This window comes from Panicum virgatum, chromosome 6K, assembly GCF_016808335.1.
Source record: "Panicum virgatum strain AP13 chromosome 6K, P.virgatum_v5, whole genome shotgun sequence".
Taxonomy (NCBI): domain Eukaryota; kingdom Viridiplantae; phylum Streptophyta; class Magnoliopsida; order Poales; family Poaceae; genus Panicum; species Panicum virgatum.
Window position 1 is genome coordinate 28,472,602 of NC_053141.1, and position 71,915 is coordinate 28,544,516.

The following is a 71,915-nucleotide window of genomic DNA, read 5'->3' on the forward strand; positions in this document are numbered from 1 at the left end:
CATAGTTGAATTCTCCTGAATGATCTCGTCGTCTAAGTCCGGCGGTGGCAACAGCCGTGAATGCTCCTGCAAGAGAAGAATGATTAGTCAAAGTAACCAAATTCTGGCTGAATGTTTAAGAGTACTGAATTCAGTAACCATGGCAGCTTCAAACATGCAGGCATGGGCCACTCACCCAACTCTGGGAGAAAATGGACATTCACAGCTTCAACTCCAAACATAATAGCATTATTGTACAGCTATACTTAACTGAAACTAAACAACGAACGCAAGATGCAACTGAACCATGTGCATGTGTACACTAAATCACATCTAACTGTCAGAGTGAGGCCAAATCCAAGGCGGCACCTCATGTACCAGGTCGGCTTCACGATTTCTGTGTGAAAGCTTAGCAGGGGACCTCATGCACCAAATCCAAGGCGGCACCTCATGCAGGCGAAGAATGAGCAGGGGATAAGGGGGAACAACGCCTCTGACCTAACCTGACGAAGAACAAGCAGGGGCAGGGCCTCACGGGAAGCAGATGCGCCGCCGGCCGCCGCCCTTTTCACCATCAGCAAAGCAGGGGCACTCTGTGGAGGCGCACCTAGGGCGCAGGGCAGGTGGCGGTGCGGGCGCACGCATCGGCAATCAGCAGGGGCGCTGGGCAGGGCCTACCGCTGGCCGCCGGCGCACATAGCACACACGCAGCCGAGAGGCAGGGGCGGCGCATCCAGTGCACCCGTGAGGCAGGGCCGGCACACCCAGCGCACGCCGTTGGGCAGAGGCAGGGCCGGGCGATGGCCGGCGGCCCACACAGGGTCTGGGTGCAAGGGGCGTGGGAAATTTAAAAATTTACCACCCTTACTAGTGGTCGTCGCCCGGATGCCCTTCTTATTCTGGAGGTAACAGAATTGCCATCGCTACAGTGCCAAATGACACATTTTTGCCAATTTTGCCTTCATGGCACTCCACGTCGACCGTCCAGCGTGGCCTAGGCATGGGAAAAGACCCCGGTGCCCCTGGTCTTCTTTACTCACGCGCGCGGACGGCCCCCGGTTGCCAGCTGTCTCTCCCCAATCCCGCCTCCTTCCAGCTCTCAACTCGTCCCTCCCGGCGCCGGAGACTCCCCCTGTGAGACGACGGTAGCCCCCCCCCACCCCCCACGACGGATCCGTAGCTGCCCCCATGGAACGAAGCAAGGTTAATGAGGCTTTCCCCCTTCCTTTGGTTGAAGCATGGCGATTTGGCAATGTAGGCTAGGGTTCTGTGCAGCATTGTAGGGGATTTCAGCGTTGTTGGCCTGATTTCGTGTGTGTGGTATCCCCAATGAAGGCGGTTGATGTAGAACGCGCTAGATCTGAATGTGTGACCATGGATCCCAACGGTTGCCCACCTTGGTAGGTGTCCTAGCAATTGGTAGTAGAGTAATTGCTACCAATGTTTACTCTAACTCTGCAATGTTTACATTTTTGCCAGAATTGATCCTGGCAATGCGTTTAGACTAGTTCTTAAGGTTAGTAAGTATACCACTGATGTTGAGTACGGTTTGGTAGAGATGGTTGCTCAGGAGCACGAGTTGTGGCTTGATAGCAGCAGTGGGTACAATTTATCACAGTTTTATGATGATGTTGCTACAAAAATCATCTGGGGTCGTGGGCAGACATTGTCCATATGGGTTTTGGACACTGATACTGGGTCTGAATGGAGAATTAGGAGGGATGAGCATTGGCAGCAAATGATGAACGAGAAAAGGGATGAAACGGTGGCACATATTTGTGTGGAGGTTATTAGCAAACAAGGGTATTAGACAAATGTATCTTCGGTGGCAGACAATACAAATAATATCCCTAGGTCTGGTGTCACCAATGTCAATGCTTCTTCTTCTGGGCCAAATGCAGAAGGCATGGGGGATACTTGTACCTCTCCACCACAGCCTGGAGCACAGCCTTTGGAGGAGATAGTTCTAGTAGAGTGGGGTTTGCTAACCATAATAACTGAGATAGAGGATGCTAAGGATGGTGAGCCAAATACAATAGCTGATGAGGAACTAGTGTATGAGGCAATGGGAATAGAAGATGGTACAGAGGAAATCCCAATTCTTGCTATGCCCAGAGACCTTCATGAAGCTATGGAGGAAGCTGCTATTCCAGTGGATGATGGAGATCCAACTGAGACTGTGTATGACTGGGATAGGGACAATCCATATATGTCAGTAGGCACACATTATCCTTGTATGTATGACTTCAGGTTGGCAGTTAGGCACCATGCTATTGTCAATGAGTTTGAGCTGGGAACAGAGAAATCAGACAGGGAGAGGTTCAGGGGATTCTGCAAGTTAGTAGGATGCCCATGGAAAATTAGAGCTAGAACTCAACATGATAAGAGTGTCAGGGTACATTTTTTCACTAACTATTACAGTTTGTGTCATGTTTTGCTGTTTTGTGTACCTTGTGTATAATATCATGAACATGTTTCTAATTGTTGGTTATGTGTACAGATTCAAATCAACACAGGTACCCACAGGTGTGCATCAAGAAGCAGGGTTCTGAGAAAAATGGCTTCTACTACTTGGGTGGCAGAGAGAGCTATACCACTACTGAAGACGAAGCTAGATATGGGTGTTGAGGTGGAGTTGAGGGCACCTAGCAGTGTTGTAGAAATAGGTACAAAGACTGTTGATAACAAAGTTCATTTCACTAGATTCTTTTGTGCTTTCAAGGCTTGCATAGATGGATTCTTATTTGGATGTAGGCCATATATTAGTATTGATTCCACTCATTTGAATGGGGAGTGGAGTGGACAGATGCCTGGTGTTGTGTCAATAGATGGCCACAATTGGATGTTCCCCATAGCTTTTGGTTTGTTTGGATCAGAAACCAAAGAAATCTGGATATGGTTCATGGAACAGTTACCCAAGGTTCAAGGTTGGCTATTTGCACTGATGCATGCAAGGGGCTTGAAGGAGCAGTGAAGAGAGTGTTTCCCTGGGCAGATGATGACGCCCACAGACGCCAATTGGGGTGGCAGGCATTTCATGAACCAAGAATAAATCCGAAAGCGCACGGAATACCGCTATAGCATTTTACCCAGAAGTATAACTGGGTGTCATTTAAATTTCTGTAGGGAAGGCAGTGAATGAAGAGATATAAACTAGTTGATGAACTTTATCTAGATTGGATATTCAGTTGCATAAATAGGGGTAAGATAAATAACATGGTAGGAGGTAATGTGACACACACACAACTACCCTCAGGATAAATACAATAAAAGAAGATGCTATAGGTCGGGAGCAAGGCAGAAGTTAGAGCTCGAGTCAACTGTGCTAGGCTAACTATATCTATGCTATCTTATGGTTAGATTGTTCGAGATTAAACCACGCAACCGGAAGACCGCTATCAAAGTAACGAGAGGAGCCTATACATCCCAGCGGCTTTATGTACCTCCTACCCCCAATCCGAACGTGTAGGATTACTATGGCTTGAACAGGGCTGTCACCACCTGCCGGGTACCTCTACAAACCGTGGGAAAAGTTGACATCCAGCAACACTTAGCTAATCTAGACACCATGTCCACACTAGTAAGCGATACTCTAGTATCTCGCGCGGAGCCCCCACCCTCCGGATGGACAGACATCATACTAGAGTAAACATACGAATATTGGAGCAGTTGATAGAGTTCTAAAGCCAATATGTTAACCATTGCAAGCACAGGGCGATCATGTAATGCAAGTATCGTATGATAATGCAACCAGATCAAGAAGCATATATCCAATAACTCAGAACATACTTCGAGCAGATATAGGTAACCATAGTCTAATTCTATTACAAACGACCAAATATTACAAGAGAGAACTAGAGATGAACCCATACCAAAACTCCCGAGCAACTCCGGCGACTCGATGAGTACTAGACGTCTCCTAAACTCCACTAGACCTATAGACTACACAAGATGAACTTGAGAAGAGAGGTGAGTGTGGTGTGTGTGTGTGTGTGTGCGTGTGTTCTAATCTCCTTGTATTTATAGGAGGGGGCCACAGCCTCTACCTCCTAGAACTGCCATAAGGAGCCAATGGGAGACTGCCACGTCGAAGAGTTGAGGTGGTGGGGCCAACTGGGCCGTCGGCCGACCAGCCGGCCACCTAGTGGCGCCAACCACCCCCAACCTTCCTTTGCTAGGCTTGTCTGGGCATCCTCTTGTCTGAACACTGGGGTAGAGCCTGTCTTGAGTGGCTTTGCTTCGATTCTTAGGCTACACTTGGTCCATTTGAGCCTGAATCGGTGTTCTGATATTTTTTGTGATTTTATGTCGGGCTAAAGTGTGCTTGCAACCTGCATATTAGCTCAAAAACACATATTGTATTTTCTAAAAGGTGAAGTGTGGTTTAGGGACTTATTTGGATAAAGATGCGTGTAAGATATGCAAACTCTCATGATTTTCTGATCAAGTTGATGCCTGGAATTGATCATTAGTGAGCGTCAACAGCAGAGCAGAGAGAGTGCTTTAGGCATCTCATGGACAACATGAAGAAGTACTATAGTGGAGAAGTCTATGGAAAGAACATGTGGACAGCTGCTAGAGCATATTCTCCACATAGGTTCAAGTACTTTTTCGTGTGTGCTGTGATGTTGCTGTCTTCAAGGCCAAAACTGTTATATGGCCCTTACTTGAGGGCGAGGAGGCCATCGCCGGATCTATCCTCCACGTGTGGCTGCCTCCACAGGCCGTCGTCGGGCATGGGCGGCGGCGTCGATGCCGGTTCACATGCGGGCGTCGACGCTAGTGCTGGCGTGAGGAGGCTGGGGACGAGCGGCGACGCGAGCTGCGCGGGAGGCATTGGGGGATCTGAGGGGTGGGGGAGAGAGAGAGAGACACACAGACAGACAGAGAGAGAGAGGCCGTGGACGACCAGCGGCTCCGGCGGTGCGGGAGGACGCCGGCTCATGCGCGGGCGCAGGCGCCAACACCGGTGCCGGCATGAGGAGGCCAGGGACGAGGAGGCCACCGGAGGATCTGAGGGGATGGGAAGGGACGAGAGAGAGAGGGGGGTGTGGACTGTAGCCACGCAGGAGAAAGGAGGCGAGCAGGTGGGGATGTGGGAGAAAGGAGACGGGCAGGCGGGGATGTGGGGGGTGGAGGAGCTAGGGTTTGTGTTGAGCGCGATTTTATATCCATGGAGTCTTGTTAGAGCCATCGTATCGGCGATGAACAGACTGAAATAGTTGGGCCATTTGGACTAAGATGGGCCTTCTTTCATTCCTTCTCCGTTTAACTTTTTTCTTTTTCTTTTTTATTTTATTGCACCATTGTAAAGTAACGTATAAAAATAGTTATTTTATATGTACCCATACATTTTTCATATGTAATAGACTACATATAAGATATCTTGTAAAAGTTTCAAAAATTTTGATCTGGTTTACTATTTCTAGTACTTTAAATGAATATCTATGTGTTTATTGAAAATGATCACAATTTGAATTACATGGGTCTCAAATAGTATTTAAAAACTTCCAAAAATATAATTCAAGGACGTTTGATCCATTATAGCTCATATCCTAAAAATAGATAAAAGGTTCAAATGTTTGCTAGGGATAATTCAAACTTCTACTTGCAAACCGTAATATAAAATAATGATAATAATATCTAAAACTTATCCGAAAATTCTAGAAATCACCATAGAATCTTTTTATGAATGTATAATCCTGAAGTAAAAATTTCATTAGATTTTATGATATTTGAAGTATACATTGTTCATAATGGATATATCTCTCACATAGTTTCTTGTAATTCAAGTCAAAACATTGAGATTTGAATACCTCGTAACATGTTTGAACACGTATGCACCTCAAATTTGGACACTACCTTATGTTGACCATAACATTGAAACATATCAAATTATATTAGCAATTGTTATGCTAAAACATGCTTTTTCAATTCTCTATGTAGTTGGAATAAAACATGTCATACAAAAACAATCAAGATATAGCAATTAACATATAAATAAAAGCCACAAAATAACAAATCCTGATTTTAGAAAAATTCAGAAAAAACATCAAATTTGGAGTTCATACGAGGAAGAAATACCAATTACATAATTTAATTCCGGATCAAAAAGAAAAAGATGAATCACACATCTTTTCTTCATTATAGGGTCACGTCACAAGACTAATATAAAAATACTATTGTCCAACATAATCACAAACATAGGCGCGGCGCATGGGTAGGGCACTCGGGCCTCATCGCCATGCCCCGGGTCCGAATCCCCCATTACTCTCTGCACCTCTTTTTTATCAAAATTATTAAAACATGAGATTCTAGCTATAAATATAGTAATACTAGGCATCACCACAACTGAAGTTGTGGAGCAGTTGGTGGGCGTGAGCTTCTAATCCTGAAGATCAAGGTTCTATGCCCAATATGTGCACGTTACTTTACGTTACTTTTTATTTTTCCAAATTAAAGCACGAATATTAGTATATAAAGAATAATACCAAACATTTTGGCAAATGTAGGTGTAGAACAGTGGTATGGTGCGGCAGCCTGGTCTTTGGTGTTCAAAGGTTCGAATGCTCCATTCCCTCTTCTTTTTCCCCCATTTTTTATCGTTATTTTTTTGGGTGAGCAGCTTTTTGGTTTTCTTATCACCAATTCTGTGGGAGGATTTTTTTTCTTCCAAGTTACATCACATGCAAATGAAGGCAACTTATTTTTTCTTATTTCTTACCTTGCACAACACCCACGTTTTTTAAGAAAATGAAGTAATGAATCTTATTTTCTTTAAAGTAATCCACGTATTTATTTTGTCAAATTTGTGGTTGACAATCCCCCATAAGCGAGCTCCTGGTTGATAATCCCCCCCCCCCCCATAAGCCCATTCGTTGCGGAAGCCCCCCCCCCCCACACACACACACAAACCGGCCTGGTTGCAAATCCCCACCTGCAGCCCACGTGGCCTTGCCACTTCAGCCCAAGCCTGCCAGCGTGGCAAAGTAATGGGCCAGCTCCTCGAGCCCGGCTCACACACAACCTGTTTCATTAAGATGCAACTGCCCATCCGAGCTAGGTGCGAGACGTGAAAGCACTGAGCCGAGAAGCTCGGGAGGACAGAGGCGCATGTCGCCGGTAGCCATCTACTGCACCAATTATAGAAGATCGTGGCTTATTCAATCTTCCATTCTGGTGGGAGAGACAGCCTCTAGATCTCACGACGCATTGTTGCATGGTACGTTCTTTTGTGCGTGTTCTGTAGATTTGCCGATCGATGCAAGGTTTTTGTGGGATGGTTGCATATGAAATCATGGTGGAAAATGGGTTGCACATGTCATGGATGTAATGGCAGGAGCTAGGGTTTAGTAACATATGTTGTTTTTTGGTGTAGATTGACGGTTTTGTTCAATTGACTAGCTGAAGCTATATCTGTGCTTATTCTGCCACAAAGATTTTAGCTTTGACGTTGTATATCTAACTAGGGTGTTTACATATTTGTAGATGGCGAATCAGGATGCCATTTTGCTCAAGGTTTTTAGAGGTGGTGCTTTTAGTGATAGCTCCAAGAAATATGGTAGTAGCACTGATCGAGGTGGAGAGTATAGGAGTATCCCTGACTTTGACAGAGATTATATGAGCTATTTTGAGCTGTGTGATTGTCTAAAGGAATTTGGGTTGAAGGATGGAGACAGTTTATATTACTTGAAGCCGGTTTACTGTCCACCAAATGGTCTTGTGCTTATTTTTTATGACAACCAATGCAATCAGTTATTGGTAGATCATGCAGGACAAAGCTGTTGCAGTTTTTACATTGTCCCTAATCCTAAGAGGTTAGTTATCACTGAACCAGACCCAAGAACTAATCCAACTCAGACAGTTGCAAGATCTTTGGTTGATGTATTCAGACCGGAGGAGGTTGGTGGAAAAGAAAATGATGATGGTATAGGAGAAGTTATGGCACAATTATCTGCAGATGACGATGAGATTGCTGAAGATGAGACATATAGGAATACTGATTTGGATGAAACTAATGATGACTCGTCTGATGTAGAGCTTGTACCAGAACATGAGGTTGAAAACAAGGCTGTAGATGCAGGTGGTTATATGTTTGAAGCTGATGTTGGAGATGATGAATTGTACATTTTGAAGAAGCAACAATGTACTACCCAAAGTACATGAAAAAAGATGGTACAAATCAGGATAAAGGAAAAGGCAAGGTACCCAAAGTACATGAAAAAAGATGGTACAAATCAGGATAAAGGAAAAGGCAAGGTCAGTGGTAAGGCATTAGCAGGGCAAAGAAGGTAGATGCTTCAAGTTCGACAAAGAAAAATTATGAGGAGCCATATATATCTGATGACCCAAATGATGGAAACCGCACTCCAGATGAAGTTGATGATGAGACTCCAAGGTTTGTGCATAGGTCAAGGGGACTTGAGGATAAATGCTTTGATGAGGTTACAATGAGTCACCCAATCATGGAAGAGGGAATGTTGTTTACTGATGTTGGCCAATTTAGAGAGGGAATGAAGAACTTGATAATCAGAGAAGGGAGGAAAGTTCAAAGAAAGAAGAATGACCGAGAAAAGGTGTCTGCAAGTGTTTGGGGACAGGTTGTGAATGGTATATATATGCTAGAGCGATCCCTAGAGAGAAGACATTTAAGTTGAGAAAGTTTATGAATCAACATACATGTGGGAGGTCTCATGATGTACAACAAATTGATGCCAAGTGGATTGCTAAGGAGTATGTTGAAGAGTTTAGGACTGACAGGGATTGGAAAGTGAAAAGTCTTAAGGCATCTGTCCTAAGGGACACAAAAATTGGAATTTCAAAATACAAAGCTTATAGGGCTAAGAGGCAGGCAGTGAAAACGGTTCTCGGAGACCATGTAGAACAGTTCAAGAGAATCCAAGATTATGCGCACACACTGTTACACATTAATCCAAGTAGTATGGTAGTAATTAAGTGTGATGTATCTAAGGATCCAGCAGTGAACCCTATTTTTGAGAGGATGTTCAAATCATTCAAAGCTCAAATTGATGGATTTAAAGCTGGCTGCAGACCTTTTATTGGAGTTGATGGAACTCATGTGAAGCTTCCTAATGGAGCTCAAATCCTTGCAGCAACAGGAAGGTATGCCAATAACATGTATCCAATTGCATTTGCACTAGTCGAATCTGAAAACACACTAGTAGAAATAGTAGCATCCATGATGTTATTCCGCTTGATGTTTTTAACTTCGTCATTGAACAGACAACATCTATGACAAAAAGAGACAGGTTTGTCATAGGTCTTCATCGTCAGCCCTCGGACACTACGCAACCGTGACAAAAGCAAAACACGCGTCACAGAACACATTTGGTTCCGTCATAGTTCATCGGCACAGCCCTCAGCACATGCGGAACTATGACAAAAGTAAAACGCGCATCACAAAAAAATATTTCATATCGTCACAAAAGAAGTTAGCCATCTAGTCCTCTTACCTGCGATCGATGTGATTCGTCATTGAACCAGACCGGCTGCCACGTGTGACGATTCATCATAGAACCAGACTGGGGCGATTCGTCATGGAACGGTAGCTGGTCAACTATATCAACGTGAGTCTGTTGCAAGAGGTTTGACCGGTGTGGGCAGAGCAGGCTGACGTGGGGTAACATGTGCAACTGTAGGCCCTAGTTAACTGGTCCAGTATGTCTAGCTGGCAGCCACGTGTGTTGACTGAAACCATAAGGTCCACGTGTTAGGGTTATGGATCACATATGTCAACGCGGGCTCCACTGGATAGCAGTGAGCCGACGTCCACGTTTACAAGTGCAGGCCAGCAGGCCATCGCCCGTCACCCATGGGCCATGGCTATCATGTTTGGCCTGTCTAGCGTTCATCGTGGCCAGGTGGTGCCCGCAGATATAAGGCCTGGGCCCGTTTCAAAGTTAGGCCCGATATGAAATTGTTGTGGTGCTGGCAGAGAGGTTTGAGTGAGCCACCAAGATCCACTCCATCAGGCCCATGAAAAAGAAAGGCCCAATGTGAAGACCAAACTCGCATTCTATTTGGAATGGCCCCCGACTACTTAAGCATAGGGGACCATCCATTTTCTTTTGTGAGATTGACATGCGCGTCCCATCTGTCAGCGACCGGAAAAGAGGGGTTGGGTCCTTTTCCCGTGCATCTTCCCGCGAAAGCTGTCAGCGGCGCCAGCTAAACTTTGTCTCCCCTGTCTAAAATTGGTGGTCTTTTTTCAAGAAATCCACAACTCTCCCCTCTGCCTGGCCCCTCTCGAGCTAAAGTAATCTGAACGCCTCAACTCCGGCTCGCCTACGTGCACACGGCAAAGCTCCATCCTCGCTGGCCGGCTCTCATGGCGGCGAGGCGATGTCGCCCATCGTCACTGGCGGATCTCCCTACTGAGTTGGCCATTCGGATCGCAGGCCACATTACTGCAACCTCGGTGCGGGCAATGGAGGACCTCCGCTCACTTCGGGTGACCTGCCACTTCATGCACCACGTGTGCAGTGACCTCGAAGTCGGCTGGCTCATCTCCGTCGAAAGGTTTTACAAGCTGTATCGGTACGTCGTCCCCGATGGCTATCTGACCCTCCTTCCTCGCATGGCCCAAGTGGGAAAATTGGAGGCCTGCTTTGTCATTGGGATGATTATCGTCCTCCGTTATCCACTATACTCAAACCCCTGCCAGTCATCGACAAGAATATCGAGCGCGCCGCCTGCGGTGGACACAATGTGGCGGCCTATGTGGCTGCCATCCTCCTGTACATGGCCAATGGTGGCGCCGACGTTGACAATACTGCTAGGCAGTACATGAGACAGGCCGTCGGCGATGAACCGGTGAAGGTGTCGTGGGGTGGTGCCAAAAATGCTGAGCAACCAGGAGTATTACCAGATCCGCGAGACGGTCACTATGCTGAGATTCTGGCTCTGGATGAGGAGAAAGGCGGTGTTACCAATGCGTGCGGATCTAGATCCATGTAACCGCGGTAAGTGTGATTCCATTGTTGTTCTACCATGGCCGCAATTTGGATGCAAAGTGTTTTGCGGCGAGGACTGCTGGATTCGTTCCGAGCTCAAGCTGTTCTTGGACTGCATTTTGTAAATTTGGATTGGGTCGACGATCAATTTTCTTTTGCTTTCGTCTATCCACTGCGCTATAGTATTCCTGAGAACAGCTTAATTTAGACTAAATTAGTAGTAGTGTATCTTTTGCTTTTATGCTGCTTTTGCTTCATGAATTTTAGAGTGAAATAATTATTAGTAGTTAATTAAAGTAGTGTAGATATATATGTTGTACTATTGCTTCTGCTTCATGAATTTTGGGGACATGGCGTCAATGCTGTCGGTGTCCCGAGTTGTTTCCACCCAACAACCACTGAAATATGGGGTGCAGAAACCAGGGGCCACAAACAAAAGACGAGGATGCGACGCGCTGACTAGGCGCCTTCGTCGCGTCCGCTTAGTTCTGTGAAATTGACACGCGGATCCCACCTGTCGGCGACTTGCAAAGAGGGGCCGGTTACTGTATATTTCAATTTTTTGAACGATTATTCTACTCCAAAGGGTAGAACACAGTCGAGAAGAATTGCACTGTGTGACCTTTCCCATACCAACAGTTACTGTTGCTCATGCGGTTGCCATCCCATCGAGACATGGCGCCGCCTGAACCTCCTGGCGTGGCATTCAAGAGCTCCAAATGAGAGTTTCTTCCACGATCTTGATCTGAGAGACTGAGATAGGAGGTGCGGCTGGCCACACCTAAGATTGACATGTGGGTCCCACCTATCGGTGACCGGCGAAGAGGGGCCAGTTAATCCTCCCAACCACATTTGCCGAGACTGTTGGCATCCTCCGAGACGCGGCGCCTACTCGACTTCCCCTCCCCTCTCCTCCCAAAAAAAATCCCCAACTCTCCACCACGACAGGGTGTTAGTTGCAAGAGAGAGCAAGAGTAGTTCAGCCCCCACCAAAATCCACCGCGTCCTCTCCGATCACCGGCTCCGGCTCGCCGACGTCCACGTGGCTGCACACTGCAGCACTTCCTGGCGACACATTCAAGAGCTCCAAATGAGGGTTTTCTGCACTACTCTGGCTCCCCGCCATCCACTCTCCCACCGCAGCTCCATCCACAACTCGTCTCGCGCCGCTTCTGGTTCCGACTCGTCGTCGAGCCGGCAATCACATGGAGGCAAAGCGGTGCCGCCGGTCGTCGCTAGGGGATCTTCCTTTCGATGTGCTCGTTCATATCGCGGGCAACATCATTGCGACCTCATGGTTTCCAATGGAGGACCTCTGCGCACTTTGGGGGACATGCCTCTTCATGCGCCGCATGTGCAGAAACCCCGAAGTCGGCCGGCGCATCAACTTAGGGCGGGTGTCCAGCTCCAATAGGTGGCAGCACACTATTGCATTACAGGCCCTCCTTCATCGCCTGACCAACATTGGCAATCCGCAGGCATGCTTCGTCACTGGGATGCATGTCGTCTTCCCCATGGGAGTTGGTTATCTGTTGAAGTAGAATGTCACCATTAGGTGTTGGTTTCCACATTCCTAGCATCAGCTTTTGCTTGACTAGAAGAACAATGGCAATTTAAAAAAAATAAAGTGTGTTTCCATAGTAAAAGACATTGATTTTATATGCAATTTACAAAAAGAATCAAGTAATTTCGACATTTTACAAGGGAGAAAGGCTAATCCAAATTTCAAATCGGATATAATAAAGAGAAACAATCATGTTCCCAACAAATGGTCGCAGCATTCATAAAGGGATTCCACTAACACCAACGTGTGGGGTCCATTGGTCAGTGCGACACCCGCGCCGCGGTTTCGAATTTTACCGGGTGCCAATTCTGCCGTCGAAGCCGAAAGTAATTGTGCGAAATGTCCCTCCTACCCCTCGGGCAAAAGGCCCACCGGCACCCGCTACCCTATCTCTACACCCCAGCTCCCAATATCCATGGCCCCTTCTCTACCCTCCAGTCCACCTCTCGCCTTTCCTATCTGCCCCTCATCTCCACCAAAGGCCACCGACCCAAAGCTGGCACCTCGTCGACGACGCTGAGCGCATCAAAGGTGCTTCCCCTTCGACGACGATCGTCACACCGGATCTGCTACAACGTCGACGACAGGCGGCGCACCAGATCTGCTACCCCTTCAACAAATCCCATCCCACCGGATCTGCTACAATGTCGATGACAGCCCGCTCTCCGGATCTGTCACCCCTTCGACGAATCTTGTCGCACCGGCTCTGCTACAACATCGACGATGGCAGGCTCACTTGATCTGCTACCCCTTTGAAGAATCCCGTAGCACTAGATCTGCTACACTCTCGTCGGCCAGTATCTCCTCACCGGATCTGATACAAGTATGAATAATGAATGATATTGACATTAGTTGGTTCTTATCAGCTAATATGTTTGCAATGCTTATTAGAAGATGCACTATTTCTGTTTCGATTTTATTGAATGCTTGTGAATTCTCCATTTTTTAAGTGTATAGATTCATAGTAAGGTCCGTGGAAGGAGGACAAGAGGTGCTGCCATGGCGCCAGGAGTTAGGCAATCGAAGAGGATGAGGTCAATCATTCATGCAGCTTCAACATGGGTACTGCGGTCATCATCAGCACGTCAACACCCTTTGCCTGAACAGTTTTCACCCAGTGCAAAAAATAGTAGTGGAGGTGAAAATGTTGTGCAGGAAGAATTGGCAACAGTTGTGGACAACACCAGCTGTCATGAGAACTTGAACAATCCAGATGGTGCTAATGGCGTCAGCGAAACAGAGACCGGACGGAATACCGACTCTAGGCAGACTGGTTCCCGCTATAAAGGTTGGTTGTTGTGTTTAACTCAAGTGTTTTAGCTGTTGATTTTTAATTTGATGAATAATGGGAATTTGAATGAAATCACGGCAGTACCTCCGCAAAAAGGTGGCTGGAGGAAGGCAACTAGGAGAGTTTTGCTTGACAAGATGACCAAAGCTATGGGGAGAAGGATGCCCATCTCTATTGCTGAGGGGAACCTAAGGCCGCATGAACTGATGCAAGCTACCAAGTTTGCATCAGAGGCTGGTGTTATCGTTAGGTCTCAAGTTCCTACCTTGACCCATTGGAATCAATATATGGAATAGACTGAGCATTTTGATGGCTTCATGGGAAGGCTATCTGTGAGTGCCTACATACTACTTCTTTTACATTCAACTCTTTTTCCTATGGTAGTTGTGCAACTCGGATTTTATTTCTGGTCACCAGGGGAGGTTAGCAATGGACACAAATGACGAGGCAATGGCAGATGTTTGTGCTAGCGTATTCAAGTCAGCCATACGGCAAAACCGGTATAGGTTGAAGCAAGATTACTTTGTTGGCATCCCTGCTAATAAGATCCTTGCAACCTCTCCTCTCCCCACCATGAATGATAGACAGTGGTGTCAACTTGTTCACATGTGATCATCTCCAGAGAACAAGGTATTTTCTCTTAGTGTGCTTTCAAATATGTACTTATGATGTATACCAACACTTGCATCTCTTGCAGGGAGTTTCAGACCAGAACAAGCAAAACCGTGCTAGAGTCAAGTGGCTTGCAGCAACATGATCTTGCTGCTACGTTGCTCAGTTTCATTCATATGTAAGTGTCAACACTCTTGTGATGTAATCTCTCCACTCTTCTACTTCCTTAAATGAGTACACACATGCACCTCAGATGTCTCTTGAAACAAGTCTCATTATTAGCTATTCCTGGTTTTGCTGTTTGTCTGACCACCATTTTGGTGCATCCATCAGAACAAGAAAAAGGAGAACTCTATAAATGCCACTGAATTCAATGAGGAGGAACCCAGGAACAAGTTGGTGAAGCTGACGAAGAAATCAATGCCGTGGAAGCCTTCAAGGTCTGCTATACCAGCCACAAGAAGGGTATGAGCGACGCGGCTAGGGAAGCAGTTGTAAGTCCCAGCACATGCTTATTTTCTCTTCCAGGATTTATCTAACTTGATTGACGTTTGTACATGTAATTTCTGTTTGTTGCCATGCTCAACTAGTCAGTACGAGCAAGTCTTACATGATTCTTAAACTGTTCATCAATTCTTTTGTACTTTGTCCAACACTCTCTTTATATGCTGCATCGTAATCGTATATTTTACACTCTCTTTACATTACCACTATATACTAGTAGTTATCCAATATACTTTTCTTATGAGTCCCTTAAATAGTTCATTTTTTCATTTTGTAGTTGTCAATGGAAACTATGCGGGCACAAGTTGTTGCTGATAGGCAGGCACCATTGCCAAGTGCTGAGGTTGTTTCTAAGGTCTTGTCGCAGAACAGCTCCAACAACACATTCTTGAAAAATGTTGGTCTATCCACTCCTTCCTCGAAGTCTTCTCAAGCTCGTGAAGCGGCGCTACGTCGAGAACTTAATGCTCAAAAATAGAGTTCAGCTGTTCTCCATGATCACCTGGAAGAACTAAAGAAGAAGACAGCAGCAGCAGAGGAAGTGTTGGAAAGAACTGCGAGCCTATTTGATGAGCTCCAGAAGTAAGAACAGGAGAGCCATCTCATGCTTTAGAAATTCGAGCACGTCATCACCTCTGGTATAGCTTGTCAGCCCTGATTCTGTGTGTCTTGATTTGATGAGTTTATTTGGTTGTGTCAAGCTGATTTGGCTACCTCTAGCTCATTTGGTTGTGTCATGAACTTATTTGGTTGTAACTTTATTGATTGTGGTTTGCTTTCTCAGAATAATAATGCTAATTTCTTGGAATAATAATGCCAGTTCATTGGTTCTGTGATGAAATGGATCTGTATGAACGTCAACATGTAATGGTTTCGGACACGTGGCGGTCCGAAACGGGCATTCTTGAGAACGAGAAGCGGATGCGTGGTCCAATAAGAAACTGACACGTGGTCCAATAGGGAACGGACACGTATAAACCAGACACGACACGTAGAGAGGACACATGGTCCAATAGGAATATGGCTTCTGTTGGAACCTCGAGGTGACACGAGGCCGAACAGAAATTTGCCACGTCGACGCCACGTGTTCCTACCAGAAAGGCGCATGTGGCAGAATGAAAAAATGACACATTGACAAATAGGAAGACAACACGTGGCACAATAACAAAGCGGCACGTGGAAGCATACGAAGACACCGCGCGTCCAAACTCGGTGCCGACACGTGTCACAACTAGATGGCGACACGTGGAAAAGTACAGAAGCGGCACGTGTCACAGCCAGGCGGCGACACGTGGAGAAACTCAGTAGGGACACGTGGACATGTGTGATGATGCCACATGTCAGAACGGGGTGGCGACACGTGGTTGCACTGTTTAGTACCACGTGGGCAAATAACCAGAGGACACGTGTCACAAATCTAGAGGGGAAAGGTGGCCGAACCCTCAAGTGAAAAGTGGACAAACAGGAAAGCGACACGTGGCCGAATCAGGAGGCTCCTGACAGGTGGACACGTGTCGTTCTGCTAGCCCGCCTCGTGTCTATTCGTTGATGAAACTGGCTGCCGGCATGGCACCTAACGGCGCTGACGGCGTTGGCGGCGTTGACGGGGACACGTGGATCCGGACGTCCGTTGACGTTCTTGCGGTGCGTCGCCAAAGTAAAAATGGTACACCAAAAAAACCAGTTTCGTGACGTTTTTTGCATTCCGTCATTGTGGAACAAACTTGACGCGGCTTTTACGACGTACCAAATTTCGTGATTAATTCGTCACCAAACTTTCTTTATGACGGATTTTGGCCCTATAGTGACGAATATCGTTTGTCACCGATGCACCATTTTCCACTAGTGACAATAATTCCTGGGAATGGTTTCTTAACTGCTTGAGGGATTGCATTGGAGATGGTGATCAGCATGGAGGTTGGGTCTTCATGAGTGATAGGCAAAAGGTAGACATTGCCTTCTTTCATCTGGCATTTATATATAGTTCATGAATAATATGACCCTTTTTCCTTACAATGTTGTTCTATGATTAATGTAGGGAATCTTAAATGTTGTACCCAATGTATTTCTACTATGTAAAAAATGACCTATAGTGACATGCACAAAGGTGACATGTTATTGTTGTACGTCACCTTTGTTATCTGGGTGACGCGCAAAGATGATGCACGTCACTTTTTACCTCTTGGTGGCCTCTCTAAAATGTTGCCGGTCACCTTTTTTATGACATAGGTGACATGCAACATCAGAGCACGTCACATTTGTTATAGGTGACAGGCCACATCTATGGCTCGTCACCTATAAGTTTGATGTAGGTGACGGGCAACATTAAAGCACGTCACCTATAAGGTTAGTATAGGTGACGGACTTTGATAAGTAAAAGGTGACAGGCAACATCAAAGCACGTTGTGATCACATAGGAGACGTGCAACATCAAGGCGCGTCACCTCTGTGATTTTTATTAATATTTGAACATGCGATTTTTAAAAAATTCAAATTGTCTCAAATCAAAAATTGGTCTATACAAAAGTTGTAGGCCTCGACGAAATCTACAACTTTGTAGTTCAAAATTTTTTTCAATTGAGGTTGTTTTGGCACCCAAATATATGGTTTAAATTTTGAATTTCAAATTTTTAAATTTTTTAAATGACCTCAGATGTAAAAAAAAAGTATATATAAAAGTTGTAGCTCGCCACCAGATCTACAACTTTGTAGTTGAAAAGTTTTTTATTTGAGATCTTTACAGCTATGAAATAGGTTATATAAGACATTAGAAAGTGATGATAAAAGAAAAATATCTCATTATTAGTCACATGTGATGGTGTAGCCCAGTAGTAGGGGAGGGTATGCACGAGGCTGAGGTTGTGGGTTCGAATCCTAGTAACGCCGGAAAAAATCGCACGCGCGCATATTCGCGCAAAAAATCGCGCGAGCGCGGTGGGAAAAAGAAAATATTTTTTTTATTTTTATTCACGCTACAAATATTTATTTTAGCACACAAAAAAATGATGCCCGTCACCTATATGTGGACATAGGTGACGGACTAAGAATACCATAGGTGACGGCTCATACTGATGCCCGTCACCTTTTACATACATAGGAGGCCGTCACATTTTTGTTCTAATCAGTGACGATGTACAGGTGACGGGCGCGATGCCCGTCACCTTAGGGAGATGACGCCCGTCACTATAGGCCTCTTCTTACATAGTGTTCCTAGAGCTGAGCACAGGTTCTGTCTAAGACATTTGCATGCCAATTTTGTTTCTGCTGGGCATGGGGGGATGAGCTCAAAAGCTGATGGAGAAAGCATCTTACGCTTATAGACAATATGACTTTGATGTGGCTATGGAGAAAATCAAGACTAAGGATTTTGAGGCATGGACTTGGCTTAAGCAAATACCACCCGAACATTGGTGTAGGCACAAATTCAGTTCAAGAGCCAAAACTGATTTGGTAGTGAACAACATTAGTGAAACTTACAACACATCTATACTTGAAGCTAGAGATGAACCTGCCATTACAATGCTAGAACATATGAGATCTAAGATCATGGAGGGCTATGCAACTAAAGAGGAAGGTGCTCAGAGGGATAAATGGCAAATTGCTCCAAATTATCAAAAGAGGTTGGAGTTTGAGAAACACCTTGCAAGCTTTTGTAGACCAATTTGTGCTGGTAGAGGCATATGGCAGGTTTCAATGGCTGAATTCACCTTCATTGTCGATTTGAATAAGAGGACATGTGGCTGCAGGAAGTGGGATGTAACTGGTATACCTTGCTGTCATGCTGTGTCAGCCATACAAGCATTTAACCATAGGCCTGAAGAATATGTGGATCATCTATTCAAAAAAGAGGCATACTTGCTAGCATATGCATGACAAATCATGCCTGTCCCAGATAAGACACAGTGGCTGCGGACAACATTCCCAGATGTTGATCCATCTAGATTTACTGTACAGCCTGGGAGACCTAAGAAAAAGAGAAGAAAGGCTCCTGGTGAACGACATGTGCCATCAAGATCTTCAAAGAGAGTAGCAATTAGGTGCAGTCGTTGCAAAGGTTTCGGCCACAATGTTTCCAGGTGCAAAATGAGAAAGAGTGTAGAAAACAGGGTTAGTTCCTATACTAGTGTGTCTACTACAAATCTACAATGTTGTATGATTAAAGGTCACACTTGTACTTTTGCTGGGGGGGGACCAAGACAAAAGGTTCACAAGATGAGAGGGGAAGGAAGCCTAAGGATGATGCAACTTCTAGCTCACAGCAACAGTCTCAGCATAATACTCTGATCACTACACCAAAGAAGCAGAGAAGGAAGACAAGAAATGATGCTACCTCCACCTCACAGCAACAGCGACAAATGATGTCCAATTCTCAGCATGAGGTTCCATTCTGTACACAGCCACCCACTGATCCTATATCGATGAACAATTGGTATGGAATTGGTATGTTCCACCAAGTTGATGGAGGCCCAACAATTGACCGGATCACAGCTTCAAGGGAAAGATTGTTTAATAAGAAGAAAAAGTAGTCATGTGAACAAGTTAGGGCTCATTTCTTGTAATATATCATCAGTTGCAATACATCTCTAGAAAAAGCAAAGTTGTTGACAACATTAAATTTTGGCTGCAACAAGCAAGCTGTCATTAGTGGTATTTTTTTTATCATCTCACCATGAAAAATGCTCATTTCTGAACATGAATGAAATAACTACTGAACCACAATTTGGTGTTGAGCAAACTGTCATTAATTTGGAGTTGAGTACAGATCAAACATGCATAATAGATATCACATTGTTTATCGAATGCATTAAATCTCCGGAACCAAATAAACACCTACACCTACATAGCCTGCATGTCTGCAGTTGCGTAGTCTTGAGACTGGCCATTCCTCCTGCTAGGCTTTAGCTCTTCGGTTGCCTTCAGCAGCTACTCGTGAGGTTGGCTTGCTTTCAATCGACCGCTCAGACCTCTTCTACAGTTGTAACAATGTTGCTAAAAAAATGGACGCCTCAGGCCATGCCCGAAAATAAGCAGTAATCATTCTTTGTGACATATGTCTTCATTAAGCCTGCAGCAAAAAAAAAAGTAACGGTGTTAGACAGTTATGTACATTTAAATTTGATGCAGGTTACACTAGAGGGAACTTTTCACTACTAGTAATTACAGTTTAATATATATACTCCAATTATGTGAATATATGAGGGTATTCCACATAAGAGATTTATTGGTTATTGGTCATAGACTCATAGGACCAACAGGAGTCCAATTCGAAAATCAAATCCTTTGTCCTGTACGTAGGTATGTCACACATTCACAGATGCCACTATGCAAGAGTAATAATAGGCCTGACAATTCATGGCCGTAGGCACTAGTTCATCATGTTGGATATGTGCGAGAGCAGCATTGCATCAAAAATTGAGGCACCAAATCATTTGGCAACCCAGTAGCATTCATATTTCAATGGCATAAAAATCTAGCAAATTTCTGAACCCTAATCCCCAATTCTCAAAGGAAATCCCCAAGTCAAATATCTAAACACCAAGAGTCCAAGATTGAGGGCGCACCTGATTCGAGCAGAACTTTTTTGCCTGCGGGAGATGGTCTCGCATGGCCGTCTCGTCGCTGCTCACCGCCCGGCGGCCTCGCACCGTCGCGCAGTTCGCCGCCTCGCATCATCGTGCCTATTGCCGCCTAGCTTCTTCGTACTAATCGGCTGCCGGGTCGCGTCGCGTGTTTGACTTGGGCTCGAGCCGGGCTCAAGGAGCTGGCCCATTACTTTGCCACGCTGGCAGCCATGGGCTGGAGTGGCAAGGCCACGTGGGCTGCAGGGGGGATTTGCAACTAGGCCCGGTTGGGGGTGGGCTTATGAAAGAATGGGCTTAGCGGATGACCCTAGCAGACCTGTCACCCACTATAAATATTATGTTATTGGACCTAAACTGGTCCATAGTCAAATTTATTTTGTTTCGGAATAATTTTTTTATTATTTTAGCAATACAAAAAAATTGTTTGGGAATAAAAAAAAATTTGTTCCGGAACAAAGTAGTTATTGGGCCTTGTGATTTGATTGCCAATAGCCCGAGCCACTCCTAACATTTGTCGGGATTATCAACCAGGAGGTCGCGTATGTGGGGCTTATTTTTTCTCACTAACACCAATGTTTTTTCTAAAATGGGCAGGAGCACGTGTGCGCGACAAGGTCCAGCGGCTCGGCTCGGCCCAACATTCGGCGGGCACGGCGTGCAGCGCTGCGGAAGCAGCCCAGCTCCAGCAGCTGGTGGGCCCGTGCATGCACAGGCGCAGGTCCTACCGGCTATCAGGTCTGTAATCTATCACTTTTGTGCTACAGTTACGCTGTGTTTGGTTGCTCGTAAAAAAATTTGCGCAAAAACTTTTCGCCCTTTTTTACCACTAATTAGAGGTATTAAATAAAGGCTGTATTTAGTTCCCCCAACTCCCCCAAACTTTTCAAACTTTCCGTCACATCGAAATCAAATCACATCGAAACATTAAATATAGCAAATGACCCATGCATGAAGTACTAAATGTAGGTAAATAAAAAAATTAATTGCATAATTTTGATGTACGTTGCGAGACGAATCTTTTGAGTCTAGTTAGTCTATGGTACGACAATATTTATCACATACAAACGAAAAGTGTTACAGTGCTTTTCGCAAACACTTTTCGCATACTTTTTGCAACTAAACACAGCCAAAGTCTAATTACAAAACTACCTCCACAACTATGATACTATAGCAGTTGATGTAGCTAATGAAATCTTTGACTGTACGATTAGAGAATAATTAAAGTAAGGTTACTGTAGCTTTACTATTGCAAATTATGGATTAATTAGGCTCATTAGATTCAGCTTGCAAAGTTGCATCTATCTGTGAAAATGTTTCGCAAATAAATTTCGTTTAGTACTCCATGCATGCATTCGTTTTTTTTTTTTGAAAACTTTTTTAGAGGTGAAAACTATTGGATCAATTGTTTCAATCTTTGTTTCCATTTAGTTTTATAAATTGGGGGATTGCCTATTCGATCACCCTACTCTAGTGTGACATCAAGTCCCTCTACTTATTATTTATTAAGAATATGTGCAATTACACATTATATCTGGAAACCATATGAAAATATTCAAATGTTAACAGTAACATATTTTTCTTTATCACCATTGTGGTTTGAGCATGATATCAAATCCATGACGATATCTATTTTCATTCTCTGACGTTTTCAGCGCTTTCACTCTCTTAGCGCAGGTCGCGGGTTCGATTCTCAAGCGCGCAACCAAGTCGCAATTTTTTGATTAAAGAGTTCTTTTTGTGCAAGTGGGCCCTACTCGATAGTCCACGTGGTTCGCTGACTAGGCTGCCAGGTAAGAATCAAATAAGAGAAAAAAAATTTGAATAAAAATGATGAATGTCAAAACATATAGTTAAAATAACTACGACATGATGAAAATTTCTATGACATTAATGTTAAAATATTATATTTTGTGGGCTCAATTATGATGAATTCAATAAAATGTCACTAAGTTTTGGGCCTAGGGCCCATACCTTCAAATTTATGACAAAAATCTAAAAATTATCATGGATTATGTGCAATTGTGATGTTTTTTTTAAATATCATAAAATTTTCATCATAGATCACCATATTTCTTGTAGTGGTACGCCACCGGAGGGATTCGAACCCACAACATCTCCCGCATGTGTAACCTTCTCTACCACTGCACCACACACTCACTTGGGTTTATACTCCATTTTTTTCCACACGTTATACTAAACCGAGTGTAAACTGCTTGTTTGAGGCACTAAATGAATTTAAATTAAAAAGTTGTCAACTACAAAATTTCATAACTTTTCGAGATCCACAACTTTCATTTTGATAGTTTTTCCATCCAAGATCATTTACAAAATTTGATTTTCACTTAAGCTTGGCAATTTGCCATGTGCCTTGATTTGACACACGGCAAAGCTTTTTTTTATTTTTGTTGTTTCCTTCTTCTTTTTTGTTCTTCTAAATTGATTATGATGCACTTTAAATATAGTTTGTGAAATTCACTCAACTATATGTATTTAATTTTTGTACGCAATTATAGATCAAATTCAATTTATATGAATTCTATAATTGCAATTGATACATTAAAATTATCAAATGGTTCCAGAAAATTATCAAAGTTTTACACGAAATAATTTATATTGTCTATTGGCTATAGAAAATTCTTTGAAGTCAAAATCAAATTTGATCGTAACTTTCACTCCAAGCCTAACTGCATCCTTCTCAACTCTCTGATTCTTTCTCGCAGATGTTTCCATTTGTAAGCATCATACGTGACAAAATTACGAAACCCACTCAAGTTTTTACCACAGCCTCCACATATGATATCATGAGATATTGACAAATCTCATAATTTTCAAACTTTAATTGCTTTTTTTAAAATTTTAAAATCATTCGAACACACGTTCATGGTCGTATTTCCTGGTCAAGATGTTCGATTTTTTTATTTGATAGGTAAGGCCTCAAACTATATTAAATAACATAAATATCATTTTCCACTCATTTTATTCCATTATTTGGATCACTTGCTGTTTAAATTTGACTTGATTAAAAAAATTGCTTGAAATGCAATTAACTATTTAAATATAATAAATAAATAAATAATATACCAAATTTAACATGGAGTACTACATGTTGTATGTTGTATATGAAGAATAGAAAAAGTTTCAAGGTGAGAAGACAAAACAAATTTATTACTTCGTTGTGTGCCAAAATAAAATAAATGGCAGAGTCATGCTTTGTCCTGTGTCACGAAAAAGCACACAATAAAGTATTTCTTTGTCGTGTGCTAAAAAAACACATTGCAAAATATCCATTTGCCGTGTGTTATATCTTTGCCGTGCGTGCACATGGTAAAGAGGTTCTTTGCCGTGTGCCCGATAGAAAACACACGGCAAACCACCGGGCACACGGCAAATAGCCGGATTCCGATAGTGTTATAGACCTGGAGCCTTTTTGCTGCATTGCCGTCCATGTTCAGAGAGGGAGACGTAGGCCAAAATGCTTCATCAATATTGCAAAGCTGGAAATAATCCAAACACTTCGACTTCTAAATACGTGGGTTAGAACCACCAAAAGTGGGACAAGACATCTTTGCAACAACACTGTGATGACCTCCAATACCATCTGAATGTCGATGTGGGGCACGACCTGAAGGTCGAGCATGGAAAGGGATACCTGAGGTCGGCTAACGAGGTGACAGTGTTGATAGTCGCGTGAACCATGACTCAGAATGGGACTTGGCGGCTCCTCTTCCGGAGGCAAATGTTCCCGCTCCAGAGTAATTCGCGCCACGGCCTGACCTGTAATCTCAATCTGCTTAGCCAGCAACTGCTGATCCTTCATGATCTACTCCATCACCTTGTTGCCCAAGTTCATCTGCACCTCCAAACGGTCTTGATTGACGCCGAACGACTCCACTCGTGAGAAGAACAAATCGAAATTCTCGTTCACCTGATCCTGGCACTAATCCTCACGCCGGAAGTGGTTGTCCATCTTGGACAGGAGAACTGGGTCTGCACGAAAGGCTTAGGGGGCGCCGTGAGAACTGGGTCTGCACGAAAGGCTTAGGGGGCGCCGTGGCAACTGCACCTCAAACAAGGAGACACTGCTCGATCTGATGTAGCCTCACACAGAAAGGCCCAAGCAGTGTCGATCCAAGCCGAAGGAATACATCAATCGCACGCACAACCCACGAACAACAGTGAATTGTTTGCCGCTGCGCCCTTGATGCAGAACCGACCAAATTGCATTCCTGAGCTATACCCTAAGTGGCGCGACAGAAGTATTTGGACGGCATCACCGTCAACTGGAATTCGGCGGCGGGGCGTGGACGCCGAAACCGAAAGGGGATCTCGGCGGAATAGGATGGAGATGGGACCGTGGTGGAAACGAATCAGCAGCATGCCGAGAAGGCCAAATCTGATACCACTTCTCACGCCCCATGGCCATCGGTGGCTTGCCGGCGACGTGAGATTCGCACAAGAGGAGGTTCGACGGCGGGAGGACTATGCGGAGAACCCTGGCCTCGATAGAAGTCTATTGCATTATGAAAATTGTTCACGTCTTCCCTTACAACTCATGGGGTTATACTACATCCCCAGACAGTCTCTGATGACCACACAGTCCCACACACATGACACCCTTTTCTCTAGGACTTACGCCTTCGATGATGCCGCCTGTGATCTTGGTTGACCCACGGTTATAACAGGGTTGGAGAGCTGCAACACTGGCTTGATCGAGCTCAGGGAAAGCTTGGGGTTGGAGAGCTGCAATGCTGGCTTGAGCTCTGGGAGGAGTGCACCAGCTCGAGGTCAGGGAGGAGCATAGATCGCCGGCGCCGAGGTTGGAGAGGAGCAGCGCCGGTCCAAGGTCAGGGAGGAGGATGTGGTAGCGGCGGGACAGATCCATCCAGTACCGAGGTCGGAGAAGGCGGATCCAGCGTGGATCCGGCTGGCAAGCATGGCGCCAGTGCGGAGGCGACACCTAGGGTTAGGGTCGGGAGGAGCTCGAGAGGCGGAGGCAGAGGAGCTCGAGGGAAGCGGGGTGGGGCGGCACGGCGGGGGTGGAGGCGGCTGCTAGGTTGTACGTGTTATAAGTGTGTGGGTGTGTACGTGTGCATTGTGGTTAAGTGTGGGGGGGATGACTGCTGTCGCCCAGTGCTGCGATCTGGGTTCCTTCCATTCATTTCCCAAACATGTTTTACTAAATTTTTTCAAATGTAATTTGAAAATATCTTGCCAAATTACTCAGCAATATTGGAAACAAATATCTTGCCAAATCACCCAGCATGGCAACCCGGATACTCCGGGTATAAGTCCGGATACTTTGGACATATGTTCGGACATCCGATCGACAACCTAGATATTCTGGGTTTATGTTCGGATACTCCGAACATATGTTGGGACATCTGATCGACAACTCGGATACTCCGGGTATATGTCCGGATACTCCAGATATACTATAGTTGCAAAAAATATTAAAATTATCAAATAGATTAAAAAATAACCAAAATTATAATGAAACAATCCATCGTGTCTATTGGCTATACAAAAAGTTTTGAACTGAAACCCAATTCGATTGTTACTGTGACTCAAAATCTCAAGGAATCCTTCTTTAGCTCTATGGAACTTCTTGGGAGATGCTCGTTTCGCAAGCAATGCATTGACAACTTTTGCGAAACCATCTGAATTTTTTTATCACCGACTCCACTTATGATATCATGATATCATGACAAATCTCATGAATTTCAGACTTCTTTTGTATTTTTATACAATTTAAAACCTATTCGACCACACCTTCGTGGTCATGTTTCGTGAACAAGGTTTTCAAATTTTCCTTTGAATTCTTCCACAATGCCTCCAAGTGGAATCAATAACATGTATATGATTTTTCCATTAATTATACTATATTATTCGAATCACTTGCAGTTCAAAATTGAATTATCCTCAAAATATCCATTAAATGAAATAATTTAATTAAATATAGTAAAATTAACGTGAAATGTACCAATTTGAATATGTAGTACTTTGTATAGTATAAGAATAGAGTCAAAAGTTTTGAGGGCAGAAAAGGAAGATTTTTTAATTTACCGAGCGCATCTAAAGATACTTGATAAATGCCCCTATTTGCGAGTGCCACAGTGATGACACTCGGAAATGCCAGTTATTTGCCGAGTGCTACTGACGTGCACTCGGCAAACACTACCGGCCGACACGGCGCGGCAGTGACATATGCCGTGCACATGCTCCTCTTCGCCGAGTGGTACTTATTGGGCACTCGGCAAAAAGCGTTGTTTTGCCGAGTGCACACTCGGCAAAGGATTGGTTTGCTGAGTGTTGTATTTCCGCCGAGTGCTTTCTGCAGGGCACTCGGTAAAGGGCATGTTTGCCAAGTGCATGACATTTCGCACTCGGCAAACTATCTTGCACTCGGCATATAGGCCGTTTCCGGAAGTGGTCGACACACTGTTTTATGCACAGTTACATCTTTGAATTAAAGATCAGCGATCCCAAACCAGAACGGATGAAGAAGGAGGTTGTCAGAGCGCCGCGCTGGATCCAGCCCCCTCTTGGGGCTCATGAAAGTCAATGTGGATGCTGCGATCTCCATGCACTTAAATTTTGCTGCTGTCGCTGATGTTGCCTGCGATCGGACGGGTGTCTTTTTGGGTGCTTCTGCGATGACCCAGCGCATCACAGAATTGGAGACAATGGAGGTCAATGCTTGTAGGAAATGTCTGGCTTTGGCATCGGACCTCCTGCTTGGCAGCATCAGACTGGCGAGCGACTGCGCCAACACAGTCAAGAGTATTACAGAGGCATGGTGATGGGCTCAAACCACTACGGGAACCCCACGTTTGTCGAGTGCCCACGGGTATGTTGAGTGCATTTCATCGAGCACTCGGTAAATAATATATTTGCCGAGTATAAAATATAATACGCTTGGCAAAATAAAAACACTCGGCAAAGTTCATGATTTGTCGAGTGTTTTTTTTACACTCAGCAAAGTTTACGGTTTGCCGAGTGTATTCTTTTACACTCAGCAAACCACTAACTTTGCCGAGTGTGTTGAGGTGGCACTCGGCAAACCAAAAAGAAAATGGTCTCTTCTATCCTTCAAACTTTTTTTTCTTTCTACCTTAAGTGGAACTCTATGTTAAAATTTGGTATCTTCTCCGTCTTATTTGCTACATTTAGTTAATTTATTTTATTAAAAGAAATTTCTAGCTATAAGTCAAATTTTTTTCTACAAGTGATTCGAATAGTGGAATAAAATGAATGGAGAAATTATATTCATATTATGGACTCCAATGTTAGGTCATATTCGCCAAATGAAAGGAAATTTCAAACATCTTGTTCACGAATCATGACCACGAACATGTGGCGGAATTGTTTTAAAATTCTATAAAAAGCAAACGAACTCTGAAAAATTATGAGATTTGTCAAGATATCATGATATCATATCTGAAGGTTCTGATAAAAAATTGAGAAGGTATAGCATAATTTGTCACATATGTTTCTTACAATCTGTAGCATCTCTGAAGAAGAATCATTCGGTTGAGAAGGATTATGTAAGATTTTGAGTCAAAATGACAGTTTGAATTGGGTTTTGACTTCAAATTTTTTGTATAGCCAATAGACGAAATAGATTGTTTCATGTGAAATTTTGATAATTTTTACTTTTTAACGGCAATTATAGAAGTTTAATTCATATAAATTGAATTTGAGATATAACTGTATAAAATAATAGAGTAATATTCGTACAATCATCAAATATGCATTGTTGAGTAAATTTAACCAAATATCTCAATATGCATTCAAACAAATATGGCAAAAGAAATTATGAAAAGGTAAGATAGAGTGAAAAATTAAAAAAAATCCATTTTTTGCCGAGTGCCTCTCATCTGGCACTCGGCAAACAGTAGCTTTGCTGAGTACCAGATCACAACACTCGGGGCAAAGAAGGTCCTTCTCACACTTTTGTTTGGTCGGAGGCCTGAGCCAGACAGCTTCTCTCAGGCAGCAATCTATGCTAATGAAATCAACGGCCTGGAGGTGCTGCCTGGCACAGGCAGCAAATGACAGGCTCAAACCAAACAGCCCCTTAGAGCAACTCAGTAGGACTGCTAAATTTGGGTGAGCAAATATCTATTTAAAAGTCAACTTCTAAATTTTACTCACTCAAATATGAATCTTCACTCCAGCATGCTGAGTAAATTGGACTTTCATTTTTTTCAATTGACAACTGGACCCCACGTGTCATTCTTCACTCCTAGTCACACTCGCCATTGGTTTGTTCCTCTTCCTCCAAGCCGGCTCTCTACATCTGAGATAGACTGATCGCGCCTAGCTGCTAGCAAAATACGATGGAACAGATCAGTAATGGGGACAGCGGATCGAGGAGAGGGATCCAGACCTGGGGCCTGGGGGCGCTCGAGGAGGATCTCCTCGGTGGAGACCATGGTGAGCCTGGAGCCTGCGTCCTCCTTGACGGCGTCGCCAAACTTGGGCCACTGGCGGCGCTCGATGGCGCTGCGGGAGAGTCGGGCCTTGGCAAGCTTGCGGACGCGGGTGGTGGTGGTGACCTTGACCTTGTTGCCGTCGTCGTCGAAGCGGTACTCGATGACCCTCTTGAGGCCGTTCTCGTCGGGCCCCACGACGACGCGCGGCGGGAGGAGGAAGTCGAGGTCGCCGCCGTCGTGGGCGAGCGCGGTGAGAAGCGCGTCGAGGTGGGCGAGGCCCGTGGCGGGGGCGGGGGCGGGGGCCGAAGGGGATCGCCGGATCGGGACGAAGCAAATGAAAAAAAAAATTCAGTGGAGTACAGTTGGCAGCCCAAATAAAAAGCTATCAAATTGGAGGTGGGAGAAGAAATTTGAAAAGCCTCAAATGATAGTCTATTTAAAAGATCGGTTGGAGATCAATTTTTTCACCTACTACTTAAACTAGTAAGGTGCCCGCGCTAACGCCACGGGTTAATTTCAGACGACCAAACAACGCATGATTCATAGTTCAAATAACACAAACTATATAATTTGAGTGATATCGAAGGATCAAGTAGGGTATATTTAAGATCCATTAAGAAAAGGACACATATATTGATGGTTGTTAAATCAAATAAGAAAAAAGCTATATAATTTGATTGATATTGAAGCATCAAATATATTGATGGCATAGCCATGCTAATGGTTTTAAAATGCTGTCAGTGATATCTAATTTACTTCTCCAACACAAATTGTAATCAAGAACAAAGAAACAACTTGTAGTTATTGCCAGCCTTGACAAGGAAAGAAAAATTTCAATATGAGATTGCTCAGTCTGCAGTCACACCAAACCATAGCTACTAACTAAATTCTTTCAGACTTGTCATAGGAACATCTTTCACACAAGCTATTCCTGTGTGTTCTTTGAACAACAGATCACAACCCTACAGGCCTATGCAATACATGTGATTGCCCACCAAAATTAAACCTAGGAGCCATGGTATTAGTGGATAATTTGTGATTTTACCTGATTACAGAAGTCACCATGGACGAAGCGGCTCCTATGTTGCAGCACGGCGGCCGGCTCGATGATGCAGCAGCAGTACACGACATGACCTAGCAGCAGTTTTGAACACAAATTAAAATAGATCACGTATGTCTGAAATAGATCATCAGATGATCAGTATACAAAATAAAAATAGAACACACGATATGAACCATTATTTTTCTAAATAAAAATGTCAAACATATATATGCGGTCAATTACCTGCGAACTTAAATTGCATAATTAGTAACATGTCCTGTTGGATGCCTTTGCTTGGGTACAAGAAATCCAACTCTACAACCTAACAGTTCCAGTAAGAAAATACTTCGTAAATATTCACAAAGCAATTAATGGAAAGCTCAGAGGAATATAAATAGGCAAGCATATGGAACAAAAAATCCATATGGCCAAGCAATCGATATAACCTGATTAGAATATCGTGAGTTCCTTGACATGACCACGCCCCAGCGATATCCAGCGGTGGCCATAGATGTTACATGAAAACCTTCTTTCCACTTTTTATTGATCCACTTGTAAGGGAATGATTCACTAACCTTGCATGATTGCTGACTGTAAGGAGTTTCTGCAATAGTGAGAATATATCACCCAAAACTATATAATAGTTGGCCCTGATGATTTATAAGCAATGCCACGGCGATAAAAATGGAAGTTAACAGGCAGAGTCCAAGAGAAATATTAAGATATTTTTTTACAGTTAATGGGAAAATGGTCAGAAAATGGAGGTTCAAGCCACAAGCATGAATAGTTGAGAATATAACCAACCTAAAGACATGAGGCTTTGATCATAATCAACATGATTCCCATTTGCCTCCCTCCACTTTGATGCTGTACAGTTTGGGTATCATATATCAGCAAAACCAAAGGACATAATCCAGCCAAGTGGGAACAATAAGCTCGCCTAGACTAAAAAAAGGTATTTGTAATCAATACGCAGCAACGAATCGACGTAGTTCCATAGAAATAGAAAGCTTACCTATCCTGCTGTTGAACCTCTTGCAAAAACACTGACTTCATAGCTGATGTTGCAGAAGCAACCTAGCTCCTAGCTGGTAAGAAAATGGGCAAAATGACCAATCCGGTTCTCTGGAATCCAACGCAACCAGTCTTAAACTCTGAAAACCGCCAATATAAATTTGATCATAATTGAAAATAGTACTGCAGATGTTCTTCATTTCAATCTGCAGTCTGAACCTACTGGTACAGATACACAAAAATCAAAATCGACAAATAGTAAATTAAGCTACTTATTCCTGCAATTTGACAACATCTTATTTAGTGAACAAATCAAGGATTCATGAACTGACCTGCATGGCTGCTCCAAATGGTACAACCTCATTAGTGTTGACAGAAAGATTTTTCCTTCTATCACCTGAAGAGTAATGTCTAGCAAGCATTGCAGCATGCTTGTAATTTCAGAACAACTAATATGCCATGGAAGGAAGAGAGGCGAGGGAAGGGGGTTGGTCCGCCGTACCTGTACTTGTGCATGCCCTGGTGCGTCTGGAGCTTGGTCCTGCACGTGTCGAGCGGGTAGAGCACGATTGTGCTGACGAGCGCGCCGATTGCCCCCGATGTGGCCTCCGTGAGGCTCTCCCTGTCCACGGGGAAGAACATGAGAGCTAGCAAAGCTTGGAATCAAAATTACTTTCCCAAATCACAACGAATCGAAGCAAAACTTGAGCCATAGATTCACTGCCCCAAGGACAAACGGATCCATGAAGAATCTCACGAAAACCTCAAACATCCATCACGAATTTTGGAGTCAACCGAAACCCTACGAAGAACTCGGTTTTGGGGAAAACTCCAAATCCAAGCCGAATCCGTTAGACATTTGAGAGAGGATCAAGCCAAAGTTGCTCACAAATGTCCTAGCAACAATTTCCTAAAACAAATCTCGCGGGATTTGGCCTCCAACGTGAAGAACGAAAAATCCCCAAAAATACTTCCGAAAATCCCGAAAAGATGGCGGCGGAGGCCGAGCCCGCAGCCGGCGCATGTCCCGGCGGCGGTGGCCGGCGTCCGCACCCCCCTGCGCGGGTCCCGGCGGCGGCGGTCGGAGCCCGCAGGGTGGGGCTGCAGCGCAGGGCGCGTTCGCGGGAGGCGAGGCGCGCGCGGACCCCGCGTCCCGGCGGAGGCAGCCGGAGCCCGCAAGACGGGGCGGCGGTGCAGGGCGGGTTCAGCCGGCGGGCGGCGAGCGCAGCCCTGGGGGCGGCGGCGCAGGGCGGGTTCGGCCGGCGGGTGGCGAGCGCAACCCTGGGGGCGGCGGCGCGGGGCGGGTTCGGTCGGCGGGACGCGAGCGCAGCCCGAGTTCGCGGAAGGCGCGCGGGAGGGAAAGAGGCAGCGCTTGATTTTTGGAGCCGCTGGGTTTCGAACCCTGCCCGCGAGAGGGCTGCGTGCGCGGGGTGGAGGTGGGATGGCGGAGGCCGCGTTGAAGCCGCGGATCCATATAACATGGGCCGTGGGATCGCGTTGAAGCTCGATAGGAGTTGTGCACAGCCATTGATTTTCATGTAGAGGGATTTCTGGGTACATTTTTTATGGTACATGATGTTCCAGCCATCTCTATTGGGGGCAAAAATTTGGGTGGACACAGCAAAGTTTATTCCGTGCCTTATAGGATGGATATGGATATAGAGATGGCAAGCCATTTAGCAGCTTCAGTGGAGTTGCTCTTAAGCACACGCATACATCCACACCCTCACAACACGCACAGGCTATAGCCGCCAGCCTGCCGTGCGCCGCCTCCACGCCGCCGCCGACCAGCCACTGCCGCGCCGCCACAACCCGTCTCCGTGCCGCCTCCAGGCCGCCGCCGCGCCGGCCCATGGCTGCCGTCCAGCAGCATCTGAGGGGCCGCAGGGCTGCGGCGGCGGAGCAGGCGCAGCGGCCAAGGTAGCAGCATCTCAACTGTGGTCCGGTGAGGAGCTTGTGGACCATGGCGGCGGCGGCTCGGCAGCGGATCGAGGTGGCACTCCTGCTGTCCTTCAGATCTGCCTGGACATCGTGAGGCGGCGGTGACAATTTCTTAGCTCGGCTCCTCCCTCATCGGTCAAGCATTCCACCCCCCCCCCCCCCCCCCCTCTCTCCCCCCTTATCTATGTTAATCAATTTCCCTCTCAGATCTGCTCTCTTCTCTCCCAGCAGACGGCTTCATGTAGGAACAAGCGCCACAACCATTGCAGCGATGCTCCGCCATGAACATGACCACTCCAATTCAAGACCGTGCAGGTTTGTCTGATTCACACACACACACCACCTGTTTGTGCAAATGTTCTTGTGCAAAAATGGATATGACTAATATTTCAAAAAAAAAGGATATGACTAGCAGCAGAAGCACATTTTTCTTCAATTAATTAGGATTTAGGACCGCTAAATCACTATATTACGTGTGTGTCAATCTATAATTCATGAAAATTAAAACACTTCTCACCAAAGTGAGCACCTATACTTACCTCACAAATCTTACTTTTGGGCCCCTGAAAGCACCAAATGTTTGACAGGAGGATGGCACTCTGATTTTCGTCGCCGCCGCCCGTTCAATGAGGCGCTGTGCTCCCGATGGCCAAATTTTTTTTTCACCGCGCCGTTGTTTACCCTCCCTCCATACCCGCCTGCCCATTGGTCCTTCAGCGTGATTTCCAGCCATCACGCGGCACCTGCCCTTCCCGTCAATCACGCCGCCTCCCCCTGACCCCCTCGCGACGCGCCTCCCCCCGACGCCGCCTCCTACCTCGCCCACGCTCGCCTCGCGCCCTCCCCTCCGTCCCCACGCCGCGGCCGCCGCTCTGTCCCCGGCCGCCTCTCCATCACGGGCCGCCAATCCTTGCCGTCCTGGCCGATCTGCGCCGTCCCCGGCCGCCTCTCCGTCACGGGCCGCCACTCCTCGCCGTCCTGGCCGATCTGCGCCGTCCCCGGCCGCCGACCGCGCCGCCCCCGGCCGTCATCACCGTCGCCAGTGCGCCGCCCCCAGCTTCGCCATCCGCGATGTCAGCGCCGCCGCTCCGCCCCCGGCGTCGCCATCCACGTCCAGCACCTGATCCACCTTCTGTCCGCACCCTCGCCATGATTTGAATGGCTGGATATTTCGATTTGGTTTTCTTGTTGATGATTGTGGAGCGGAAATTTGCTGGTGACCTGGCCATTGGTTCGTGCTCTAGATCTGAGTAGTTGATGTCATCACCCATCGTCCAATGGCAGGAATTTTATTTGCATTGTGCCAGCCCTGACCATTCTGCGCTTGCTGTTTGCTTTTGCTCTACATCTCCAGGGGCATCTTCATCACGAGGAGTCGAGGAGCAGCCTCATTGGGGCCGCCATCAAGGCGCCCAATATCACATCTAAGAAGCTCATCAGCCATCAGGTGCCGAATCTTGATGCTTGAATTCATACTACTAATGCAGTATTTCTCGAGCTGTCGTTGGCCTGTTGCTAGAAAGAACTTACCATTGAACTCACTCACTGCATGAGAACTTACCATTGAACTCACTGCATTTAGATTTATTTGGTGAATGTGATGGGATTTTGCAGAGTTGTGCTCAGACTGATGGATTATTACCTGATATTACACAAAAAGTGTATGATAAGCCACCGTATGCATTGGGTCCTATGTTTGAATATGTGTATACCATAGGTAGTTATGGGCTACCTTTTTTCTTTCTTTCTTTCTTTTTCTCAGATTGAACGCTCAATTAGGTATTTTACTCTTTGATGGACATGACTTATAAAGCCCTAAGAATAGAAAAGTTCTGGTTCTGGATAGATATGAGCAAGCTTTCTTTAATTAAGATGTAGCCAATTTTACATGGTGATCAGATGTTTTCTTCTTATGGTAAATGACTGGCTTCAGATTGTTTGTTTCTTATGCAATAGCTGGCCCCTTCTCTTTTGAATACTAGGTGTTTGTGTTTTGTGTCAAAATCAGCATCCATTGCAATCTCTTTAGAAGGACCAAGTTATTCAATATATGTTTATCATTATGATCTAGGGTATACTAGATTCAAGAATTCACTACAACTGAAGTACTGTTCCATTTGGAAAAAGGCTGCACAACGGCAGATGTAAGTTCTGTTCGTATTGAGACTTAATTTTATTTTGTCATATGACCAGGCTAAAAAAGAAGATGGTGGATAAGGTTTGTGATAAGCGTCAAGATTCAAGAAGCAGCTTACATTTGCTGATGCTACTGCAGTTTGCGGCTCCTCCATGTTCCTAGATCTTGGCATGAACTAAATATTAACATGGGCTCTGTGACCTGGTGGGATGTGCAACTGAAAGTAAGTGTCTTCCTTTTCGAAACGGTCATTGGCAAAAAAACAAAGGCGATGCTAGGGAGAGAATGTGTGGGACCACCTGCAGATGTGTGCCTAGATAGCAGTTTTTTTTAAGTTCATGCTGTTGGTTTAACTCATCTAGGTCCAGAACAAAGGCCAGCAAGGAAATAGCAAAGAGGCTTTCACTATTTCTAATGCATTGCACAGCCAATAGGATTTGATAATTGTTGATTTCACTGCCTTCCAGCCATAAGATTTGACATGAAGCATCACATACTTTCATGTTTTATCTTGAACACCACCCAAAGCTTATGAATCAAACATCTCTTTTCTCATAGTTTTCAGGGACAAAAGGGTGAGAACACAAGAAGTAGGAAGGGTACTGCAGAGATTTTTAGGGAAAAAAACTGTCAATTCAGGAATTAAGAAGGGAAAATCATTATAGTCAGGTACAGCCATGCTGCTCATTAGAATTTCAATTGTATAGGGTTTATATGTACGTTTTCTTCTTATCTCCTCATGTGGCTCGTGCTTTAGGCACTTGACTCCATTTTCCTATTAAACAGGCTGCAAAGTACATCGAGCACGATAGCTCCTTCAGCGAGGAGAAACAATCTAAAGCACTGAAGATCAGTTGCAAGCTCAACTGCGTGGCGTGCAAGCTGAAGCTAAAAGAATAAAGAGAAGCAGAGAAACTCTGCACAAAGGTATTGCATACAAAAGTTTATGGTTTGTCCCTTGCAATGTTCTCTTGATTTGTAAGCACTGGAACTGACCATGAGCTCTGGCATCCAAGTTCTGGAACTTTGGAGCACGGGTATTAAGGCCCTGTAAAGAAGGGCGCAAGCCTACAGTGAACTTGTCGACCTGGATCTGACAGAGCTGGATATCAAGAAAGCCCTCAAAATTGATCGTGATAATAGGTAAAGTATTCTGTGCCAACTGAAATTTCGCCAAGTCCTGTGAATTAATCAAGTCTTGCAAAGCTCATCGCCGATAGAAACATCGTGCAAGTAACTCTTGTCCATGTTTTGTGCTCATCTTAGATGTCAAGCTTGTGTACAAGACACTGAAGGAGAAGATGAGAGAGTGCAACATAAGGGATGCCAAATTCTACGACAACATGTTTGCGAAATGGAGGAAGCTGCAAGGTGAGCTCCCTGTTCCTCTCTCGATGCTAGCTTCTTGCCATCTCTCCTTCTTCAACAGCCGTTGATCCTTACAATTGGTTAAGAGTTAAGATAATTGTCTTATGAATTCTTTAATATCTACTAAAATAATATCAAATGGTTTATTGCCTTTGGTGAATGGTGACTAATGTATGATGCGTGCCTCTGATGATGACTGCTCAAAACAATGCAGAGTATTTGGAGCGGCATGATCGGGGGGGCAAACTGACGCAGACCTTGATCCTGGTGTGGGTGACATTCAGGACCAACAGGGAGAAAGAGTTATGTTGATTTATTACCTAAAAAGAGGTATGCTTGCATCACAAACTCTGGGGTCTCATTTTGCTTTTATTACTGTAGGTCCTAAAAGCCACAGCCCAACATTGTTTTAGATTCTATTGATTTTGCCAAAGGGGACGTCGATGTCCAGATTACCAAATTCACAAGCCTTGTGCCATTCAACTTTTAGTTTGGAGCCTCACTAATAATACAAAATGTTTGTGCCTATATATGTTGATATAGATTGTGGAGAGGCATGCTAGGAAGTAAGCAAATATTATTTTTCTACCTTTTCTTTTGTTCTGCACATGTTCTTGTTCATCAGTCAGAGATTTTGAAATCTGTAATGTCTGCATGTTTCTTCAGAATTGTGTTTTTTTAGGATAATAATGATTTGGAGGGCTCTGGTCAAAGCAAACAGATCCAGAGACAAACTCCATTCCTGAAAGGTATTTGAATGTATATCTACTTGCTTCCATATCACTTCTATCAGTTTCTAACAATAGTTTCCATTATTTAAGCAGAAAATCTAATTGTACTCCCATGGGTATGTATCACTAGAAAAGAATTGGATTAAATGCAAAATGCTCTACATCTTCATGAACCTTCTGTAGTTTTAGCATTACCATACAGCTGGAGTAGCTCTACCTAGAGTTGGAATATGTGCACAATGCCCGTATGCCACGATCCATAAACTACAACTATTAGAAGAACGCTTATTTCACTATATTTGTGAGTAGATGAATGGCTTATTTCATTATATCTGTGAGCAGATGAATGGCTTATTTCACTATATCTGTGAGTAGATGAATGGAACTCTATGAATCATAATAGTTTGTTGAATACACTATACTTGAACAGGGTACATGAATTTCACTGCTCATTGAGGTGGATGTGTCAGGCAACAGTATAAGCGCTCTCACAGAAAGGCTGTTATGGTTGTTGTCTGAGGCTGGAGGATGGATCTGTTATAATAAACCACGCCATGGTGTGTGCCTGGCGTGCATCGTTGCGCGAGAGTGCGTGTGTTCATTATTGATTATTTAGGTTGCGCGGGATGTCCACTGACGCACGAAGTTCGTGCTTGTGTTCACGTCCAGTGTCGAGTAGGATGGTGCATGCGTGTGCATCTGTGAAAATTATCTCATAAAAGATGTACCATAAAATGCTGCACTTAATAAATGAATATCAATTAAAGTATTCGTATTCAATAATATTTTTATTTTTGAAGGTAGTTGAGTCTTGAGTTTACAGAAATTCAACATCAATAATATGTATGCTTAACTTGTTTTTGTTATTGAATAATTTTTATGCGTGTGATACTAATTGTAGTTGCTTATTTGATTTTCGAAAATACATGTCCTTCTCATGCATACATATTATTGAATAATTTTATTTTACTTGGTTTTTGAAAAACACGTGCGTGCGCACGTGCGCCCTACTAGTACATATAAATGATGTTTGCAATACTTAATAGCTATCCCGTATGCCTTGGATTTGAACCTTGCTCCTGCTGAATAAATCCTCACACACTGAACTCATGTTAGGCATCTTATTTGCTTCAACTCCTAGTGCATGTTTAGCTCTGGAGTTAAACAAATAGTTCTGTGCACAGCTCTAGAGTTAATTCTTGTTGGGTGTTCAGCGGTGGGAAAAAGAACTAGTTTTCAGATAGTTAGGAGTTTTCCTATATAGAAAAGAAGGTGCAATTTGAGCTTGTCATAATGTGTTGGATTTGCAGCGCTGCAGCAGATGTGTAGGAGCACGTGCTAAATAGCCTAAACTAATTGGCAAACTGTAATGGCAAACTGAAGCTATAGGTTGTTATTCATATTGGAGTGGACATTTTTCTTTCTTTTGACCATGGTATAGAATCAGTAGTGCAGCAATCTAATTGATGAATGTAATGTGGATAAAATTGATAGATAACCTGAATTAGCTTCAACCAAGAAGTGTGAATATGTGCTTATTTTCGGCAAAAGGCTAAAGTTTTCGTTGTTCTAATACCTTTCTCGATGAAGTGCTAAATGCGGATGTGGATAAAATTCATGTTATTCTTGTGCTCCCTCTGGCCATCCATACAAGCAAATTAGTTCATTTTTGAACTGAATGGCTTGTCCTAAACGTCATATATTTATGGACGGAGGTAGTATATCAGTTAGGGAAATTCTCTCATACCATTCCATTGGACCACCTAAGCTCTAATTGTGTCACTTAACCCTCAAATTATTACTACTGTTTGTGTGCATTTCTACTTAGTAATAACCTGACATTCTTGCACTTGTTTTTGTACCCATCCAGGTATTCGATGAGTACATGAACTTGGTCCTTGATTATGCTGAGAAAATCAATGTTAAGAAGAACACTAGGAAATCATTGGGTTAGTAAATTTTTGAATTGAAAAGCATTTCTTTTCTGTCACGAATGCATGCCATTACTTCATTGTTATGCTCCAATATGTTTGGCTAGAGAAGAATGACTACTTAGTCTGTTCTTTTTAACATGAAGCCTATATCACCAATAACTGTGATGGTTATCTTTCCCTTGTGTAGAGTGGAGACTTTTATATGCTGCAAATTTATTTGCATAATCTAATATAGTCGTGAATGGTCTGTGTGTGATAAATCTAATGGTTTATTTTTGAGCTGACTGATAAATCTGATGGTTTATATATTCTTGAACTGACTGAAATAAATGATCAGATTTTTTTGCTTTAGTTGCTGTTTTAACTTCACCTTATACAAGGAATTGTGATGCAGGTTATAGAAAAGAGCTGAGAAAGGATGGAATAGTTTGCATAAGCAAGCCTGCAAACCTGTATTCTCATTTGCTTACTGACAGTAGTTTACTGGATTGAATCATTGACAATGCATGAATACTTATTTGTTCATTTTATTGCAATAGCTCAAAGGTGGTAACAGAAACATAGAAGTCTGTATATTACTTTCTTATCTCTTTTGGCTGTTTCAAAAATTGTAATCATGGATGCAGATCCGTGTCTGTAAATATATTTTTTTAGCTCTTTTAGCTGTTTGCCGAGTGCCATAGCCTGGGCACTCGGCAAAGCCTTAGGTCTTTGCCGAGTGTCTTTCATTTTACACTCGGCAAACCCTGGTCTTTGCTGAGTGTCTTTTTGTTAGCACTCGGCAAAGTATCTGTTACCAGCATCTTTGCTGGCCTCGTTACTTTATTTTGCCAAGTGCGATTTGGCACACGGCAAAGCTTTGCCGAGTGCCCAAGAAAAGGCACTCGGCAAACCGTTTGCCGAGTGTATTAGGTGCTTTGCCGAGTGCTTCGTGGCCACATCATCTGAGAGATCAAGGAGGACACAGGGTCTTCCTTCCAGGTGTTAGATTTGTCCATGAGAAGAGAATCAAATGTTGATGCACACAACGTGGCTAAGGGAGCATCGTATAAGCCCCTGGCAGGGGCGGGCCTGCTATTGATTCATGGATATTTTGTTTAATACCTAATTTTTTTAGCCAAAAATATATATACATAGTATACAACATGTATATGTATCAACAAATAGAAAACAAGAGCATCTCTAAAAGAATTCTTAAATTGTAGTCTCTACCTCTCTGTATTCTCACATAAATGGTCATCATAAATATTACTTCTCTATAACCTTGACATATTAGGGAACGTGATCCAGTTTTAAAATGGCAAGTATTTGAGGTAGGGTAGCCTTTAGGGTGTATCTTGGAGATGATATAACATCACAAAACAAACAATCTTTTTAATCTTATATTGTCTCTTGGGCTCAAATGGCCTAGTTCCCCTCCTCTAGGCCTAGTCGTGGCAGCCCAGCCATGACTCCCAACGGCACAGACCCCAGGTCCGAAATCCTATCCATTCCAGTTCCACTTTTTCCTCCCCACGTGGACGTATCCTTTCCGTTTTTGGCTGGCGACAACGAACTCTAGCGACACGGTGGGCGACGACTACTTGCGATAAGATGCGAGCGGCCTGTGGCTTTAGGAATCACACAGCATGCGAGCGGCCTGTGGCTCTAGGAATCACGCAGCGCACAACGGTGGCTAAATTTTTTTCTTACTATGAAAATGTTGAATACCCAAATCCCAAATCTAAGCCTGCACCTAGCCCCTGGGCTGGCATGTGTGGCTGATTGATCCACCATTCGGTTTTTTTAATAATTCGCTTTCAATTGATATAGAGCAGAGCTGGAGGCTATAGTTTTCTCAAAATAAGGAGGAGCACGCTGATTGACAAGTACAATTTTTTTTCACTATTTCAAATATCTTCATTTTTTCATCTTTTGCAATAGTTTACACTCTCTTTTCAATCATCTATAGGGCGATGACCTAATATTTCAGGTATCTCATACCATACTGTATTATTGTTCCAATGTACATACATTGGTTTCCTCAAACGAAAAGTTTTACTCCATTTTTGTTCTGGTGCCATCAACGGACAGATTGAGACACTCGTGTTGTTGTTTATGTTTGGCTAAGCACAAAAACGCATTTCACAAGTACCACATATCTAGTGCAAACCACAACTTCGTGAAAACCCGTGCAAAATATGGCAAAAAAGTCGTCTAAATTCACCAAAAAAATCACACATGTAGATGATATGATGATACACAGTCTTGTCCAAACTTAACTTCGTTTGTGAGATATAAAAATAACAAATTTCTAACAAATCATCTGGACAACTTCCTGGCCTGAAATTTGTTCTTTTTATATCTCACAGACGAAGTTGAGTTTTGATAAGATATTTTACAAGGTTATGTATCATTATATCATCTAGATGTGTGATTTTTTGGTGAATTTAGATGACTTTTTTGCCATAGTTTGCACGGGTTTTCACAAAGTTCTGGTTTGCACTAGATATGTTTCCCTGTTTCAATTCTATTATTACACATTATTGATGGTGTTTTACTAGCTGGTGACATACGTGGACTTAGCGTTTTTTTGTATGGTATTTGTGTCTATAACCGTTTGTTATTGACTCGATTCAAATAACGATCTCGTCATCATCTAGAGGCGATATTGTCGATCATTGCTGGTAGATCAAAGAAAACGTCATCTGAGCTTTTTTAACAGCTTGTATTATTGACCATTTCTGGTCTAGTGAGTAGTATATATGTTAGAGCCTAGAATCACGAAGATTATAGTAAGAGGAGGCATGTCTGTCTTATTATTATATATACTCCCTTCGTTCCATATTATAATTCATTTGGCTTTTTGACACAAAGTTTGACCACTCGTATTATTCAAAAAAATTTAAAAAATATTGCTTCTTTTACTGTGACTTGCTTTGCTAAAAAAGTTCTTCGATAATAACTTCAATTTGACTATGATTGCACAATTTTTTTTTGAATAAGATGAGTGGTCAAATTTGGGTTGAAAAGTCAAACGAACTATAATTTGAAATGGAGGGAGTATCTCTCTACCCTCTTACTCCTAGAAAATCTCTCTCTAGTCTCTACCCAAGTAGTTAGAAAAAAGAACTAAATAGGACCCTCTTTTAATAACTTAAATGGTTATGCTCCCAATTAGCCGCATCTCTATTTATTTTAGAGTGTACTGAACTGATGGTGGGATGCTTTTGTTCATAAAAGATTCTACAACTTTTATCACATCTCATGAGAATTAATGTGTTGCCTCCAATTAGTAATGTTAAAGATGACCAAACAATGAAAATAAAAAAAACAAACATGAAGGAATACTCTCTCTCTCTCTCCCTCTCTCTCTCTCTCTCGTTTACATTGACTAGTACTCTTCCGGTACCGGTACCTAGAATACTCCAAATTCTAAAAGGTCTACTGAATATACCTACTGTCTCATAGAATCATGCATTACGGTTAAGGATCACGATGTCTTTGTATCTGCGCCATGAAGAAATTGTGCTAACTGTGACCACTGCTGAGAGAAGGCCAAATGCTACAACGATCGTTACCTTCTGGTAGTAATGGTCAGCTACTTCGAAGAAGAGCCCAAACATCACGACCAGAAGCATAATGACGCCCAGGTAAATGCAAGCGAATGTCTGAAAAAGAAAATTTTCACAGGAGATGAGGTCAGCGCACCACGTCGTCGAAATGTACCGACCATGTCGTCAACAACTAGCTAAAATCAGATTACTCACCAGTCGTAGGCATCCTTCCGCTGGAGGTGCGCGGGGCGGCGCGTCGGGGCTTGCGTCCGCACCAGCTGCAGGTTGAGAGGAGGGCGCGCCGTGACTCACGGCGACAGCACCTTGGCTCGCCGGGCGTGGCGGCGGCGGATGCTTCACGCACAGCTTGACCGCCGCCCTGTACGGGCGCCGGTCGTCGAAGTAGGCCCCCGTGGCACCATGGTACCAGTAGGAGCCCGCCGTGCTACCCTTGCGACCGGGCGCGGCGGTCGACGGCAACCTACTACTAGGGAGGACGAAACCCTGTTGCCTGCTACCACTAGCTCTGCCGTCGGCCCTGGTGACGAGGACGGTGGGGCAGTCCGTGCGGCAGATGCAGCACCGCCGGTCGTGCCGAAAGAAGCGGATCCTGGTGGCGCAGCCAGCGCAGACGTCGCGGTGGCCGCACCGGCCGACGGCCACCCACTCGAGGGGCTCCGTGCACACGCAGCAGCACCGGGGCTCGGCGTCGTCGGCGACGTCGATCACGACGACGGCGTGGCTTTCCTGGGCGCTGTCGGGTTGAGCCATGATCAGATTAGCATGCGATCGCGCGACGACGTCGCTATTATACGTGTACCGACCGACCGAGCATGACTCCGATTTGCTTGCCGCCCGTGTCGGAGACGGACTCGATTGGCCGCGGCTCGAAGAGCACACGTACTGCACCGTACCCCTTCCGTGTAGGCACGTTCTGATCGGCACCGCGCCCTCCGCGGCGAGCCAGCGAGGCAAAGCGCTCCGGATCTGGAGGTGTGGAGGGCGCTCGCCAGCTTTGGTGCGCCGAGCAGGAACGCAGCAAGCACCGCCAGGCAGGGTTTACGTTATCACTGATACATGGTTTATCAGTGCCCTCCGGTATCGATAATTGATTGAAAATCGGTGAAATATCGCTAAAATCGACTGATAAGGAAGGTCAAATTCAAATATCGATAATCAATGATTTATCATTGATAATCGATGCAAATCGGTCGATTTATCGAAAATTCGGCTGAGAAATGTATTTAGCAGATGGAAAATAGAAATTTTTATAGTATTTTTATTTGGTTTGTTAAGTATGGTATTTTATAAGGTAAATTATACATACATACGTAGCTTACGATAGAATTGCATTAGAAATAAACATGTACATATATTTTGGACATAAATTGAATAAACTATAGATACATATTACATATATCCATGTTATGTATAATTATGCAAACCACACAAATAGGCATACACCAAATGAAATTGCATATAAATACAAAAAAATACATAGTCCATACAAACCACATTGTCCATATTAGCATAAATTGACACAAGTTTTATGCAAATTGGTAACAGACTCATATGACCACATCCATAATTCATACAGAAAGGCACTTAAAACATCCATTTTTCATAAATGACACTTTTTTATAATAATTATGTAAACCAGTTAGACATAGTTTTTTTAGTATAAGCATATATATTATAGTCAACATTGAAGCCTATTGTATCCTAACTGATTTAACAACAAGTCAACATTGAAGTCTTTCTTCCCACCACTAATATTTAACACTAATCTACATTGCAAATTATCAGTATAACCATCCATTTGTAGCATAATATACAACAATATAGTAAATACCCCATGCATATTTGGTCAAGTTGGTGAAAGGAAATAGAAAATCAACCAAAATTGTTGAATATCAACTGATTTGCATTGATTATCGATGGATTTGCATCAATTATCAGGCTTTAGTATTGGAAACATTTTTTTGTCTAAGCAAACGGTGGTTGTTTTTAATATGTGACATCATTCTAGACTATAGAGAGGCTCTAGTTTTTTTATAGATTTTTTTCCACACTAGTTATAAATTTCTTTGAATTTTTGAAATTTGGATCGAAATCCATCGAAAAATCAATTGAAAACTGATATCAGTCAACATCGGTAACGGTAAATTTCACCGATAATCGCGATTATCGAGCGGTTTTGTATTCCATGCCGCCAGGTAGACAAGCCGGCGGCGCCGCCGCCGTGGAAATGCTGTTGACGAGCTTCGGCGCGGGGGAGCAGAGGAGTTTCAGAGCTAGTCGAGGAGCGCGAGCGTGGCTGCGTGCGACCTCAGGTTGCAAACATCCTGGGAGCAAAGCAAGCAACCATCCGGGCAACAGACGCAGTATGCACCAAATCTCACATCCAACATTTCAGATTTTCAGGGTAACTCGAATCGGCATGCATACAGATTCCAACAAGGGCATGATATAACTGAGCAACAAGCATATAAACGAGAGTGAACAGAATCTCAAGGGAGCAGCTATATGTGTCTTCATTCCTGATCAGCTGGAATGCATGCAGCTCATAACAGTTCAAGTCTCATTCGGCCAGTAGAGTGCTGGTGACGGCAAAGTGATAAGCTAACACGGGGGTTTTCCCCATCTCGGTCTCAAAACTGAAGTTCCTGAGTATTTCTATGCGTGTAACGTGCACGAAAGAGAGAGATTTCGTAGCAGAGTATGTCACAATGGTCTCAGGGGAAGAATTAACAAAAAAAAAGTAGCGTGCCGTAGCACCGAGCCTTGTTACTGCAACCACTGCAAATCACCAGGTAACTTGCAGAGGAGGTAAACCGAAGATTTTCTACCCCAAACAGAAACGTCAAGGAAGAGTGTTCCAGAACTGAAATTGCAACAATGAACGATGTCAGATCAGATGTATACACAATTAGCTGTCAAAAATTAGTAGACCATAAGAATAGAAACACATTCAATTATACCAGTATCTCACATTCTCGGGCTAAATCAAATATCACAATTTTCTTATGCAGTCCTTTGGTTGAAAGAAATTGAAAACTATATTGTGACAACACTCTGAGAAGCTAACCGAAATTGAAGTTGGTGCAACAAATATCATTGCAACACATATAGTGATCATGGTACAACGGTCTATTCTAGGGAAGTTAGGGATAGCACTCGCCTTTTAGGCGCCCATAACCTATGTGGAAAAGATATATACTATTATCAATAACTCATCACTACTGCATTTTTACTCCATGGCCCAAGATGGACGCTCAATAACTTGGACTTAGGGAAGAATAATGCATACTACTACGTATATGATGGTCCATCTTGTCATAGAACTAGTAGATCAAGGTGCCCAATAAGTAAATTTGGAGGACAGCTAATGTTTGATATTGAGAACTCAGTATTTGACAAATAATACTAATGGCACAATAACTTTCCCTAATCTGGAAGAATAATTAATAGGGTAATTGGTCTGTGGGACATCCTCAAATGATGATTTTGTGCCACGCACACTCCATTCTTCGAATTTGTGCACAACACACTGTGATTCTATATTTTTGTCTCCAACACACCGCAGCACATAAAAAGACTTCTTTGCCCTTGAAAAACCGGGCCCGTCAACTCTCCCCGGCTCGCCCCGATGCCACGCGCTCCGCCGCACCACCGCCGCCCAGCCCTGCTCACCGCGACGCCGCGCCCGCGCCGGCCTTGCTCCCCACGCGCCGCGGCCCGGTGAGGTGAGGAGAGGCAGAGGGCGGGCGAGCCGCCGCCGGGAGGGAGGCCGCGGAGCTGCTCCGCTGCCGCGCCGGCTCGATCCGCCGGCGGGCAGCTCCGCGCTGCTCCTCCGCAGACGCGCCGGATCGATTAGCCGGCGGGCACAGAGCTCCCTAGCGCGAGCTCGAAGCGCCACGGTGGGCCGGATCCGGCCGCCGCCGCCGGAGTCCGCGCGCTCAGGTCCAATCCATAGCGGAAAGGGGGGGCCGAGCGCCGTCGTTCGCGCTAGGGAGCTCTGTGCGCCCCGCTCGGGCCGGAGCTCGACCTCGCCGCCGGGGCCGCCGAGCTCGACCTCGCCGCCGGTGGGGGTCGCTTCCTCCCACGCACTGCCGGGCCGGAGGGACCTCCGCCCCTCGACGGCCTCGAGCTCGGCTCGCTCGCCCACGCAGGCTCGCCGCACCCGCCGCGCCTGTCGTGCTCCGCCCTCCGCCGCGCGCTCGCCGCCGCCGGAGCTCGGGGTTGGGACACCGCCGGAGCTCGGGGTCGAGGAGGCCGCCGCGCTCTCGCCGCAGCTGCAGGGAATGGAGGAGGGGGCTCGCTCCGCCGCGCCGTCGTGGACGCCGCGAGGAGGGGGCGGAGGCGGGGAGGAAGACCGCGAGGAGGAGCACCAGAGGCGGCCCTCGCCCGCACGCGTGGGGCGGCGCTTGCCCGCCCGCGCGGGGAAGACGAGGGAGCGCGGCCGTCGGGGAAGACGAGGGGGAGAGATGGAGGAGGGGCGCGCGCGCCGGCCGGCTCGGCTCGTCCCGCGGCCCCCGCTTGCGGCGGCGCAGCTCGCCGGCGGGGGAGGGAGGCGCCACTGCTGCCCAAGGGCGCAACGCCGGAGGCCGCCTGCCGCGCCACGACGGAGGGATGGCGCCCCTGCTCCTCTTCCCCCCTCCCGCACATGCGCCGCCGCTGTTCCGGCCCGCAAGGACGAGGAAGGCCGGCACGGGGAGGGCTGCCGGTGCGTGCGCGGCGGAGGCAGGCAAAGGGAGGACAGGGAGAGAGGCACGGGGAGGGAAAGGAGGAAGGAGAGGGAGAGAGCTGACGGGTGGGCCCGGTTTTTCAAGGGCAAAGAAGTCTTTTTATGTGCTGCGGTGTGTTGGAGACAAAAATATAGAATCACAGTGTGCTGTGCACAAATTCGAAGTATGGAGTGTGCGCGGCACAAAATCACCATTTGAGTATGTCCCACGGACCAATTACCCTAATTAATATCAAAGTTGCAATAGTTTCAACAACAAAAGAACACAAACTTTTAAGGGAACTACACTATGTTAACCACTAGCTCGTGGCATTGCATACATGCAAACTGACAGTGGCGGACCCAGAACTTTTCTAGAGCCTGGGCCAAACATAGCTAATAATAAGTTGATGTGGTGCTGTTCTTTGCTACCTTAGGTCGTTCTGGTGATATAGCTTTATGTTACACACATGGTCATATACTGAACATAAAGCTTAGAGGCAAACAACAGTAGAATTATCATGTATGGACTTTTCCATGTTGACTGGCCATGCAATTTGTGCTGCGCATATAAGCACCACTCAGCAGGGAGCCCGGGCACGTGCCCAGGGTGGCCGGGCCCTGGGACCGCCCCTGCAAACTGATAAGGTCTATTACCTATAAAAACAGAGAACCCAAACTACCTGATGCCATTGAACTATCATGTATAGAAACAAAGGTTATAAAAAAGAGAAGCTCAAATGTATTCACAAAATCAACAGAAACGAAATAACAAGAAATCCAACCCACATTGGTGCTATGGTTAGTCAAGCTGAGGATCTAATTTAAACTTTTGAAGCAAGGAATCTATGGATTACATGGCAACTAAGCAGCATATTCATGCAGCAATCGACCGTGACTGGAAAATTGGTCCTGCAGCAGAGTACTAAAGATTATTTCACTAGGCACACTAATTCAAACCAAACACACTAGAGAGAATACTAGGTAGCGACTGTTGGAACTTTTCTTTGATGACAGGAACCTAAATTTAGGTTAGGCATACGCAGAACATTAAGAACGAACAGATCACATACAAAGATCTTATATACCTTATCAAATGCTATGCAGGCAAAGCATCCCCTTTTAAATTCATTGCTTAGACAATAAAGACGACAGCTAAAGCAAAATGATTTCCAGTTTGGCTAAGGTAACCCATTAATAGCAAATGTTTACTGAAACAGCCAATAACTTTTGAGTGTTGTCAAGACTAAAAGCAGAGCAAAAGATACAAATGAGAGTAAATTAAGACTTATGGAACAAAATAAGAACATATGTGGACACGGAAAAGATGTCATGACTCATGACATAAAAACTATAACACTGATTGAAATATTACTTTACGTGCCAAAGCAAACCTTGATTATTTCTCAAGTAAACATCAAAATGCACTGTTGATATGACTTAAACAAAAATCGAAAACTTGTCACCCTGTGACATAAACAGAGAAGCCCAAACAAAATGATTTGCTATTAAGGAGATGAAACCTACAAAGTTCAACCAGCATTTCATTTATGAAGGTTCCATTTCGGGCGAAATTCGTGGGGCAATCAAAGCAGCGCCATCTGACAGAACTAAAATAGCGTCCAGACATCGAACTAACAAGCAAATTGGTACGCAACGCATCAGAAATGAGCCCTACAGAGTATCCCCCCACACATGAACTCACAATTGGAAATCTGCCTCAATTCGGACACATCGAACAGAAACTCAAATCAACCTTCAACGATCAGCTCAGAATGGACGAAGACACATCCAGACATCGCACAGGCTGGTACGGTACGCCGGAAGAGCAGAGAGGTTGTACCTTGGAAGACCGCACACTAATTCCTCCGCGCATGGCGTCCCCTACTCCCAGGCTGACGCTCCGGCGCCGGTGGTGGCACCGGTTGCCCGACCATCTTCCTCCTCCTCCTCCTCATGCACAGCACCCAAGCGTTGATAGCGAGGCTGGTGCGGATGCCGAGGGCGGCGTTCCGCCAGTAGTACGCTCGTACGCCCAGTCGACGCTCCGGCCCTACCACGGGAGGGGGTGGGACCGTCAGCGCGCCGCTGCCGAAAACCCCACAAACAAATCTGACGTCGGCGCTGTAGTAGGCCACTAGCGTGGCGCCGGCGTACCAGAGGGCGCCCTCGTAGTTGGAAAGATCCATGGGAGGGAGCGCGCTTGGGGGTCCTAGGCTTCTGGAGGCTTCTCCGCGGCGGCGGGGTGACCGTGTGGGAGTAGTTGGTTGGTTGCTTCTCGCGGCGGAGGGCGTCTGGGCGTGGGGGTGGCGGTGCTCTTGCGGAAAGTGGAAGGAGGCGAGGCGAGCGGGGGGGGGGGGGGGGGGGGGGGGGGGGGACCCACCAGTGGGACTAGACGGAGCCTTTATCGGGTGCGAGGAAATCGGTCGCGTGTCCACCCAGCTCCAGCTCTGGAGTGGGGGATTCCGTCAGGTGCACCCGGTCGATGTACACGGCTTTCATCCTGGCATGTGGTTTACCGTTTACTAGTGCGGTTGGGATGCATCCAGCATTTGGAAGTTCAGAAATGTAACTTATCATGTGTAGATTTTTTTTACCAAACCATGTAGATTAATTCATCTAGAATTTTTGACGCGAGGAAATTCATCTAGAATTTTTGTATGGCCGGATGTTAAAGGGACACGAGGTTCATCGTGTCGTGTCAAAGCCACGGTACATCAAGAAGGACACGAGCGAGCGATGCGGGGAGCTTTTGGCGGCAAACGTAGGCAAATGGATGTTACATGGCAGGGTGGGTGCGTTACGTTTTGTGGTGGAACCGTGGAAGTGACGAGGGATCGGAAGGAACATGCATGTGGCAATAACTAACTTGTCAAGATGAGAATGTGCCGGGTCGATCCATTGGGTCGCTGGCCCGACCCATAATAGCAAGGTCAATGGGCCACCGGGTCGGCCTCAAATGAGAAATAGCCCATTTAGAGCTGAAACCTGTTGACCCGATGGGTGGATAGAGTCGACTCGGCATGACTCTTCCCCCACGCGACTCGCAACCCTTGCGCCGCCAGGCTCCTCCGCTTCGGCACGGAGGCGAGCAAGCAGGCGGTGGCGGGCGCGCCGTTCTCCTCCCAGCTGCGCCGACTCGGCAGCTCGCCCTCCCCTCCGGCGGATCTCCCCTCCGGTAAGCTTGTCGTCTCTCCTTTCTTTCCCCTCTCCCGTGTAGCCATCTCCTAGTGGCTTCTTCCTCGCGAAGCATTCCTTTTTGCTCGCTTGTTTGTTCTTCACCGAAAGGGAATAAGAGTATCTCCAAGAGTTTCTCCAAATCACATTAGCCAGATTCTATTTTAGCTAACCATTTAGCTAATATCCCATCTCTATAGTGTGGTTCTCTCCAACAGACTAGGTAAATTCCTCTCTTCGTATCCAACTCCCCTCTCTCTCATCTCTCCAACTCTGTAGGTGGTGCCGGACCAAGGTCACGCTGCCGCCCGTCGCTGTCGAGGCGAGCCGCTGCCGCCACCAGTCGGCCTCCCGCCGTCCGCTGCGCCTGGCCTCCCGTCGCCCGTCGGAGTCCGCCAGGGGTCGTCGAGCCTTGCTCGCCGTGGATCGACTGGAAGGAGGCAACGACGGGTGGCCCTGGACAACGACGGCGACAAACACATTCTCCTACCCAGCGCGTTTCCCATGAAGAACAGACACACGATGACCATCTCAGGAACCAACTAGGGGCCTCAACGATGACCGGTGCTACTAGAAAATCACTAGAGATGATGTCTCAACGCGAAGCTCCTCACCGGCAGCAATGAAGACAGCGACGCTGCATAGCACTGCCTCTCCGAAGGAGGAAAGGTCCCCGCCGAGGAGGAAATCGGTCTAGGGGATAGAGGAGCTGCTCGCAATGGAAGGAATTGAACCGAGATGCACTGGAGCTAGCGAATTTCGGTGAGCGGCAGCGACTGCCGAAAAACAGAGAGGTGGAGGAAAAGTGACCCCGCCGCGGCCAACCAGCGCAACGCTCGGCGTGCGCGTTGGACAGCAGCAAGGAGGCGCTCGGCGGAGGCGGTGCGGCGGCGACGGTGTTCGGCGGCGAGGCGGCGGGAGGAGAAGCACGCGCCAGAGGCCGCAGGCCGTGGGACTAGGCACGGGAGACCGTGGATGGCGAACTAATCCGCCCGGCAAGAATGGCGCACGGGAGGCCGAGGATAGCGAATGGGATAGATTAGCGAGGCTGATGGAGAGAGTGTTGGATGCCGTTTTCTGCTGTTTTTTTTTTCTTTTTTACCTATCTAGATAGATTTAGAGAAGCTTTTGGAGTTGCTCTAATGGCGAGAGATGGGAGCCTGCAAGTGGCGACCGCCCGTCGTCCATGGATCTATGGAATTCGTTTTATGGTGCTTGTATGGAGAATCTCCTTTTCCATGTCCTACCTGGAGAAGCCAGTTACTAGCAGCCTCCACGAGTTCTCACTTTAGATCTCACGGTAGTTTTAATTGTAGGATATGCTAAACAATCTTCATGCTTGGTTTCCACCGCAGCAGCTCGCGTGCACGCCTGCTGCTGCCTTGTTGGCATAATTTAGTTCTTGAGTTTCAAATCTGTTAGCTGCTGGCCACGAGATGTATTTTTCAGACACAAAAGGCACCTATGCCATTTCTCTTTGATTGAGGTTTCAAATAGTAGCTGTGGTCTCCCTTCAATATCATGTACTGCTGCTTTGTGGTAGTGTCATTTTTCAGAGTTATAGTTCCATGAATAATACCATTCAGTTCAAATGTTTGATAACATTCAGTTCAACAATATTAGGAATGTTGCTCTGCTATCACTAGCAAAAGATATAAATACTCTTTTGGGCACAATGCAAGCAAACTTGAATACGGTTGCAGGGTAGCACAGATTAAAAATGCAACAATAATAACAACACCTATCAATTTTGTATTCAGCAGCTGTTTATAAATGCATTACAGTATGATGAGCTCTCTGAAAAGGGAGCGTATCCCATGGAAACCAGGCACCCTATGCAAACTTTGGAAACTCAAATCAAGACCACATAATGACCATCCAATGGCCGGAGACAGAGGTGGGTTGTTTTTGTACTTCAATCCCCCACTCATCCCATCCTAATTTCTAATTTTGTAAATAACCCCTGCCCCCAAATCAATCGCGGTGCTGACGATGACGGGTGGCGTCTTCTTCGGCTGCGCTGGGACGACGGCTGGAGCTTCCATGTTCGCTGATGGCTTGGCTTTGCTGGCGCTTACGATCGGGGCCCTCTTCTTGGACGCCGCCGTGCTAGGATGGCTGCTGGTGATGGCGGCGGGTATCTTCCTTGCACGAGGCTGCTCCTCCGGCAGCTTCCCTTCCTTCTTCGTCTTCGTGTCGGAGTTGACCGGCGGCGGCGCACTAGATGAGAGGCCGTCCAACATGTCCATGGTGGCCCTGGCCCTGGCGAGTTCGGCCTTGACGCCCGCCCTCCACCCGCGCACGACGTCGCGCGCGAGCCCGCGGACCCGCTCCGACGGGTGGTCCTTCATAAGCTCGCCGACGGCGCCGACCAGATCGCCGGACGCCAGCTCGATCTTCTCGGCGGGCACGGCCCCGCAGCGTGGCGAGCAACCCCGCCAGGGCCTCGTCCAGCAGCTCGCAGAAGCCCTCCACCTTGCCATCGTCGTCCGCGGCGTCGCAGAGCAGCTCGACGATCCGGGCCCTGGCGCTCCGGAACTTGTCGCGGGAGATGCCACCGGCGCCCTCGACGGCGGCGTCGATGAGCGGGAACGCCGCCTGGAAGGGCTTGGAGCGGCGGAGCGCCATGCCGCCGGCTAACGCGAGATCGATCGAGTTGGTGTCTGGATGGATCTGATGGAAGGGAGCGAGATGGCGAGAGTTGCATTTATGATGGCCGGCAGCAGCTGTCGGACTCGGAGCGCCGAGACCGAGACGCGGTCGAGGCGCGTAATCTTGACGCGCGCGCCAGATTTTTCTCCCGGCAAAAAGCACTTATGCGCATCCTTAGGCTTTGTTTAATTCCTTCGTGTAAAGTTTTTGAAACAAAATTTTTTATATTTAAAATATTAAATATAAACTAATCATTAATTACAGAACTCATCTTTAAACTATGAGACAAATTTATTAAGACTAATTGATCTATCATCAGCATATGTTTACTGTAGCATTACTGTAGTAATTTATTGTCTAGATCATGACCAAATTAAATTCATTAGATTCATCTTGTAATTTAAAAAAATTATACAATTAGTTTTTTATTTCATCTAGATTTAATACTTCATGCATGTACCGCACACACATTTGATAGAATAGTTTTGAAATTTTGAATTTTACATCTAAATCAGACCTTAGCCAGCTAAAATGTTTTAGCAATCATATCTAAAGCAAAACTATACTATTAAACTTGGGAACGTATCATGTGCAAACCAACTTTTTCGTGCAAACTATAGAACTTCAATCTGGGTCATCGGATAAACATCTAAGGGGCATGAGAGATTGGGCAATGTTACAATCTGGACCCGTCCTTAGATTTAGATTGGGTAATCACACTTTTGCAAATCCCCTCCCACCCTCTTGCGCTCCTCCCCTTGGATGTTGATCTGATGGTCCAGATTGAATTTTTTATAGTTTGCACAGAGAAATTGGTTTGCACCTGATAAGTTCCCATTAAACTTTCACATCAGAAGTCTAGACTAAAATCAAAATAAAAAGGTTTGTCGAGTTTATTTTTCATTTTTTTTATCTTTCCTATTAATTCTAATTCTAGTGCACTCCCTTGCACTGGAAGGTGGCCACGTCACCCCAAATCACCTCGGCCGTCCGATTTGACGGCCACGAATTGTCGAGATGTAAATTTTGCAAACCCCTCCCCCTCAAACTTTGGTAAAATCAACCCACAGTTCATGAACGACAATTTTGCAAAAGAGCTCCGAACTTTGTGAATGTCAATTTTACAAAAGATTCCCTAAACTTTGACAAAATCGACACGCACTCTATTGACGACAATTTTATGAAAAATCTCTGGATTTGCGTAAAGTCAACCGGCACTATGCCTTCGTCGCTTTCACATAAAACCTCCTGAACTTTGGTGAAATCAATCTGCACTCCACCAACATCAATTTCACATAAAACCTCCAAGACTTTTGCGAAACCAACCCCCTTAATGAGTATCGGTGACGGGTTAAATTGCTTTTCACACTACATATACCTCAACATCAACATCTATGATGATCACCACATATATGCTTTCTCGCTACGGGTGCATGGATGATCCATAGACATGTTTTAACGCTCTATACCTCATACACATACATTTAACAACCCAAATCAAATTTGACCGAGCCCGCAACAAAACTTTATAAGCACCGATATATATGTCTGTGACGGGCCTCTCGGGGGCGCCAACGTCGCGGCATTTTTCTAGTGTTAGTCTATTGGACAACTAGTGGTAGCGACTACGGGACACATGCGGTTTGCCGAGTGTCAAGAACACTTGGCAAAGGTCCTTATACACTCGGCGAAGGTTATGCCGAGTGTAACACTCAGCAAAAGACACTCGACAAACAAACTGAGTGTCCACATGTCCATGTATGTCACGGGAAAAAAAAACATTTGCCGAGTGCCCCACTTTAACACTCGGCAAAACCAAACGAAAAAAACCTTTTTGCCGAGTGCTCCACCCTTAACACTCGGCAAAACCAAACGGCCCGGGCGGCTATTAACCGTTACGGATTGTTTACCGAGTGCCACATGCTCGACACTCGGCATATTCTGGGTTTGCCGAGTGTCTTGAATATGGCACTCGGCATATTCTGGGTTTGCCGAGTGTCTATATTTTGCCGAGTGTTTAATTATTTACACTCGGTAAATGGTGTTGTTGCCGAGTGCGCGATAGTTGGCACTCTTCAAATCATGAAGCACTCAGCAATGATTGGTTTTCCGGTGTGAGCTATAGGTTCAGCCATTTCCAGAATCTCTGTTATTTGAAGGTAGTGAGAATCTTAGATAGCAACAGAGGGCTTGTACTGCTGGTCTGTAGACTGTTTTGCAAGTAAACTCTTTTAAACACAAACATCTATCAGTATCTTGGGTCTTACGTTAATTATGTCATCCCTGCAGGCCTTTGTACCGCCCTGTCTTGGTTTTTCTTTACTGTTTGCATCTCTCTTCATGATTTTTCCCTAATTATTGTTGGTCAAAGCTAAAAATGTTTGACTTTGAAAAAAATCCTAACGTAACTATATTCTAGGATTGAGGAGTACAAATTACACTGTCGACTAGATCATATAGCATTATTCGTCACCTCCATTGACTCCATTTTCGAGTATACAATATAAAATCAAGAGGTGTTTGGATTCGAGTGCTAATGTGCAAAAAAAACTTTAGCACTAGCTCATCCAAATTGAAGTGCTAATGAGGTGTGCTAAACTTTAGCCAAGACTTAAAAACTCTAACTTAAGCTTTGAGTGCTTATAGATTCTAAAGTTTAGCAATCAACTTTAGGTCATCCAAATAGACCCTTATTCATCATGCTACACAATGTGACATACTCCATAATTAGTAGTGTGGTCTAATACATGCACAATTCGTGATTAGCATTGATACCGGGTGCCTAGATGGGTGTATATGCCCAAATTCAAATATACTTTCCATGAATAGAACTATTATTCGGTGATATAAATTGACACATGAAAAAAATAGGTGATATAAATTGACACATGAAAAAAGTACCCTAGACAAATGTTTTAGTGGGAAAGCTAAGATTACTATGGAACTGTTGTAAGTTGTAACTGAACATGGGAAGAGAAGTCTTTTAATCAGGTAGGCAGTGAAAATTTCCTGCAAATTCCGGCAAGAAACATATCATCCCAAGTAAAACCCTGTGTACATCTAGTGGGTGGAAGCGGTAGATTTTATTCCCCATCCGGAGCAGGTGCACGCCACCGTTTCCATCCGGTAACCGGCTTTCAGCTTATCACCCGCCACCCGGTCACCCCGCTCGCCTTCCCGTCCCTTCCCGGTCACCCACCACCCACGCTCTCTGCCGCCACCACACCACCCCGCCGCCCCGCACCGCACCCCGCCGCCCCGGCGTAGAAGCTTCTGGATCCTAGGGTTTCCGCTCCCATGGCGCCTTCCGACTACGCCGCGTTCCTCGCTTGGGCGGCCGCCGCGCTGGTGGTCTACGCTGGCGCTGACGTCGCGAACCGTAGGGGCTGGGTCCGCGTCGACTACCGGCCCAAGGCACGATGCTCCTCACCGGTCTCGCCATCCAGAGAGCCGCCGGCCCCGAGGTATTCTCGCCGGCGTGCGGCCGGACCTGCCCCCCTTCCTTCCTCTACTTCCTCCGCTTCGAGCTCCCTGGCTAATGCGCTTGATTTGTGGGTTTTGCTTGTGCGGCGGCGGGGTTTCCCGTGGCAGCCCGGCCAGAGCAGAGTGCGCCAAGCCGTCGTCGCGGAGTCCGCTGCGGGGCGTGCTCCGATGGATGAAGCGTCATCGTCCGTCTCGCTGCTCGTCATCACCGTCTGCATCACCTGCCTCGTCCTCACTGCTTGCGTGGCCGTGGAGGCCGCGAGGAGGGGGGGGGGGGGGGGGGGATGCCTCCGCCGTCGCAGACTGTGCCTGAAAGGAGGTACGCTGATCGGAGGAGGGCATAGCGTGTTAGCGTCCAGGTATAAGGTCTTCTCTGCATGTCTTCATGTTTTCTAATGATGAATTGTTTTGTTGCATATGGCAAGCCTATTTCTATTTATTTTGCCCAGTCCAAATCCAAGAGAAGTTAAAAATTTTGGTGCCCAATGCTTCATTTGTCTTTGGATTGCAAATTCGCAATGCTTGTCATCTATAGGGACATCGGTATCTAAGATTGGACCATTTTTCGTGTCAATTGATATCAGGGAAGTGTTTAAGTAGCTGCTTGATGGCACTGAAATGTGACGCAATATTTTCAGTTTTACACCAGATGGAATCTCACAAGTGAAACTGGGTAGAAATAGAACCTAGTGTGCTCCTGTTTCTTTGGAAGCCAGGCTTGCTGTTCGGGATTCTCTGTTTGTGTTGCAAGAGAGGTCACAGTCTCACAGATCCTTGCACCTTATAAATTTGCATAGCCACAAAATAGAGTTAACATGATGTAATTGCACGTCTTTAATTAAAACTTCGTAGTCATCAATTGTTGAGTCACATAGCATGCGGTGATGACAGCCACACAGCATTTTGGTCCAAGGCTTGAAGTTCCATGTTCTATCTTCTGTCTAGTCAAGGTGACATGTTAGCATGTCAAATGAATTTCAGTATATAACCATACTAATTTATACTTGCAGAAAGTGCTATTTCTACATCAATTTGTCTGAAGTGGTCTGCATGTATGTTGATAGATGTTGTCAAGTATTTAACAATTAATGTTAGTTAAGATAGCATGAGAGCTGTTTTTCCCGTTGCTCCTCTTTCCCCTTGCACCATTTCATGTGTATCCTGAAAAGTATTTAAAACACAAGATGCTCTTAGTGTTTCGTGCATTATCTGACTTTATCTGTTGGTATGAAATCATTAAAAAGTTGCCCTACTACTGCTTCCAATGTAACAATCATCTATTTCAGCATCAGGTAGATTTTTTAAGACCTTGCCACTCACAACCTTAAGTGAAATCTGAGCTAAGATTTCTTTTCAACTTTTTAGCCAAATAGCAATTCGACATGCCTTGATAGTCTAGGAAGCAAGATTTATGATACTCAACTACTTGTTTTCTGTTAAAATTGATATCTTGCTGATAATTGACTAGCAACTCCTATCTGTAATACAGACATTCTTTTTAATTTCAGGTTGCGGCTTGTGAAATGTGTGACTTACTCTAAGCTGATCAAATGGGGTTGGTGCAAGAGGATCGGGAGAAGCAAGATTGTAAAAGCCAAGATAAATAAAGGGACTTCTGTTGATGACAAGCCCAACAAGAAAGCAAAGAAATAGTGTAGCTTATGATGAACCAATAGTCTATGTTTCCTTACAGTGTTTTTATTTCACAATATGAACCTCTGTCAATATCTTGGATCTTAGGTTATAGCGCCTGACAGGCCTTCAGTACTCTGTCATAGTCGTTTCTTAATATTTGTTTCTCTCTTCATGTTGATGCATTGCAAAACCTGCCAGTTCCTTAATATCTTGGATCTAATTGTGACGTCGTCTGCCTTCAGGAAACCAGAGAAGAAGCCTTTTGACATGAGTTGATTCACTTGCTTGAGGAAGTTCTTGTTGCTTCAGTTTGATTCTATTTAGTATACCATTCTAAATGAAGTTTCTGGTGGCAACATAACATCTTGGAAAAGCTCATGCCTTGCAGGGCAGCTAGTCTTTGAGAACGTGTATGGACAATGCCACAATCCATGGAATTTGATTAGTGTAGTGATTTCGGGGGATCAATGGGAGACGTCAGGATTCAGAACGTTACATGCAGCACAACCCATAAAACTAAACCCTGCAAAGTGAGGAAGACCGAAGCCAATGTGAAGCGCCTCTCAAATGCAGCTTCTGGACAAGGGTTGAATGACTTGGCTTTTGCACCGAATGATAAGTATTCCGAGTATATCCCAAAGGTGTTGTAGCATAGCGATCACTTTCGGCCATTTACTCTGAACTTTTGATGCTCCCTCTTAATGAAATACGCGCTCAGGCACGGTCGCGAAAAAAAAACTTTTGATGGTGCAACATTGTGTGACAGATAATACCCTTTGACAAGCGTAAGAAAATGACTTACTTGGTAGATTATTCTTTCCTGCCTAAATGGCTTAATCCTGAGTGGCAAGACATGTTTGCTGCAGAAAGCCAGAAACGTTTGGTTCAAGATCATGAGTGCATTTTCTGATCATGACTGTATCTGCTGTTTTGGGTCCTGAACCTGAACCTGAAGCGAGAGCTTGAACTGGCTGATAGCCTGACGTATGGTGAAAGTTCAATGCCATGCAAGTCCAGCTAGCATGGCTAATCAACGTTCCGAATGTCTAAAGCTCACAAAAAATAGAGGGGAAAAAAAACAGCCGTAACTGTTCAGTCGTCTGACTCTGCTCGTTGTTTGGGAAGAAAATTCCCGCGCGCAATGGGAATTTCCCGCGCTGCGGTGAGTATGTGAGGGCGTGCCAGTGTATATAAAAATACACAAAACAAACAAAAAATAGAGAACACATATTTCATTTATATTTTAAAAATACAAATACAGGCTCCCTATAAATATGTGCGCTCCATAGTGTGCCGCTGTTGGGCAGATCCGACTTGGGCGATGTGGTCGTCTGGTTCCCGGGGCCTCGGAAAGCACCCAGTTAATTATCTCCGCAAGTCTAGCTTGCCGGAGCACCTCCGATTAAGCTGCTGTGGTCGTCCTCAACAGTCTTCGCTCGCGATCTCCATGCATGTGTGGTGGTGGTGGTGTAGATGGCGTCGGCGTCATCCATGGCCTCGTCGGTCCATGAACCGGTGCGACGTCGCTGGGACATCAGCGGCGCCCGCCTGAGTCGTCCGGCCTCGTCGGTCTCGAACGGCGTCGTAGTAGTCGTAGTAGAGGTGGGTAGTCGATATATATAGGGTCGGCGAGCTGGACGGAGTTGATGAAGTGTCGCGGCAGCAGATCGGAGGCAAAGTGATTCTGCGGGAAAATTCTCGTCAGCAGAACACTTGGATCTTGTAGTTGTAGGGCATCTGTATGTGGATGCACCTTGTTCCTTTGGTGGCGCACGTACTTGTGCATGCGACTGTGACTAGCTAGCTTGCTAGTCGTGCAATGCGTGTGCACTTGCATCTATCTGGCAATGCATGCACGGACATGCGTGCGAGCGCGTGCTCGGGTGCCGAGTTGCAGGTCAGCTCTCCGGCTCCACGCAGCTCTTCGGGGTGGTCGGCCCGGCGGCGTCCTGCGACGGCGGCGGCGGCGGGTCGGTGCCGGACTTGAACGTGAAGCGCCGGCCTCGTCGTCGGGCTGCACTTCGGTGTCTTCGCAGTGATGGCGGCGTCGGGTCGGTGCCGGGCTTGAACGTGAAGCGCCGGCCTTGTCGCCGAGCTGCACTTCGGCGTCTCCACAGCGGTGTGGTCGTCGTCGGTCGATACTGGGCTTGAAGAGCTGGGCTTGGATGTGCAGTGCCAGCCACGATGGTGCCGTCGCTCCGCCGGTGGCCGAGCTGAAAGGGTCGTCGACGGTGAGGGGGTGCCGCCGCTCTGCTGGTGGCCGAGGCGAGATGGTCGTCGACGATGAGGGGTGCCGCCACTCTGCTGGCGGCCGAGTAAAAGTAGTAGTCGACGAGGAGGGGTGCCGTTGCTCCGCCGGGGATTCCTCGACTCCAGTGTGGTCGCCGTCTTCTAGCTTCAGTGGCTCGAGCGACAATGGCCGAGCGCACCTCCCTGCTTCTCCGCGCGCGAGTCTGGCCGTGGTGGTAGTTGGAGGCGCCATCAGCTTGGGCATGGCTCCTTGATAGACGTGGCTCGGACAGTGGCGTCGTGGCAGCCGATCGTCGAGAGACGAAGTAACTCCGCGGCAAAAGTCCCGTTTGCAGAGACATCAATTAGTTGCAAAGACACCTGCACGTCCATGCACTTGCTCTCTGTTTGCTCTTCATTGTGGCGCACGTGTTCCCCGTGCATGCCCCTGTAGTTTATTGGCTTCTCATCAACAGCACACGCACACCTATTGCAATGCACGCGTGGGCTCGCATGTGTGCAGATCGGCTCTTCGGCTCCCCGGAGCTCGGCATCTAGTGGCCGCCCGCCGCTGGCATCGCTTGCCGCCCTGACGTCCCTTCTTGCCCCGGCATCTTCGCAGTGTCGCCGTCGTTGTCGGCTCGGTGCCGGGCTTGAACGTGCAGCCCCAGCCTCGCCGCCGGCTGCACCTGGCGCGCCTCTGAAGACGGACGGAGGCGCCATGGCCTAGCCTTCTCCTCGTCACTCGACTTGTTCCTCGGCCTCTGCTCGGCGCTGGCACAGTTGCCGACTCTGGCTCCTTGCCGACGGTGGACGGTGGGCCTGAAGATGATGGGGAACGAGCGTCGCCGCCGGCTTGGCGCAGACGACGAGGAAGACGGAGATGATGGCGGGGTCATCGCCGTCGTGGTACAGCCTGCAGGCTTGACGAGGAAGACGAAGGCGCAGACGAGGTCGTTGTCGGCTCCTCTGGCGTCTACCCTCTTGACTCTCGGCTCGTCAGCCCGGCGCCGATCGACGGCAAGTCGTGGACGGCAGCCTCGTAGTCCATCTATCACCCATCTCTCCACGCATGCAATCTGCGAAAAGAAATGAGAGGAAATAGAAGGTCAACCTGCACATCTTAAGATCGAGGCGGCCATGGCTGCCTTCTTGTTTCCTTGGCAATGTCCGTCCGGCTCCGGCGTAGTCGCTGGCTTCAGGCTTGCAGCGGTGACCGCGAACGGCGAGCTCGGTGACGGAGGTGAAAGGGCGCCGGCACGATAAGCAAGTGCTCCTTCTCGTAAAGGCGAGCAGGAGGCTCACGGCGTCGGCATCTCCGATGAGATCGTCGGGGGCGCCTCGCTTGACGACGATGGAGGCGAAGCTGCCGCCGGCGTGCTGCAGGCTCGGATGACGTCAACGAGCAGATGAAGGTGCAAGCGCCTGGCCGGCGCTCCTTGCGTGTCGGCCTTGATCTGATGATGGGCGACGAACTGCCTTGATCTGATGATGGGCGACGAACTTGATGATGGCAGGCGACCCTTCACTCCGGCGTGAGCGCGCCCTCCTCCGCTCGTCAAGGCGAGCAGGAGGTGCATGGCGTCGTCATCTCAAACGGCGATCGCCTGGGGGGCGCGCCTCGCCCCTGGCTCCTTCGCCTGGCTGCTCCCGATGGAGCCTCCAAGACCCCCTAGCGTGAGGGAGGTGTTGGCCTTTTATAGGCCGCAGGTAGGGTAGGGAGATGGAAGTAACCACGAACGGCTGCCTGGTGGGCCAGGATGTACACTCTGTTTTCCGTTCACACACTAGGAAATGTGCACTGCATCTTGGTTTATTTTGTACACGTAGGAAGGACGCCATGCACCATGGCTGTCATGTAGACTAATGATCAGGGCTACCTGATCTTGAGAATCGGAATATACACAAAAGCATGCATGCACTCTTGTGCAATTAGCTTGTCATGTGTACGTGAAGCCCACGGGGTTGCTAGCTTCTTCTCCTTTCCTTTTCTTGTCTCTTCTTGTTTAGAGATATAGCACACATAACCCATATCAGATATATAGCTCATATGGTACAAAATCTCATCAAACAAATGCCCCCCACCGAGTTGAGATTGGATACGAAGTTGATCCGAGCTCAACTTGGTGAAGAAATAAACATGATGTGTATTACCCGGCGCATCAACAAACTGCAGCCGGACGTGATAATTGAACCTCTTTGATCTTCACGATCACCTTTCCAATTAATTAAGAAGCTTTCTGAAGACAAATTCACACAAGAGCAGTGAGTAGAATAAGGCTATTGCACTGGCTCCACAAGAATGAGCTCCTTTCGTATGGAGCCCTTTTTTTTTAAAGAAAAATACTTTAGGGAGTAGAATTCGTGGGAACTTTACTAGTTGCAACGGGGCACTTAATGGGCAAATTATGATTGCTCCTCTTTGAACAAGCTCCATCGTTTGTTCTTTTACACATATGTTTAATTTATTTGCTGGATGCTTGCACGTGTCATCCTTTCTTTCTTTTCCTTTTTTCTTTTGCTTGGGTACACATTTTTGCCATCGGAACGCACGGAATGGACTGTGTCGTGGCCTGTGGTAGTAGTCGTCTTCGCACCCACTGAACTATGCCGCCAGCAGTCGCCACGTGGTTGCCGCAAAATTGCTGGCGCACGCCATGGTAGCCGAGCTGCCGTCACTTTCATGCTTGCACCACCGAAGTCGTGGCTGCGAGCGTTGGGTTCGTCATGCCGTTGCCGTGAAGTTTCTGGCGCCACATGCATCGGGGCTGCCTGATTGTGATCAACATGTGTGTATGTTGGAGTAGGGTTGATGTGGCCGCGCCGAAGCTGAGCCTTCGCTTGTACTCTTGCTCAGTTTCTTGACAGTCGCAAACACCCTTGGTGCGAACACTCGCTCAACCCTGCCATGCTGACACAAGCGATGGTACAGTTTGATCCCATCGAGATCCACGCCTGCCTCGGTCATGCCATATTGCCGCAAATCTCCTATAAATGTTAGCACACAGGAGACAGGAAGACCGAGAGAGCTGATAAAAGTGAAATAATATTAAATTGCGGTGATTCGGAAGGAAACTTAGCGAACGTTCTTGCTAGCTCTCCAGGTGTGTTTAGAGGCTTTTGTTGGAGCCGTGTAGCTGCTACGGCATTGGCCAACCAAACGCCTTGTCCCCAACTTGCGGTGAAGAAGCCATACCGTTTAGCGGAGAAGTCTTTATCAATCCCATCGCGACCACTTTACTGCTGTGGTGCCAGCCGACCGGATCGAAGGGTTTCACAGCTTGGTGCCATCCCGCACTGGTGCGCCGCACTGCTCCCATCAAAGCAAAGCGAAGGAACCCTGCAATGCTCAAGAAAATAGCATACACGTTGCTTGTGCATGCTCGTTAGCCATGGAGAAAAGAAAGTATCCAATGCAAGAGTTGGATTAAGAGGAACATATTTTTTCTATTGGGGTTTGAAAAAAAAATGTTGGCTTTCCCGCTAAGCGTCTGCTATAAGAGCAACTTAGGATCGACTGCCAAAGGACTGAGCCGTCTGCCGCCGTATGATCACAGCGATGGTGGATCAGCCTTGCCACCTAAGTACTTGTGAGTGTAGACACATGCTTCTACGACTCTCCCGGAGGTGATGGGAACTATAACTTGAGTCTCCTTCACATTGAGTAATACCACAGCCTGCTCGCACCCCTTGGCATAGAGACATAGGTGTGGCTGCTTTGGTATGGGAGGCTATGGGATAACGGCTAGGATTTTTTGCCATTACTTTTGCCGAGGATGGTGAACAACAACCTTCCTGCTTCCACTGAGATCGGGCTTGCTTGATGCTTGAGCTGGGACCATCTTCTTTGGAGGCTGCTCACCATTTGGACTTGAGAATTATCTTCTTGATTTTGATTTTTTTTTACTTGATTTGGTCATCTTCTTTGGAGACCTCTTGAAACTTGGATCTTGAATCTTGAAGCTTGCCACGATCTCAAGGAATTCAGAGAGCTGCCATTCACCTATGTGTGTCTATGTGAATCCTCGCAGGCATTATTTTCTTTTGGTCCCTTGTTTTCACTTTCCAGGGATGGCAAGTGGCTGCACACTGAATGAAACTTGTGTTGCACCAGGTAGCCCTTTTCTTGCTCTTCTCCTATAGTTTTCCCTGGAGTGTGTTGCCCCCAGACCAAGAAGCGCGAGGGGTGTGGTCGCCTCGCTGCTCGGGAGTAACTCAAGTCGTCTTCCCACTACCTCCGGTAGAGCACGCTTGGCATGAGCCGTGCACAAATGTGTGGAGGGGCGTCGGCTGCAACTCCACCTTGAATACTTCTAGACAAAGTCTTGTGGCAGTTCCAACCTGCGCTGCAGCTGAACACTCCATGGGAATAGCCATTTGTCTTTATTTTGGACGCGTGAGGTCCATTTTTTCTTTGAAGAAAAAGGGTGACCAAGTAGTGCAACAGTGAATGCACACTGATCACGTGAGAGGCAAAAGCTTTTATGCAAAAAAAAAAACCTCATAATACTTGGATGAATGTAGGAGGTGTAGTTGGTATACCGTCGACACTGTGGATGACTGAGGAGACGTGCTGCTGCCCCCAGTGTCTGAAGTTATGGCGGAACATCATCGGTGGTGCATATGAATGGGGATGCAAAATGTTGCCCCCCGGTGATGCTGCCGTGTGGAAGGTCATTCTAGAACGCACCGCTAGCAGTCTGGATGACCAAGGAGGCACATTGTTGCCCCTAGTATTGAAGTCTACACTAGAATGCCATCAGCGCTGCATATGGTCGTGGGGGCGCACTGTTTCCCTAGAGCTGTTGATGAACGGGACCACGCCGGAACACCATCGGCGGAGAAGATGAGCAAGGGGGTTCGTTGCTGCCCCCAGTGCTGTTGATGTAGAAGACCATGCCGGAACACCGTCGGCGGTGGTGACGAGCGAGGCGGTTCACTGCTGCCCCCAATGTTGTCGACGTAGAAGATCACCCAGGAATGCCATCGGTGATGGAGACGAGCGAGGGGGTTCACTGCTGCCCTCGGTGCCGTTGATGAAGAGGACCATGCCGAAACGCCATCGGCGATGGAGATGAGCGAGGGGGTTCACTGCTGCCCTTAGTGCTATTGATGTAGAAAACCACGCCAGAACACTGTCGGTGGTGGAGACGTGCTAGGGGGTTCGCTGCTGCCCCTGATGTTGTCGATGGAGAGAACCACGTCAGAACGCCGTCGGCGATGGAGACGAGGGAGGCAGTTCGCTACTGCCCCTAGTGTTGTCGATGAAGAGGGCCATGCTGGAACGCCATCAGCGATAAAGACGAGCAAGGGGGTTGACTGCTGCCCCTGGTGCTGTCGATGAAGAGAACCATGCCAGAACGCCGTCGGCGATAGAGACGAGCAAGGGGGTTGACTGCTGCCCCCAGTGCTGTCGATGAAGAGAACCACGCCGAAATGCCGTCGGCGATGGAGACAAGGGAGGCAGTTTGCTGCTGCCCCCAGTGTTGTTGATGTAGAATATCGCGCCGGAACGCCATCAGCGTTGCATATGATTGGGGAACGCTAGTTGCCCCTAGTGTTGATGCAGAAGGTCACGCCAGGATAATCATTGGCGGTGTAGATGTCCAAGGAGGCATGGTGCCTCCGCTCCTAGTGTTGACATAGTGGAAGACGCTGAGATGTTGCCGACGATGTAGTTGAGGAGGTGGTGCCGCCCCTAGTATTGTTGATGAAGAGGACGCCGAATGCTGTCGGCGGTGTAGCCAAGGAGGTGGTGCTACTCCAGGTGTTGTTGACGAAGAGGACGCCGAATGTTGTCGGCGGTGTAGCCAAGGAGGTGGTACTACTCCAGGTGTTGTTGATGAAGAGGACGCGGAATGTTGTCGGTGGTGTGGCCAAGGAGGTGGTGCTACCCCAGGTGTTGTTAATGTCGATGAAGATGCCGGGAAGTCATTGGTGCTATAAAGACGATCGAGGAAACGTGGGGCTCCTTCTTGTGTTGTCGGTGTAGAGGATGCTGCCGTGGAAAGCCATCAGCGGTGTAGATGATCGAAGAGGCATGGTGCTCTTCTCTTGTGTTGTTGATGCAGGGGAAGACGCTAGAAGCCGTCGGCGATGTAGATGACCAAGGAGGTGAGGTGCCGCTCCTTGTGGTGTCGATGTCGATGAAGGTGTCGGGAAGCCGTTGGCAGTTTAGACAACTGGGGAGGTGAGGTGCTTCTCCCTTTGTTGTCGATGTAAAAGACGATGCCAGAAGAACGTTGGCGCTGTAGGACACCAGGGAACTGTGGTGTCGCCCCAGTTGTGATTGATGTTGAAGAGGTGACGCCGGAAGAACGTCAGCGTCGTAGACGATCAAGGCGCAATGGTGCAATGGTGCAGCCCGGGTGTTGATGTAGAATGCGACGCCGGAAGACCAACGGCTTCAGTCGGCGATCTGGGAAAGTGTCGTCTTGCCCCCGGTGTTGTCATTGTCGATGATGGTGCCGATAGACTAGCAACATCTTGGGACCGGGGCGGTGGGGTCCTGCCCCCGGTGATGAGCGTGCTGACCAAGCCGTCGGCTTGATGTGGACCTCAGCGCCGTTGATAGCTTGGCGAAGTCTGGACCTAACAGCCTGCTTGGGACGCCAACGGAGCAGTCATGGAGGGCATCCCTTAGGGTGGGTGGTGTCGGACAGCTTGAGGTAGCCTGGATGAAGGTGGAAGGCTGGTTTGGCAACATCCGCAGTGCGTCTCCGGCTCGGCGGCGCTCATTGAACGTCAAGGCATCGCCACTGTGCGTGGCTTAGTCAAGGGCGCCGCATGGCTGCCTGCCTCCATGGATCTGAGCATCCGAGCGTTCTCCTCTCTTCGCGTGGCCATTTCTGGCCAGCTACTCCTCACAAAGACATGGTTTGCTTGTGGATGATCTTGGACGATGAAGTGGGCGCGAGTGGTCATTGACGACGAGCAGGTGGCGCTGCGCCTCGCCGCTGCCTTGTTCTGCATCGTCGTTGATGGAATCTTGATGGCCGGGCTCTGGCTCCTAGTGACGACGGTGGCGAGCTCGACGGAGACGGTGGTGAAGGGAGCCGGTGGCCTGGAGCGACGATGGGCGAGCATGTCTTCTGGCTTCTCGACCAAGTGTGCGGGTGCGGCACTGGGATACAGCTATTTGTAGATGGGCGAAGAGATGGCAGGCAAGGCATCTGCACACGTAGATGCTCCAGCTTGCTTGTGGTGGCGCACAGTACATACTCCCTTGTGCATGCCACTGTAGCTTCTTGTCTTCCATCAACAGCACACGTGCACTTGGCAAAGCACGTATAGATTTGCATGCAAGCAAATGCTCAGGCACCTGGCGGGCGAACGGAACTCTAGCTCAGCCTGCGGCTCCTTGACGTCAGCGTGACGGTATCTCGCGGCGGCCTTCCTTCACGCCATTACCTGCAGTCTTGGTGTTGCTTCTCATCTTGGCGCCTTCATAGCAGTGCCGTCGTCCTCAGCGCCGTCTTAGGACGTGCAGCGCCGACCTAGTCGTGCCGCGCTTCAACGTCGTTGGTGCGGCGGCCGAGCTCAGATGTGCAGCATGGGTCTTGCCACCGGCCGCCTGTCTTCATCACCAGCTTGGCGCCTTGGCCTCTCCATCGTCAGTGAGCTCGTACGGCACCGCGGGCGAACGCCAGCGACATGCGTGGATGCAATCAGCTGCATTACGTCGGCTCTCCATCCTTGCTTCTTCACGGCAGCCTCGTATGCGTGTTTGCTGATGTTGGGCGCGAATGAAGTCAACGAAAGCTCGGATTGATGCACAAGAGACTTTCATGGCTTGACGATGAAGTCGGCACAGTCTTGAAGGAGATGGAGAGCTTCTCTTGATGCAGCAGTGGTGCGCGCGTCTGTGCCCTCTGGCCGGAGCACGTATGTCTCCATGCCACCACCATTCTTCATGGCCATCCATCAGCTCGGTGTCGTTGGATCGGCATCAGGTTGACGAAGTCGCCGTCCCATGGGGTCCATGCCTGGCCTGCACCACCAGGAAACCTCAGGTAACCTCGGTGGAGGTTTGATGGATCTCCCCCCAGTGACTAGTTAGGGGCTCGATGTTGTGAGTCCCGGCTAGGAACATGTGTATCCCGGACGTGACGTGTCTTGATCGATGACTTGGCGTCGTGGACGCGTGCTTCATGCTGTTGATGGCGTCGCCGTCCTGGCACAGGCTTCATGGCAATGATGACATCCAGCCGTTGCGGACGTGGCCTTCATGGTGGTGATGACACCCAGCCATCGCAGACGTGGCCTTCATGGCGGTGACGGTGTCCAGCTGTCATGACGATGGCGGTGATACAGTCCAGTCGTGGTGTACGCGGACTTCATGCTGGTGATGACGTCCAACCGTCGCGGATGCAGGCTTCATGGTGGTGATGGTGTCCAGCCATCGCGGACGCGCACAGGATGCCACCATGCATGGTGTCCGACGGGATGTTGGCACGTTGGAGGGTATCGCTGCCGTGGATGACGATGTCGGCAGACAAGAGCTTGTAGCTATTGACGGGGCCTCCGAGACAGCCATCAGAGTGCGGTGCTCTCATGCCACCTCAATTTGCCTTTGGCACAATTTGGCGCCCTGCAGGAAGCGCTCACCGACAAGGATGTTCACTCGCAGTGGTCGATGATGGCGTCCTTTGTGCCGGCTTGATGGAGCTGCCCCCAGCACTAGTTAGGGGCTCAGTTCAGTGAGTCCCCGCCAGGGACCATTGATAGCACCTCTCAAACGGCGATCGCCTGGGGGGCGCGCCTCGCCCCTGGCTCCTTCGCATGACTGCTCCCGATGGAGCCTCCAAGACCCCCTAGCGTGAGGGAGGTGTTGGCCTTTTATAGGCAGCAGGTAGGGCAGGGAGATGAACCCAGGCTACGCGTCGATCGGGCGCCGCCGGAATTCTGTTGGGCTGCTCCGATCCATGCAAAACGCTGTGGCCGTTCCGTATTAGTTGGATCAGATAAGGATGCTAGTAACCACGAACGGCTGCCTGGTGGGCCAGGATGTACACTCTGTTTTCCGTTCACACACTAGACTGGTGGACCTACGCGAGGAAAGAACGTGCCCGTAAAGATGGGAAGTGCTTCGACACGTTGGTGATTCTCATTTCATGGTTGATTTGGAAGGAACACAGCAAGAGAGCTTTTGACCATCACGCGAGAAGCACCGAGGAGCTGTATGTGGAATTCAGTCTAGCTAGGACGAGGGTGTCATGTGGCTGCACGCAGGGTTCACGCACTCACGCCAATGCCCCTGTTTAATATCTTTTTGGTTCACGTTGTGTATGGTCTGGTTTCGCGTCTCCGAGATCATCATAGGCCTTGTAACAAACTTTTTCCTCTTATAAAATACGTGCTCAGGCTATTCAAGTAGAGGGATTGAACTTCCAATTTTAGGATCTGGGATTGAGATTGGATTCAGAACCAGCTAAAACTTTGGTTAATGACGATTCCAATGATTCAATATGAAATTGAGAGAAAGATGGATTCCAAGTCGAGGGTTCAGGCAAGAAAAGAAGAGAAAAGTGAAGAGCAGTGATGTGCCAGCGCTGACGCCCCACCGCGCAACTTCAGTAGAAGTTTCTAACCTTGCCACGTGCCGGCATGCGACGAGGACACCAGCAACCAAGTAAGCGGGAGATTGCCCAAGCAGGCGATAAGGATTCAAAAAAATATTGCGCCGGCCATCTTCTTCTTCCTCGACTTCCGCCATTTCTTCCTCTTGGCCGAGCTCAATCGCCGGCGAAATCCGCGACCTCCAAGCTTCCTCCGCCTGATTCCTCGCGCCCACACCTTGACCGCCACCCATCACCCCGTTTGAGCCACCCAGGATCTTTACCAAGCACCACGGACGAGTACTATTGTTGACAGCTTATAATCAAGATATTTTCTTCAGTGCTTACAACTTACATACTCTATAATAGATTACAAACGAAGAATGAAATGTAAATTCTTTCAACACTATCCTCTTCAGACGCATTTACAGTGTTGGTTGATTGCTCCCTCCAATTAATGACATGACTTCCAACTGACCAACTTGGAACCTAAACATGAAATGGAAGAAATATCTGTTTACTGTTATTAGTGTTGCTCATGACAGAACTAGCAGTTTAGTTTCAGACACACAGGATGATGCACAAGACAGCAGTTGGGGAGGCCACGGCTTCCACTTGCAGGGCGCGGGGGAGAGACGCGCCAGGGTACTCGTGCAGCTGGAGAGAGCAAGGGACGCACACTCCGCGCCGGGGGCCTTCCATTTCGCGGCCCGGCTCCCGTGGGCCCCAGCGGCACAGACAGCTGGAGGCCAGCCACGTCCAGCGGAGCCCCCCCCCCCCCCCCCCCCCCCCCCCCCCCCCCCCCCCCCCCCCCCCGTGCTGTGCAAGCCGAGCCAAGCAGTCGAACTCGAACGGAACACACCACACGCCGCCCCGCTCGCTCTGCTCCGCGGACTGCTGCTGCCTCCGCCTACAAATACGCCCCTCCCCTTCTCCCCCTTTCCCCTGCAGTCACACGATTCAAATTGGAGTTCGAACCAACCCAACCACCTCGCCTGCTCAACCCCTCACCAAGGTCCTAAATAGTGGGCTAAGGGGTTTAGCGGGCTGCACTCTGAAAAAAAGCTAATAGCGGACTAAATGAGACTATAGCGGACTGCTAAATTATATATGAGTTCAAATAGCGGTACAATACATAAATAGCTATAGCGGACTATAGCGAAAGCTATAGCGGGAGATTTTAAACTTTGCCCCCAACCAGCCATGGCGTCCGAGGCGGCGGAGTCGTCGCACGCCCGCAACGAACCGGCGGAGCGGGAGGCCTCCGGGGAGGTGGCGCGCCAGCTGCAGCCCTCGTGGGTGGCTCTCGTGTCCATCCCCGTCGTCGTCTACGCCGGCGCCAACGACGCGCGGGCCGAGGCGATGGCCCCCGGCGTCGCCGACCTCCTGCTCGACCTCCACGACCCGCCGCTCGCCTCCTACCTGGTCCTACGGCTCTTGCCCCAGCGCCTCGCCCCCGACTCGTGACCGCACAAGCCCAACAACTCTGCCTGCGTCGTCGCCATCGCCCCCGACCGGCTCCTCTTCACGGTCAGCCAGATGGCCGCCCAGGGCCCCGGCGTCGCCGACCCCGACGACGACTACTTCCTCTACAACGCCAGTGACGGCACCACGGCCTGCCTCCCCCGCCGTGCCCGCCGACTTCCCCATCACGCTCTCCCCCCGCCGCACCACGGGCCTCATCGCCGACCCGCGCCGCCCCAGCCACTACATGATCGCGCAGCTCCACCCCGCCGACGAGGCCGCCGCCATGAAGCGCCACGACGCCCTCCTCTGCTACTTCACCGCTACCGGCCAGTGGTCCGTCAAGCAG

The 71,915-nt window shown here is 47.2% G+C and overlaps 2 protein-coding genes and 1 long non-coding RNA gene across 10 annotated transcripts; 1 reads left to right on the forward strand and 2 right to left on the reverse strand.

Annotated features, from left to right (window-relative positions):
* Nucleotides 1–28,235: 28,235 nt before the first annotated feature.
* On the reverse strand, nucleotides 28,236–31,135 carry LOC120712163 (casein kinase 1-like protein HD16). The gene is made up of 5 exons (XM_039997875.1): nucleotides 30,998–31,135; nucleotides 30,787–30,849; nucleotides 30,429–30,586; nucleotides 30,226–30,304; nucleotides 28,236–30,074 (listed from the first exon to the last, which is right to left on the reverse strand). The coding sequence occupies exons 2-5, from the start codon at nucleotides 30,794–30,796 to the stop codon at nucleotides 29,962–29,964; spliced, it is 360 nt and encodes a 119-aa protein (XP_039853809.1). The 5' UTR covers nucleotides 30,797–30,849; nucleotides 30,998–31,135; the 3' UTR covers nucleotides 28,236–29,961.
* A 45-nt stretch (nucleotides 31,136–31,180) lies between these two features.
* Nucleotides 31,181–32,137, reverse strand: LOC120712164 (peroxisomal adenine nucleotide carrier 1-like). Its single transcript, XM_039997876.1, has 3 exons — nucleotides 31,499–32,137; nucleotides 31,329–31,407; nucleotides 31,181–31,215 (listed from the first exon to the last, which is right to left on the reverse strand). The coding sequence occupies exons 1-3, from the start codon at nucleotides 31,636–31,638 to the stop codon at nucleotides 31,198–31,200; spliced, it is 237 nt and encodes a 78-aa protein (XP_039853810.1). The 5' UTR covers nucleotides 31,639–32,137; the 3' UTR covers nucleotides 31,181–31,197.
* A 547-nt stretch (nucleotides 32,138–32,684) lies between these two features.
* Nucleotides 32,685–39,769, forward strand: LOC120712165. Of its 8 annotated transcripts, XR_005690733.1 has the most exons (13): nucleotides 32,685–33,072; nucleotides 33,169–33,252; nucleotides 33,525–34,168; nucleotides 34,292–34,384; nucleotides 35,131–35,297; nucleotides 35,633–35,743; nucleotides 35,861–36,001; nucleotides 36,091–36,217; nucleotides 36,341–36,445; nucleotides 36,657–36,772; nucleotides 37,109–37,191; nucleotides 39,044–39,122; nucleotides 39,502–39,769. It is a non-coding gene; the product is annotated as an uncharacterized LOC120712165 (long non-coding RNA). The 8 variants fall into 8 exon arrangements; XR_005690730.1 differs by lacking the exon at nucleotides 33,525–34,168 and having other exon boundaries at nucleotides 32,692–33,072; XR_005690732.1 differs by lacking the exon at nucleotides 32,685–33,072 and having other exon boundaries at nucleotides 33,088–33,252.
* The last annotated feature ends 32,146 nt before the right edge of the window (nucleotides 39,770–71,915 follow it).

Coding starts and splice junctions, on each gene's coding strand:
- LOC120712163 (XM_039997875.1), bottom strand. Junction 30,305..30,428: donor ACTCACGATATTCTAATCAG/GTTATATCGATT, acceptor TGGAACTGTTAG/GTTGTAGAGTTGGATTTCTT. Junction 30,075..30,225: donor TATGCAATTTAAGTTCGCAG/GTAATTGACCGC, acceptor AACTGCTGCTAG/GTCATGTCGTGTACTGCTGC.
- LOC120712164 (XM_039997876.1), bottom strand. CDS start 31,638: ATGTTCTTCCCCGTGGACAGGGAGAGCCTCACGGAGGCCACATCGGGG. Junction 31,408..31,498: donor CAGGGCATGCACAAGTACAG/GTACGGCGGACC, acceptor AATGCTTGCTAG/ACATTACTCTTCAGGTGATA.